This window comes from Eucalyptus grandis, chromosome 10 (assembly GCF_016545825.1).
Source record: "Eucalyptus grandis isolate ANBG69807.140 chromosome 10, ASM1654582v1, whole genome shotgun sequence".
NCBI lineage: Eukaryota > Viridiplantae > Streptophyta > Magnoliopsida > Myrtales > Myrtaceae > Eucalyptus > Eucalyptus grandis.
In genome coordinates, this window is record NC_052621.1 from 38,540,341 (window position 1) to 38,612,429 (window position 72,089).

Below are 72,089 nucleotides of genomic sequence, written 5' to 3' on the forward strand. Positions count from 1 at the left end.
CTAAATAAAATTCATTTGCGTATTAAAAACTTACATCTAAGTCATGAATTGATATAAACTTGGGATAGTCTGAGCTAAGTTTAAACTTAGTAATCCATTAACCAACTCTAGGTGGTCCGACCCACTTCGGGTAGGTCATGACAGACTACAAGCACAATCCCAATACTAACAAAGAACCCCAAATGACTCTCAAATGTCTACCTGATCATCCTTGAAGGTCTCCAATGGATTAATTGAAGACCTCAGTATATAAGGAGCAATGATGCTATGAATTAGGTTGGACAACTCGAGTAGACACAAAAAATGATGTTGTGTAATCTAAGCTAGAAATTGTCTTTGCTCTTGTTCTAAATATCTCTCTATATTGGTTTAGGCATTGTAATAGCAATGTAGTTAAATGTACATGCATGAATGCAAGTGTGTGTCTTGATAGTGTAATCTATCATGTAAAGGGAACAACACTAGTCAATCGTAATTTGCATTGCTAATTACTAGTGGGATTTATCCATTGTTAAGATTGTTAGTCTGAGAGTGGATGTGAGCTTGGGGACAAAGCCGAATGACTATATATTGTAGTGTGATTTGTTTAATTCACTCAAATTTACTTACCAATTGTACACAAATTTGTCTACAACACCATCTTGAGTGCTGATGGTTTGGTATTCCACAAAAGTTTATTATTATTTTCACTCAACCTATTCACCTCCATTTAGGTCGTATTGTTAGCCCTACTGATCACCTACAACCATACATCGCACTCAACATTGTTCTCTAATTACACATTACCACTATCCATGCACTAACAAATATTAAATCAATTCCTATTCTGTAAAGTAATGAAATGAACAATTAAAATCCATAATTCATTGTCTTGTTGCTGGTAGGTGCACTATGTGAGTTGACAATAATACATTGCGGTAGGTGTGAGTCCTTAACAGTCTCTAGTGATTTGAAGGAGCAATTGGGGTTACTTTAGATTGGCTTCCTCCCCTATACCCCTATTTATTATGCTTGCTTATGCTTACTTTGAGTACGCTTGACTTTGGGTTCGTCTAGCTTTGCATTTCTTGCCTTGGACTCAGCCCAATTTTGCATCCCAAGTGACAAATCCTCAATTATAAGTAAGACATTATCAAAAATATCTTAATCACTGTAAGATATGGCTGCAACATCATATGTGATCTCAGCTCTAATTTCTTTACCTTTATCATTCTTCAGGTTAAGGTAATACCTTTTAGGATGTCCTATCTTGCCACAACTCTAGTAGACAATACCACTAGTCCTAAACCGATTTCATCTGTTTAGGTTTGCTCTACTCATACTAGTACAGGCACTGCTTCTTCCTTTATCTTCACCTACAAAGTGGTAGGCACATGTTCCCTAAATTATCTTCTATGAATCTCTTCACTTGGAATCAAATCGTGAACTCCATCAAACATCAAGCTTGTTAATCTAGAGAAATTACTAATAATAGTAATAGTAATATTCCAATTATTAGGCAATGATAATAATAAAATCAAAACATATACCCAATAATCAAAGTCAATCTCAATAGTTTCGAGTTGACTAATAATCATATTGAATTCATTTATATAATCTGCAATCGATGCACATTTGCTCATCCTTAAGTGAAACATATCTTGCGTTAAGTAGACATTGGTGATCATGAAAGGCTTCTCATACATATTTAATGTGGCATTCATCAGTCCCACTATGATCTTCACAATATTAAATGCAACATTACAAACCAACATCAATTGAATAACATGCAATGCCTATTTAAATTAACAACTCCTACTCATTTTGCTCCATTGAATTTGATTTCTCCTTAGATAGGAGTTACTTCAGTTTCCTTTAATTTAGGTGATCCTCAAATTACATCCTCTAGAAACCAATATTCTTTCCATAAAAAATGTCGATTTTCACTTTTCCTTATTCTATTGCCATCAATTCATTTCAACTAAATCAAGCCTGGTTTTGATATTATTTGTTGCAAAAAAAGTGATCAAATAATAAAATAAGCAAAACAAGAAAATAAGTTAGACATTAGATGTATGTGATTTGATTGGTATGACCAATGTCCACACGGAAAGCAGTGTGAAATTTTATTATAAATTATATGATATAACGGAGATTATAATAACACCAGTATCACCCAAATACTTTAATATTCCCAATCTTAGATACACCCAATGATTGCAATGTTTAGCCTTATAATTTCTCATAAAAGAATCTCTCAATTTCACAAACGAATTGATAAATCTTACCACAATATTAGCTTTAACACTCTCAAATCATTTCAAGGTGTAATTCACAAAGAAATAGCTTCTTAGATACTCTTCACAAAGAAGATACTTCTTATAATAGATAAGGATTGCATAAAAAAAAAGGGAAATTTCTTTTAGGAAACCTACTTAAATCAGAAAATCTCAAACTTGAAAACCTACTTGACTTGGGAATTTTTCTTTTCGGGCCTAACAATGACCTATGAAGTACCGATATTCTCCGAGAACCTTTGTGTTGTATCGGACACTTCGACATGTGTCCGACACTCTCCGACAGTTGGTCAATGCGTGTTGGAAAATCCGACACCTAGTCAATTTTTCCGACATTCTTTGACACTTGAGTCAGAATTCCAACGTATGAGTTTCTGACACGTGATTTCGATATATAAATCAATTTTAAAATTTTTCAATAAATGAGATGTCAAAATGTATATATGTGAAAAAATAAAACACAATAATAAAAATAATAAATGGAAAAAGAAGAAAAACCCATTCTTCTCTTTTCTTCTAACTCCCACTTTCCGTGATACACAATTCACCCCTTAAGCTTTTTTTTTTTTTCCTCTTCCAACATATCTAACATGCAAGTTTGGAATGTTGATTGCTTGTTTTCTCCAAGTTTTATGAATTGTTGGAATAGAGTTGAATTTGTCAAATTGAAACAATGAATAATAAATGATGAACTAATGTTTTTAGTGTAAATTCATTCTAGACTTTTTTTAATTATTTATTTATTTGTGAATTTGAATAAATTAATTTGATTGAAATAATCATAAAAGTGATAATTTATTATGTATATATAAAAATATATATTTAATATATAAAGTGTTACAACATGTCGAAATTTTCTGTTTTTTGAGAAATGACATGTCGGATCGTGTTGTTTGTCGTGTGTGAATATTGATGCTACTTATATAATGATTCACTCTCTAAGATGATTAGCTTTTTTTTTTTAGCAAACTAAAGTAAATGTTTCTTCATTTTTAGGTCATGGCTATGTTGTCAACAGTTCGATTCAAGTGGTTTAGCTTGGATTTTCATGTTACCTAAATCGAACCATAAGAAATCCCAAATGCACAAGCAAAGATAATCTTCGTCAAATAATTCATAATTAGTGTACAATTTGCATGTTAAATAGGTTGACAATGACAAGAAATGTAAACGGTAGATTAGCTAGTTATAGCCAAATCTAGATAAACGAGAGAAAATATGATTCTAAAAAATAATAATAATGCTTTGACTCCCTCGTTACTTTCATGAAACTTCAACATGAACCACAAAGATATGAAAAAGAGGAGTTTCAAGTCCTTTGCTGCTGTACTGACCAAAAAAAAGTCCTTTGCTGCATTTGTGGGCTTTTGACTTGAACTAGGGAGCTATGGAGCATATGGAAATTCAACTCTCTTGTTTTTGTGGAGCTTTGACGTAAATAAAGAACTAAGAAGTAGTGGTGAAGTGTCAATATGAACCAAAGATACTGAGTGCATTTGTGGGCTTTTTGATTTTTTTTTCCTTTCTTTTTTATTCCCTTCCACTATTCCTTAACAAAAATTATATTAAATAATAAACAATACTAATATACTTAAAATATGTAATAAATATAGATACTAAATAAATATATATACATAATATATATTATATAAAAAAATAAATATATAAATGAAAATACGAATGAATAAAAAAAGGGAAATTGTCCGTTATTTTTTTGTTAGTTTGAATTTTCTTTCAATATTAGAATTCAAATATTTTTTTATTTTTATTTAAAAAAATTATTTGAGAGAAATATATTTTATGCTATAAATATAAGAAATCGTATTCACATTTATCTCACATCCCCCGTGAGATATTTTTATTTAGGTCATATCCAATTATATTCGATTTTATCTTATTTCGAGTAAAAATCAAATATGGGATATGATAAATTTTATCCTATCCAAACTTTTATTTTAACTATCAAATACCAAAAATAACATTAATTATTTCCACTTTGACTCTTTTTTTTTCCTAAAAAATGGACAACTTCCGCCTGTTTTTTCCTTGTTGGTTTTCTCTTTTTCCGCAACATTATTGATCTCTTTAAATAATTTAAATAAAAAAATGAAAAATGATTCAAGCCTTAATTTTGAATTCCAAGAAATTCTAAAAACAGTGCGTAGTGGAATACAATGGAGTACCATAAAAATTAAAATAAATCTTTAATACTTTGAAATTATGTTCCAATGTATCTCTAGCAATTTCAAAACTTAAATTTAAATCTTTCTTATTTTCAGAAAGTTGCCAAAATTCAAATCCTCTCTAAGTGGACCAAATATGTTAAGATTAACTTTTATTGATGCATCTATTTATTATTATCTTTTTAACACGTAAAGTGCCTTGTTATTATATCGAAAGTGTGTAAGTAGGGAAGAGAAGAATGGGTGTCATCACATAGAGATTTCAATGTTTGTTCCAGTGGCCACTCTTTCCAACGTAAAATGGGAACATAAAAGGGGAAGTTGGAAAGTTTGAATCATCACTTTCTCAGAGGGTTCGGGTGGGGACAATATAGTTTCAGGTATGGGTTTTGACTCCCACTCATTGCAAGGAGGCATGTCAAAAGTTTGATAGCGAGAGTTAAAAGTAAAATAGAGTAAGATCGACAAAAAAAAAAAAAAACATAGGGATTTCAAGGATGTTCCATTTGAGTGAGAGTTGCATAACGTTAACGTGCAGAAGTTCCTCGTTTTAGGGCTACAAAGGTCGTTAATGTTCGCATGATGACCGATGGTGACTTGAAATCCCATTCGGGTCGAGATGTATGATTAAAATTAATGAAATCGTTTCCACGAATGGAGTGATTGTCAGCACACTGCAAAAACCAGAAGGGGTGAACTCATATCGAATGCCGCTTCAGTTAGGGAGATTGAACGTGTAAAGAGCTTGTAGGGAGGCGCCAGTTGTCAATGAAAGGCACTGACTCAGCAATTGGACTTTGCGAAGAAATGTGAGGGAAGCACTTGAATGTTGACAGAACATGGTGCAGGGATGAGAGCGATCAACCAAGACTGAATTTCCTAAAATAAAGAGAATCAAGGAGGTCCAGGACCAGAAGGGCAACCCAAAATAGAAGCCCAAGTATAGAATCGGTGGGCTTGCACAGTTTGCTCGGTTGGCCCAAAATTAAAAATAATGAGCATCAGGTTGCTAGTTGCACTTGCAATTTTCTCTTTTTATCAACAGAAGAATGGGAATGGACAACTAACTACGACCTCCTGGCATTATTATAAAGCGTTTTACTTCCGCAATGGAATGTTTGATATGAGCCACCAAATCTACTGCTCATTTTGAGTAAGTTTGTTATCGTCGCGATATCCCAGTACCAAAGAAAGTAGAGTTAGGGGTTATCTTACGCTATGACAAGATCATTATAAACAAATTAAAATTTTCTAAGATCAATCAGTGGCTCTAAAAATGGGATCCCATGACCAGAAATGGCCCAATAACACTTGTGAGTTAGTCTACACCATTAGGGCCAATCACTGCTATGGTTGCAGTTGCCGTTTGCCATAATGACATCATGGCATTCTCGGAGGGTCGTCTTCTATTGAGCTAAGAGTAGAAACTAGAAAGGAGAGAGATCATTTCATTGTTTCGCTTATTTCACCGCTGAAAAAGGGTCTCCTAACTCAAAGAAATACTTTATATATTTACACTAATACATATAAGTCAAGAATGGGTTTTGTTTCACTTTTAGTTTTCCAAAAGAAAAGAGAGATTATTTCATTACTTCGTTGCTTTTACCACCTGAAATAGGGCCTCCCACTTCATGGAAATCTATTCACTTAGAGAAAGTATTTTATATAACTGTATTTATCTACATATTTCATGCCAAAAGTGTCCTTTGTCTCACCTCTTTTTTTTTTTCCTGCGTAACCATCATTTCATCTAGTTTTTCATAAATGTCAACTCCTCCCCCAATTCGACCAAAAAAATAAAAATAAATTCCTCCTCCAATGGAAAAACAAAGGACATCAATGTCAATTTAAAGGTTTCTTTTTACCGATAATTTTACATATAAAGGTTCCCATTTTGTAATTAGAATGATAATACTAAATAAATTTAAGAAATAGAATTTATAATGTCATCTAAAAAAAAGTTGTGCACATGCCTAGCACATGCGTGTTGACCTGAGTAGGTCCTTAAACTGCTCCACCCTAAATCGGGCATTCCTAGGTGCCCAGTTAGCCTCCATTTACAGGGGGTTTAACTGGGATTAAGGGATAACGTCTCCATTGGGTTTCCCCGCCAACTCCCGACAAGGGAGGGGACCCACCTTCGGATCCCCGTGAAGCCCTTCTCCTAGCATACTAGGTTGGGTTCAGGGAAATGAAGAAGGCCCGGGCAGCCCCCCACTTGAGTGGGCTGCCCGGGGTGGCGCCCAATTCGACCAAAAAAATAAAAATAAAATCCTCCTCCAATGGAAAAACAAAGGACATCAATGTCAATTTAAAGGTTTCTTTTTATCGATAATTTTACATATAAAGGTTCTCATTTTGTAATTAGAATGATAATACTAAATAAATTTAAGAAATAGAATTTATAATGTCATCTCAAAAAAAGTTGTGCACACGCCTAACACATGCGTGAGAACTAGTATTAATTATGAGGTCAATGTGCAGAGGAAATGAACCACATCGATTGCGAGTTGCAATAATTAGAAAAATCTCAATTTTTGGAATTTCAAAAGATCGAACATTATTCATAGTCGCATAAGATGTTTCCACCGACCGATCCTCTGTTTGCCAGTGTGCAAAGGCGGGTTAAATATGGTAAGTAGTTAAGGATTGACTAATTGTCCATGGAGAGAGAAATTATGCGGAATCTCTCATTTCACATTTGGCATAATGGTTGGGTGATCTCAACTGAAATAGCAATGATAACATGGGAAGGATTTTCCATCGAGACAAATAAACAAGTTGTCATCTTGAAAGTGATACCTTCAGAAACCTTGAATTTATGAATAAGCAGAGGTTGCCTAACTTTTAGATACATGAGAGTGACTGGTTTGGGAATACTAACGGGGTTTGGGAATACTAACGGAGCGATGAGGCCTCTCTGAGGTTTTTCCACTTTTTTTTTTTTTTTTTTTTTTTTTTTGTATTTTTTTGAAATTTTGGATTTTTATTTTGGTTGGTACCTTAGTGGGGACCATAGCCATGAGTGCTAATACTTAATCGTTTTATTTTTGTACTTGTTCTAAATAACAACACCCATATCTTTTCCCTTCTTTTTTTGGTTTGTCAGATAAGTTAATATACATGCTTGATATTAACCCTCATTATTGATGGATCAACCTTAAATTTAAACATGCTAATGTCCATTATTGTGTTTATGTGCGAATGATTGTTATATGACATGTCTGAGTGAGGCAAAACTATTATCACGATTAGGTATATTAGCAATAACGTGGCATGATTTTCTTTTCACATGTAAAGAATTAAAGCGTGTACCTATTAGTCTCATGACAATTAAGGCTGTGTTTGGTAATGCTCCCAAGAACATATGTTTTTGTTCTTTTGTTCCCGAAAGCAGAAATAGAACAAAAATGTGTTTTTTAAGTTTTTTTGTTCTTGAGAACATATTTAGAACAAAAATAAGAAACGAAAAAAAAAATTGTTTCTTGATCCCAAAAATAATTCCAGAAACAAGAATCAAAAAAATAAAAATCAAGTTTTTTTTTTCCATTTTTTTTTTCCTTTCTCTTCCTCTCTTCTTCCCCTAGCCGATCACCGGCCTTGGCGCCAACTGGCGATTGGCCAAACAAGGCCTGGCGACCTCCCCGACCTTTGGCAAGGTTGCCCCAAGCTCACCAACCATCGGTGAGGCTCCCTCGAGCCTCATCGTGGCTAAGGAGGCTCGACCTCATCTAGATCTATTGAGGCTAAGCCTTGCTATGGTTGGGGAGGCTCGGAGGGGCTTCACCGTGGCTAGGCAAGGCTCAACCTTTCCCAAATTTGGCGAGGCCAAGCGAGGTTGCCTTGCCTAGCTAGGGTGAGGCTAGGCCTCACCCAGTCATGACGAGGCTCCCCCGAGGCCAGCGACCTCGTCAGCTGGCGATCGCCAGAGGAAGGAGAAGAAAAAGAAGAAAAGAAAATTCTAACAAAATTATTGATAAATTAAAAGAAATTCTAAGTTATAAAAATATATGGAGCTGTACCAAACACATTTATTTTTCAGGAACATAAATTTTATATAGTTATCAAACGTGTTCAAATGTTCATAAATTGTTTTCGAGAATAGATTCATAAAAAAGTGTTTCTAAAAAAAATAAAAATTTGAGAACATAAACATTACCCCACGCACCCTAAGCTTTCTATATTGGTCACTGCTAGAGTGAAACCGAGTCAAGTTGTTCTTGGCTAGCTTGACTTGTTCAATAATTATAAGAGAGATCAACTTGCCTAAGCTCGAACTATTCGAATATCTTAAGTTCGAACTATTCGAATATCTTATTAAGTTGAGCTTGCCAACACTTAGCTTGACGGAGGAGTCTAATCGAGTATATTTGGAAAACCGGATGCATTACCTGCCTGCTTCATGTGAGCATGGTAAGTATGGCCGGACCATTGGCTAAGCCCGAAGAGGTCCCTGAGAATGCCGCGGGGATAGAAGGGGTTGTCAAGCACGGTTATTTCTCATTTGTTATACCCGAGCATCCACCGACGGCCATTTGGGACTACGACGTAGACCAACCGCCGGTCTCGGAGATTGGTCAAAATGAATTCTGCGTACTAGCCCCTCACGGGTAGCCAAGAGGGCATCATTCTTTGATCCATGGTCAACTGACCAAGTAGATGTCCAAATACGTAACGCAATTACCCTAAGAAGTAAGAACCGGTTGGAGTTGGACTCCAGTGTCATCACCCCGGAGCACACAACTCTCCATCAGATCATCATTGTGTTGACGGCGGCGTATTATTATAACGTTTTCCCAGGACGTGGCGTGATACATCGGGTCTTCCTACTTAATTTATCAGCACATACCTAACACAGCCGAGAGAATATTGCATCGCAGTCAACGGGCTGCAAAAGCATATTTTAGCCGCAGGATGGGTTATTATTGGAGAGAGAGGAGCCGGGAATTCTTCGCTTCCTATCTTTTCTAATATTCCCGATTTGTATAAGGTCAATCCAACGGAACCTGATCCAAATCCACGGGCGACTGCTATCATTTCAGAGATCTCACCTCGCGATTGATGAGGACTGAGGAGTACATACATCCTTCGGGGGCAGTACCTGATCTTAATAAGCAGCTAATTCTATTATTTCAGAGTTATCCTAAATTGCATACCCTATTAGTAAACGAGTATATCGTGTAGCAATAACTATGAGATGCACCGGCACGTACATACCAAGTCATTATATCTATCGCCATGTTTCAAACATTTGCAAATGAACCTGCATTCTTGTTTAACAATGGATGCGATTACATTAATTAGTTTATCTATACCTTGAGTCGTTGGGGTAGATTTGTCATACACCTACCCTGGAAAAAAGGGGCTACAAGGTTCGTGGAAATTTAAGTGCGATTGCAACCCAAACCACTTCGAGAGCCCACTCCTGATGTGACCGGCAGTACTAAACTATGTTTCTGGAGCTTCTTAGGTTGATGTCCTTTGAATTTGTCCTGTTGGGACTGCTGTGATTGGTGCGAAGATGACGTCTCTCTTGCAAATGCACGAGAGAAATCATTGCAATCTGCTGAATGTATGAGAGTGGTTGGCCCGTCCCCAGCAGAACCGCCCGAACGATTATCAAATACTGTCGCAGAACCCAGGATGTTCTTTTTATATCTCTGCTCTGCCCTTCGGAGTAGAATCCAAACCAAAATCATGTAAAGTCGCTGAGAGAGGTGAACTAATCTGCATATTATTTAGTAACTCCGACCCCAACACGATGTGGCCCGACGACATTGGTGCTTCGTGGGTTGTTGCTCAGAGCAGAACACCAAACTGCTTCAAAAGGGTTGGTGAGACCAAACCGAGTCAATATTGTAATGGATTCAGTCATCTCTCACTTTCCGAGGTCATTGTCCCGCATATTGTAATGGACTCAGTTTACCTCCAGAGACCGCCCGTGACGTCCGGCACAGTGCCCGCCAAGATTGAATTGTCCAGCCTATATTATACAACGATGGTATTTTAAAATTCGGATATTCTGACGTTCAAAGAATTATCTGTCGTGTACATTGAAGATTGTCACCGCGATATACATCAACCAAATGTCACTGGGCTGCAATATGCTTCCAGGGAAGAGTAGTCCTCATATGATGCCGTCGCTGTCAACTCTCAATTGATGGGTCAACTTCTTTCTTTCTGAATCAACACAACGAGGGAAGAACCGTGATTCCAACATTAATGTCCTCGCTATGCATGTACATTGACAAAGGAAGATATATAAGTGAAAAAAATGCTTCCAAGCCTTGAACTCAGCCGTGGTGGTAGGTCGTGATCATTTAGTCATTTGCACTGTTAGTGTATTTCGGCTGTTTAGGATATTATGATTCTCTTATTGATTGATTGAAATTAATGTCATAATGCTATGTTATTTCACACTATCTCACACATTTCTTGGCACTGTACGACTCTTTTTTACTCCATCCATTGATCAGATTGTTGATGTCTTCGCAAACTAATATCACTCGGACGTTTTAAAAATCTTTTTTTTTTCCAAATTCCAGTTGACTTTTTGTACGTTGCCTTGAGTTTGATGGGATATTAATGATATTTTGGATATTATGGATATATTCCAGATTGATTGTAATTGATATTGCAATACGTTGTTATTTTAGATAATCTATCATATTCTATTACTTTAGAAAACCGTTCTATAAAACTTATAAATAGGTTCATGTATTTTCATTGATACACAACGAAATATTCAAAAAATTTCCAATTCCCTTTTTTGCATTATTATTAACTACTTACAACTCTTGGCATTGAGAATGTTGATTGTTTATCCAATCAAATTATGTTATGCTAATGTGACTTTATCAACCCAATTGCGTGTTTCATAACTTTTAAATTATCATACTCAATGCAGATCATGTCAACAAAATAGATAATCACGATTAACTAAGGGATATCACACTATGGTGACGAATGTATAATGTACATCTCCTTGTATAATTAGGCTATGGATGCAATTTGGTGTGAAAAATTGTCTAAAAGTCTTAAACCTATTACATTTTTGTCAATTTGTACCAATTTTTTTTAAAATTTTTTTTTTTTTTTTTTACAATTTTGCCAATCGAATCATAAACTTTTTCGCGTTTTATCAATTGAGTCTATCCAATCAATTTTGGTGAACATCTTTGTGCAGGAAATTGTACACTTTGAAATAGGAGCCACAATTCAATTGCAAACTTTTGAAGATTGTTTAGCTTTGTTAGAATTTCCAAAAAATAAAAAATAAAAATTAAGTGGATAGATATTAAGGATACCGTGCGTTGGGGTTGCTTCAGCTTTTCGACGACGAATAACTGACAACGGAGGAGATAATTTTGTGTTCTCTACTGAAGAATGAAACTAATGGGACAAGGCCCGTCCACGGGAAAAGAGGGCGAGGACAAAGAAAAACACGAAAAACGTGGAAAGGGACCATTGAAAGAGTAGTACCGTATGCAAAAGAATCAAAGGACGCTCCCAATTTTATTTTATTATTATTATTATTATTATTATTATTATTATTTTATTTTTTTTATTATTATTATTATTTTGGGTCGGAAGAATACTTCCAATTGAGACTTCAGTGGCAATGAATCAATAGTATGTGCACCCAGCTTGCATCCACCACCGAATTAACATGCTTACAAGGCGCTTGGGTCCCGGACACAAGAAGAAGCTCGGCTCGTGTTGGACTTCCCAGTTCCCAGTACAAGGATGCCGAAAACTCCCCGTGATGGCGAAGGGGAGACCAGCGATCCCCGAGACGGAGTCGCTCTTAAGGACAGCTGCAGCAGGGATGAAACCTCGAATAGTGCTACTCTTGAAAAAGATTGATTGTGGCTGCTGTCGAGGATAGAGATGGGTGGACGAAAAACAAACGACTTGGAACAACAGCCGTGTGGTCCCAATGTCAAGATGCAAACAATGATAACGGTGGTGGGGCACTTTTTTTTTTTTTTTCCCTTTTTTCTATGACATACCCAAAATGAAGATAAAGCTTAGGCCTAATATAAAGACATAATTAGTCCATCTTACAGTCCTCGATCTCATTTTCTATATACTTGACACCTCACCAATTATAATTAGATTTTCAATGTTAACAACCTCAATTGGAGTTGTATGCTGTTCATTGAAGACATAGCTTTAATATATAAAAAATTCCCAAGGTTTCAATGTGGTACATGAAGTGAAATCACTTGCAATTGCATTGAGTTGTTCTTTCACCAACCAAATAAAGTAATAAATACCGCTAGGTTTATGGTTGAAGCAAATTATTTTGATGAGCAGTACTAAGACCCAACTCTAACCAGTTTAAAGGAAGAAAAGCGGAACTAAGAGACATCGACATCTATTTTTAGATTACCGAACATGGCGCAACATAAAAGTTTGACGAGATTCGACTGATTTCGGATGGTTATGTATGGGGCTGGCATTGTTAATTAATTACTATCGAACAAAATTTTATATGGTACCATAGTAAAGTAGTTTGTATAATTTTTTGTAATTGTCTTATGGTGCAAGGAGAAGTCACTCCTCGTAGACAAGTTTATGTCAAATTGCCTGTGACATTAGAAGACAGTGATCAAGCGAGATGCCAAAAAATTAGAAAGTAGACATGTGCCTCGGATTGATCAAATCATAGGGACCGAGTAAGATGGATGGAGGGAAAGAAAATACACCAGCGACGCAAGGCTTCAATCAAATAGGACAAACACCGACAGGGGCGACGAGGCACATGGGGTTGCGTACATACATACATACATACATACAGACGACGACGACGACGACGACGACGACAGAAGAAGAAGAATCAAAGGACGTTAAGATAACGAGGGGTCAAGGGCCTGAAGAGGGTGGGAGCATGGGACTCGATGAAGGCCACCTGAGACCGGGAGAGGTGGAGGTAGACCACCCAGTCGCCGTTGGAGAGCGGGCTGGGCATGGGCATAACGTACCCGGCTTCCCCTCCCCACGGGAAGTGATACGACCCCACCACTGGCTTCCCCCACCCGAAGTCCATCTCAGTCACCGGGAACCTCTGTCCCGATGACACCACGAACGCCGTCGACCCTTTCTCCTCCTCCTCGCTTCCGGGCTTGCAGTATATCCTTGCCACCGCTGGCACCGGCCGGTGCTCTTCCACCCAGTCTATCAGGTCCAGGAAGTGCTCCCTCGTCGCTCCCCTCTCCACAAATTCGTGCACCGCCTCCGCTACCCAGCTCAACGGCTTCTCCACCACCTCCATCGCCCTCTTCTCTCCAAATGGTATCGACAGCACATTCCCAAAGTAGGACGCCATGGGTGTGGGCTTGTCGTCCACGGCCCGACTCATCAACCTACACCTGCCGTCCACGACAATCCCCATCCTTGACATCATCTTGTTGTCATCATTATTAGCGACCGAGGAGGATTCCGCCACCATCTTCCAAAGGAAAGCGCTGAACGCTTCCAACTTAGACCTATTGCTTCCGCTGGAACAGGCCCTCTGCTGCAACTCGCTTAGCTTGGTGGCGGTCACGTAGTACATGCGGCTTACCAGACAGTCGTCATCCCTCGATGTCGTCGTCTCCTGTTCCTCGTCTGCCTTTTGCTTTTGCTGGGGAGGTGGGGGCAATGCGGTGACTGGGATATACATGCTGTCTAGAGAAGGGTCAACACAGAGCGGACGCCTAGGGTTGAGAAGAGAGCGGCGGAAGGAAGGAGGGAGCGAGATCGGGGCAGCGGAGCAAGCCGTCTCTGCCCAAAACACCAGGAACATGTTGGCCGAGTAGGCGTCAGCTATCCGATGGTCAAACGTACACGCCACCACTATCCCCCCGCACTTTAGCTCCGTCGCCTGAATGTTTTCCATCAAATTAAAAACTCATGTCTTGATGAATAGAATCAATCATAGTGCATTTGGCAGCTTAGCTGAGAAATTAGCACATGACATATTGACCGTATAGAACAAAATTGTTTTAATGGGTAATTACATGTATTCAAACATGGTTAAAATATATATAAAAAAAATGTATTGGTCTCATCTCAGGTCCCATCTCGCAAGATTTTTCCATCCATTTAAAATATATATTAAAAAAAATGATAATCTCCTCCTTCACTGTATTACCGTCACTCAACGTGTCATGCTATTATTTTTTCAGTGTTCCCTATAGACGCAATGAGCCAATGTGTCATCTTAATGATCATATAAATAAACCTGCGGAACTCGCGCAGTGTGTGAGATTATCTTTCCTTTGGACATTTAGCAATAAATCTTTCTACATTGTTATGGTTTTTATGAGAAATCCCCGATGCATGTAATCACAGATTATGATGTTACTCATGATCAAAAGTTCAATATTATTCTTCTTTTTGAATGATCCTAAATGGTACTCCAATTATCTTTAATAGTCTATCTTGGGTCACAGAAAAAAATACAATTAATAAATAATTTTAAATTATTACGGGGTTCATTCTTTTAAAAATTTGTGGCTGACGATGTGTTGATATTCTCACGGTAGCCTGAAGATTCTTTGATAGTTGTCATGCATAAATAAAACATTAAAGAAAAAAGGCCAAGGTTTAGGTGAAATGAAGAAGGAAACGGCCGCATGTACAGTGATTTGATCTCCTGAGAGGGATAAACGACCTGTAGCGTGGTAGTATCTGATATCTATACCTGAACAGCAAGAACGCCTTGCTTCTTCGCGGGCACTAGTTTCCCTTCAATCGTTTCGTCGGGATTATACAGGTTGAGATGGCGGAGTTCTATGTCCGCAAAAGCTTCGATAAAGTCGACCCCACGATTGTTGCAGAGGAGCTCGGGCTCACCAACCGAGTTCTGGACCACCTCTCCGGCGAGAGCATAGTAGGAGACCAGAGCTTGGGCCAAGGCGGCTTTCAGAATGCCAACCATGGACCCATATCCCAGCCTCTGTGAGGCGGTCGTGGTTGGGTTGGCGTAGCAGAAGAAGACGCCTACCTCAAGCGGAGGCAAGAGCAAGTCGAGGTTGGAGAGGGGAAGCCAAAGTTCTTGCATGGGAAGTGCTGCCGCCACCACTTCTTTCTTGCCCCACTTCACCGCGAACTCTCCGCCTGCCCCTGCAACTGAACCCATTTTATGTACTATGTAGCTAGAGAGAGAGAGAGCGCGCGCGGGGAGAAGAAGTTAAGGGGATGGACCTGTTCGATTGAAGATGAGCCGGTATTTGTAGGCCCGAAAGGTTGCCATACTGACTCCCTCAAAGACTATTCCTCAACAACCGTCCATCTTATCTGTGGGAAAAAAAAACATATGGGGGGCTTCACGGGGTTTGATTTAATCATATCATCTACTCTCACCCGGATTTGTTCACGTCTACACTCCAACGAGATCATAATTTCCTTGGCAGAAATTGGAAGGGGTCAAGCGCGCAAAGGAAAGGACTAAGTAAAGAATAAGACCCAGCCAACTTTCCTTCTCGTCCCCCTTGCAGGGTGTAGGAGTCGAAACTCACTCCTAAAATAAATTCGTCCTCACCACAATTCTCCCTGATAAGGTGGGGATTCGAACCCCCCACCTCCCTCTTTCATGTTGAAAAGGTGGCCACTGAGGTAAATCTAATAGTTATGCTAAAACGAGTTTGCAAGGTAGACAATTTAGTCATTTCAATTCAGGATTTTCTTTAAGAGTATTTGAACAGCATTTGCAATAGTAAAGGTATATACGCAGTTATTAGATAATGAGCAAGACATGTATGTTTTTTTTTTTTTTTTTTCTTCTTAGCAAAGAGCAAGACATGTATGTTTGAAAAAGCCAAAAAAAAATATATTTTAAAAGTCAGGAAAGTCACATGTTTGGTGAAAATATCTAAACGCCTGGCATATTTCTGGAAAAATAAAAAAACTCAAATGGGAAATGTGCTAAAAAAACGAATTTCTGAGCTCATTTTCCACCATTTTTTTGTCATTCATTGGGAGCTTCGAAAAAGATGGGTGCAGGGAAGAGGGTGCCGTGCCATGGTAGTTTGGGTTGGTAGGGAGGACTAGGAGGGAGGCGGTGACCCTACCTTTGACCTGCTCCAAAAGGACAACCATTCATGACTCGTCAACTTCTCGGCGCGCGGAGGACGTCATTACCTCACCGGGCGTAGAGTAACTCCGGCGGAGAGCATCCACTTCCGCGGATAGTCAAAGCGGTTTCTCATTCTGCTAGGAAAGAGAAAACAAGAGAACCAATCTGGAACAGCGACGACACGATAATAGAATATTATTGAAATTGGCAATCAACTGAACCTTTTGCAGAACACTCACCGAAACCTCGGACACGTTGCAAGGGAGCAGATGTTAAAAGCAAATCCAGAAGAAGTTGACCTGTCCCAGCTACAACAGGCCCACATGCAAGAGACCTTTTGTGGGGCTTCGCATATTCCCACTATAGAGTTATTTAAATTTCATCCTTACCCTATCTCATCCTGTCTAATGTGATGCTAATACATAATGTGTCATTAAATCTATCAAACAGGTGAGTCGAGTTAAGTCAAAAATGGCCCAGCTCAAATTAATCCATTAAATCCGTTTTGACCCATTTTTATGTAATACAAATTTAATGACTCATCACTAACCCATCGTGTACTCAATTCATACCTAACCTAACCTATATTGTTAAAATACTTCTATATTTATATTAAATTTAGGAAAACTCACATCTAAATTGAAATGAGAGGATGGAGTGAGCGCGATTTAACACCCATATTATTTTAGATTTTACTATTCTGAAACCATTTATGATCCATTTCTCAAAATATAACTAATCTATACAACAACTCCATGCATCAAATATAAATTAAGAATGAGCCTATGACCCATTTTGAGGCATTTACATGTCATGAAATTAGTCTAAAGATACTAGAAAATTGAATGTTTTAACAGTATGTTTTTGTTGACGTTGAGTAATTCATTGCGAGTCTAAATCCATGAAAATTATCCTCTCCAAATAGAGATTCCAAATCCAATTGTACTTTTGGGTGACCCAACCTATGAAACAATAATGAATCTTTATTGGAGTTGAATTTGTAGTTTTACTTTAAGCACTCAGTGAGCAAAGATGCATTTGCCCATAATAGTCAATTGTGTAATGTGTAACAGACCAAAAAAGAAAAAAAAAAAAAAAAAAAAAGAAAAAAAAATTGTGCTGCGTGTTAGGACAATTATGAAAAAGAAAAGTCATAATCTATTATACGGATGCCAATTCAGTCTTAGACATATCAACATATCCAATTTAATTATAATTTTTAACAATTTATTAATGTAATCATTCAACAATTTTGACTAGCAATTGCTAATTTGAACGGCTGTCGTTTGTGACACGGCTAGTGCTAATAAGGACGATTTTATTCTTTTTTTTTAAATATTCGGAATTTTTAATAATTTTTTCTATATTTTGTTCTTTCCTTATTCTTTTGTTGTTGTTTTTTTTTTTTTGGCCTTCTTCCTCCATCCGTCACTAGGCCTTATTGGCCCTTGCTTGTGGCTAATCCTCAACCATTGTTGAGGCCCAAAGATCGATTGAAGAAGAAGGGAAGAAAAGAAAAGAAGAGGAAAAGAAAAATTCAAAAAAATTTAAAAAATCAGATTTTTTCAAGAAAATGTAAAAAAAAAAATTATTCATGTTAGCTTCGTTCGGAAAGACTACATTGAAAAATTGTAAAATATTTTTGGATTGAAATGGCATATGTATAATAGTGTTGACACATAAATTTTAGCAACCCATTTAAGTATCCATTGCAGAAAAATTATGAATTGATTTTGACTCCTAAGAAATAATTGATGTTGGAGCATTCTTAGAAGACGGCGATTCTCCTAAAGAGTCGTCAATTTAGTGGGCAAGTTGTTGATTGCACTATTATCGATCAAGAATCTAGTCATTGACTTGCAAAGCAATCATTGATTCCGAGTTGCTTGATCACTTCACATTTGGAGGGTGTCCACATTCCTTGAAGGCCATTAACTCACTAACATTGAAACAGGCAAATGTTGGATACATGTACCCAATAATATTTATTTCTTATATTTTCATGGTCTAGTAAATGTCATTTAAAGTTTCTAGAATCCCTATTTGATTTTCGTTTTTTGCCAGTTTTTCTTCCTTATGACTCATTTTGTTTCAAAATGTGAAACTAGAGGAAGGCATCTTGACGTTAGTTCGGCAGTTAAAACTTTTCTTCAATTCTTTCCTTGTCTTCTCGCAAGTTATGATATGGCTCCTTCCTTCTGAAGTTCTTTATTTCTTCAAGTGCTCCCACCAAATAAACACATGCTTTTTGAGTTTGACAGCAACTAGCTTCACCTTTTGATCATTTGGGAGTTCTTTGTAGTCAAAGATTCTTTTTACAACATATAATCAATCCATAAATTCTTCTTGCTGCATCTTCCCGTCAACTTCAGGAATATTAACCTTTACATAAGAATTTTGCTCAATTCTAGGAAGCTTTGATACTGATGTTGAGGAAGTTCTTCCTCACTTGAAGCTTGACTTTGAGCACCAACAAAGGGTTGACATCCTCTTCATCAGAGGGAGCATTTTTTGAATCATGACGCAAAACATCATATTCCAGAAGTTTGAAGTGTTGCAAATGCTCCCACAATTGCTACATTTGTCTCCTCAAATCATCAAGTTCCACGTCTCGTAAGTCTCTTTCTCAAGCTGTAGAAGACTCAACATTTGGTCCACGTCGATGAAACCTTATTGTTCTCAAGCCTAATACCAATTTGACACTAGTGAAAGTATAGAGAAGTAGGAGGTAACACAAGTGAGAACTTAAATAGGTAGGTCGCTCGCCACTCATAGAAATTCATCTAAGAGATAAGAACAAAACAATAAATCCTTATTGTTCTCAAGCCAAAGGCTAAACAAGTTTGTGAATCAAAATAAGTCTAACTTCTTATTTATCATATCTTGCTTATAAAGATTAACTTGGAACACCTCTCCAAGTACGAGTAATTACTAAGACTTTGGAAAGACAAGAGGACTCATAGGGAACACAAACTAGGAAACAACAAAAATTGAATAGGAACTCTAAAAACTTTAGACGACATTAACTAGACCTTGAAAATATAAGAAATAAGTGTTGTTGGGTGCATGTATCCAAGATTTGCTTATTCCAATGTTATTGAGTTAATGGCCTTCAAGGAATGTGGACAACCTCCAAATGCAAAGTGATTGAAGTAAACTTAGATTCTATAATTGTTCTGTAAGTTGACAACTAGATTTGATCAATAATAATGTGATTGATGACTTGCCAACTAAATTGATGACTCTTTAGGAGAATTGACATCTTTTAGGAATGCTCCGGCATCAATAATATTAGTTACATTGTATATAGATATTATGAGCATTTTAGTTAAGCCCATATAATTGCATTGAATTGGAGCCGAGAGACATAAGCGAAAGAGAATCTGAGCTTGATTGAATTTATTGGACTGAGCCCATATAAATTGAAAATTTGGCCAAGCCCACTAATCATAAAGCGGCCAAAATTTATATTATCGGTACCAAGTTGGAAAATCAATTTATGGAAACAAGCTTGGGGAGTAATTAAACATAATATCATCAGATCATGGAAGATGAACGGTTGTTCTTTTGCCATTATTTTTTACAAGCTTGCAGCACTTAACGACATTAACGGCAGCAACAAACCCGTGCGCGTTACTACTATAACCAACAGGTACCAGTCAACAGTAGTATTTTTAACCTTTGTGTTGGGTGTAACTGTGATTGGTCTATGGCTTCGCATTCAGAAGTAGTGATCTTTAACCTGCAGCATGAGCTCTTAAAAGAGAGGCTGCAACTACCTCCTCAATCATGATGTCTCTAACCTTGGTCCGAATTTGCTGATCTTACCTTTACAGTGATCTTCCCGAGGCAATCTGGAAATAGACGAGTGAAAGAACGAAAAAGCTGTACAGATATGGAGCCCTGAATTGATTGTAAAACGAGGATGCCATGCTTTATCACCAAAGCACAGCACAGGAGACATCATAGCAAGAAGTTGCTCATCTGTAAAAGCTTTCTCAGCAAAATCCCCTGCAAGTCTTTAGTGAGGGAATCCCACCTAGCTATTTCATTTAAATCACGTGAGGAAAATGTGTCGGAAAAGTTTTAAACCTATTGTATTTGTACCAATTTAATCATAAACCTTTTGACATGATGCCTATTCAGTTTTTCCAACTAATTTTGACCGAATATTGCCGACGTGCACGTGGGTTGACTTATGTGGTACTATTAATGCTAACGTGGATGATTTTTAATAATATTTTAATATTTTTTTTTCTATTTTTTGTCTCTCATTTCTTCTTCCTTTTGCCGATGACTTGCTATTGGCTGCAAGTGATAGTTGGGCACCAGCCATGGTTGGGTAGGTTGGTATCACCTGGTCATTGTGAGGCCAAGCCTTGTTAAGGTCTCCCCTCGCCAAATCTGGCTTGGCAAGGCCAACCCTCGCCGAGGCTACCTTTGCTCAAGCCAAGGTGGCTTCGGCAAGGCTCATTCTCACCATGGCTAGGTGAAGCCAGCCCACTTGGCCATGTTGGTGGCTGGTCATCACCTATGGCTAGTGGTTGGTCACAAACAAAGGAAGAAGAAAGGAGAGAAAAAAAAAATGAAAATTATTATAATATTATTAAAAATTGTTTACGTCAATGTTGGTGGTATCACGTAAGTTGACCAATATCCACATCAACAATATTCGGCCAAAATTAGCTGAAAGGATTGAATTAACACCAAGTCAAAAAATTTATGACTAAATTGGCACTAATAAAAATTGTATTACTAAATTGATACTAATTAATAAGTTTAAAATTTTTTTGACACTTTTCTCATAATTATACTAAACAAAACAACTTCAGAACGTATCACCCAAGACCTAACCAATCACTCTCAAAATGGCAAGAATAACGGCCACTTCATGTAGGGTAGTCAACACATGACCAATATCTAAAGGATAAATTTAGGAGGTAAAGTGAATGTGAGATTTCATGGAACAATTTCCAACTTTTCTAAAAATTTAAGCCTTTAGATGAATTTGTAGTTTAATATTTTACATATTTTAACACTCCCTCATGCTTAATCTATTCTTTTTGTTTAGTACTGAGCGTGGAGATACTTAATTGGAACTTAGAGTTTCTTGCTCTAATACCATGTAGATTTTGTAGGACTACCACTGACTGTTCTAAAATATATAATCTTTTGGATCTTATTTTTTATTTTATGTCTCTATCAAATTATTTGTAACTTGCCTATAAATATGTGTCCTTCATCACCATGAATTACAAGTGAGAGTACTTAGAGGAATATAGCATAAGAGATACTAACAAAATCCTAATTTCCTTATTTATGATCATCTAATAATGTCAATAAATACACTTCAACACTCCACTCAAGCTCTACAACTTTCTTCCAATGTTTGCCACCAAAGTATCATGTAAGCCTCCTTACACTAGACAAGGATGTTAATACTTTGAATCGAATTTAAAAGAAGTGCTAAAGAAACACATGATAAAAAAATCGACACCTTTATTTACCATGAATTTGATATAATTGCGTGGAAACCATGTTCAATTGCAGCAAATTAAATTGCATCATCCCATGAAGTCAACTTTGGCTACTCGATGAAGGTGTACTCAACTTCGGTGCCCTCAGTTGCTTAGATGATTGACAATGACTTTGTTCTACAATGATGCTCACAATCGAAAGAAAGTCCCACAACAATAATGTCCATGGTCGGCATTGTGACTAGATAGACGAGGCCGCAAGAAACAATAACTCCCTCTGACGATGGAGGAGAGACCAGTGACTTACGAGATAGAGCTGCTCTTAGAGGCAATTGGATCAGACCTGGGATCGCGATAGAGGATTATGGTGCTACTCTTGAGGACAATTGATTGTGGCTGCACTTGAGGATAAAGATTGGTGGACCATAAACCAAGAATTGAAAACGACGAACATGATCTCGATGTCAGGGTAGAAATGATAAAGACGGAGTGAGGGGTTTCTTAAAAACCGACGGTTAGAATAAAGTTAAAACTAGGGTCTAGTAAAAAGGTATAATTAGACATTCTTCCGATCCTCTATCTCAAACTTTTATACACTTAGATATCTCACCATCTTAATTAGATTTTCAATGTTAACAACTTCAGTTGGAGTTAAATACCGCTCATTGAAGATCCAGCTAGGATATAAAAGATAAATTCCCGAAGTTTCAACTTAGGTACAGCTAGTTGCTTGCATGGAATATTTCTTCACCAACCCAATAAACTAACCAGTATTGCTTCGTCCATGGTTGAACCGGATGCAAAGCGACAAAACATTATTGGAGACATTTACAAAGATCCAACTTGAACGAGTTCCAAGGTGGAAGGTCAAATCACCGAACATAGTGCAATAGGAAAATTTGACAAGATTTGACTAATTGCAAGTTCGGATGATAACAATGACATCGTTAATTAATTAGTTTGTCTTTCCTGCATGGGAAGTTACTTGTACGATGCTTATATCACACGCATATAATGAGCGATTCAAAATGCTGGCATCCGTCAATTTGTTTATAACTTTAGCAATATGTGCTATCGTTAGAAAGTAGACATATGCCTCGGATCGATTGATATGGAGAATAAGGACCAAGTAGGATGTATGTAGCGAAAGAAATTACACAAGGAACATAAGGTTTTAATTAAACAGGACAAACAACGATAACCAACAGTAGCGGTGAGGCACGTAAACGTATCCATACAGAAGAAGAAGAATCAAAGCAGGTGAAGATAGTGAGGGTTCAAGGGCCTGAAGACAGTGGGAGCTTTGGACTCAACGAAGGCCACCTGAGACCGGGAGAGGTGGAGGTAGACCACCCAGTCGCCGTTGGAGAGCGGGCTGGGCATGGGCATGACGTACCCGGTTTCCCCTCCCCACGGGAAGTGGTAGGAACCCAGCACTGGCTTCCCCCACCCGAAGTCCATCTTAGCCACCGGGAACCTCTGCCCCGATGACACCACAAATGCCGTTGACCCTTCCTGCTCCTCCTCGCTCCCCAGCTTGCAGTATATCCTTGTCACCCCCGGTGCCGGCCGGTGCCCTTCCACCCAGTCTATCAGGTCCAGGAAGTGCTCCCTCGTTGCTGCGCTCTCCACAAAATCATGCACCGCCTCAGCCACCCAGCTCAGCGGCTTCTCCACCACCTCCCTCGCCCTCTTCTCTCCAAATGGTATTGACAGGACGTTCCCAAAGTAGGACGCCATGGGTGTGGGCTTGTCATCCCCGTCCTGACTCATCAATCTACACCTGCCGTCTACCACGATCCCCATCCTTGATATTGCCTTGTTGTCCTCGTTATTAGCAACTAAGGAGGATTCAGCCACCATCTTCCAAAGGAAAGCGCTGAACGACTCCAACTTAGACCTCTTGCCTCCGTTGGAGCTGGCGCTCTGCTGCAACTCGCTTAGCTGGGTGGCCGTCACATAGTACATGCGGCTTACTAGACGATCGTCTTCCCTTGAAGTCGTTGGCTCGAATTCACCACCTGCCTGCTGCTTGTGCTGGGGAGGTGGGGGCAATGCAGAGATGGGCACGTACATGCGGTCTAAAGAAGGGTCAATGCAGAGTGGACGCCTTGGGTTGAGAAGAGAGCGGCGGAAGCAAGGAGGGAGTGAGAAGGGGGCATCGGAACGAGCGGTCTCTGCCCAAAACACCATGAACATGTTGGCCGAGGTGGCGTCAGCTATCCGATGGTCAAATGTACACGCCACCACTATTCCCCCACACTTTAGCTCCGTTGCCTGAATGTTTTCCATCGAGAAAATGTACAAATCTTAGTCTATTAGCAGCTTGATCTAGTAGACTTCGTCTACATAGAAGACTAAACCCATGCATCACCGGAAAGTTATCCTACCATGGACTTGATCTTCATAGTTTTCGGCACCATAGTTTTCTCTTGCCCATTCATTGAGGCAGTTCAATGTGTAAACTTGTATTTTAATCCTCCATTTACTTAAACTAATCTCTTCGAGATGACTTTATCATATAGCCTGCTAGCTACTTCTTTCCTCGATAACAAGGAAATATGCAATATCCACTGTCTAGTTATTTCGTACAGGACTAGCACCAGAGAGGACAGGCTCCTCAATGCTCTAGCATTATTCCCATTTGGCGCATTAATTATGCGAAGGATGTTGATAGTGAAAGGGAAATCCCACCCTTTCCATATAGATATGAATTATTCGCGCTTGACGTCCCTGGGGAACCTTGCCATAATTGCACGGCTTCTCATCAAGTTTTTTTTATTAATTTTTAAGGTCCTCCCTCGCAAGATTCTTCCATTCATTCAATTCCATCCATAATAGACAAAATGATAATCTCCATCTCACTATTCTCGCAGGACGCAATGAGCAAAATGCATAATCTCAATGATCACATAAATAAATCAGTGAGCTCGTACTAAGTGTCAGATTTTCATTTTCATTTGATCATTTAGCAATGATCTTTGCTACATTGTTCTGTTTTTTTTTTTTTTTTTGCTACGTTGTTCTGTTACGTGTAAAGTTATTGACGTGGCTTTGATTAGGACATCTTCGAATTATTACAAGGAAAATAGTAAACTATAAGAAGTAATTGATAACGTCTAATCACAGACTATAATGTCAGACATGTGAACGAAGTCTAAACATTATACCTCCGTCTAACAGTTGCCAATTAGTATCAAAATTTTGTTTGTAAAATTTGCATACTAAGTGATGTAAACGAAAGGTTTTATTTCGACACCTGATGAAGGAACTTCAACATCGATGAATGAACCAACTTTGTGAACCATTCTCAGTAAAGTTGGAGAATCCGACCCAGACTTACTGATAGATGGTACACTGTCCCATTCGATGCTGGTTATACTTATGCGTCCATGCATAAACAAAAGACATAAAAAAAAAAAATTGTGGATTTAGGTGCAATAAAGATGAAAATGGGCGCATATGCAGTGATCTAATCTTTTGAGATGAATAAACGGTAGATAGTATGGCCGTATCTATTATCTATACCTGGACAGCAAGCACGCCTCGCTTCTTTGTAGGAACCAATTTCCCTTCAATGGTTTCATCAGGATTATACAGGTTGAGATGGCAGAGTTCTATGTCCGCGAAAGCTTCGATAAAGTCCACCCCACGATTGTTGCACAGGAGCTCGGGCTCGCTGACCGAGTTCTTGACCACCTCTCCGGCAAGAGCATAGTAGGAGACCAGAGCTTGGGCCAAGGCGACTTTCAGAATGCCAACCATGGACCCATATTCAAGCCTCTGCGAGGTGGGGGTGGTCGGGTTGATGTAGCAGAAGAAGACGCCTACGTCGAGCGGAGGCAAGAGCAAGTCAAGGTTAGAGAGGGGCAGCCAATGCTCTTGCATGGGCAGTGGTGCCGCCACCACTTCCGTCTTGCCCAACTTCACCATGAACTCTCTGCCTGCCCCTGCGACTGCACCCATTTCGTTTTCAATAAATGGCGAGATCAAGAGAGATCGAGAGCGGAGAAGATGGAAGGTGATGAGCTTGAAGACGAGCCGGTATATTATATGCCCAAATGGTGGTATCGATGATGACTTGACTCCATCCATGACTATTCCTCAACTACCGTCCATCTTATCTGTGGAAAATTTACTCACGACAGACGCACTATATTATTCGTCTCCACAGTCTCTTCATTTTCACTCCACCATCTACTCTCACCTGTATTGTTCACGTTTACACTCCAAAAACTCCGACGGGACACTTATTTCCTGTCAGAGATCAGGAGAGGTCAAGCGTGCAAATGCTCAATGTTTCCCCGGCAATTCAAAGCGAAGCAGTGAAAATCAAATAATGATAAAAAGAATAAAATGGGACAAACGCATATTGATGACACCGTCTCGAAGAAATCCTTCCCTTTAATTGATCATAATCTGAAACGTCGTCGACTAAACCGAAATCCTTCCTTTAAATTCAATGTCTAGACTAAACTTTTTTTTCTTTTTTTCAGAACTAGTTTGCTGGTCAATGTCGCATTTGTTTCTCATATAAATGAATAATTTGGACTTATAGTTCTTGAAATAATTAGCCATTAATAATATTTTTATTATTGATAATAATTTATATCTAAATATTTTCGTGGACGATAAAACATACTTTGTGTTCATTCATTTTTGTAAGTGATACAAGCAATTATTTTTAGAAAAATAATTTCTAAATGATTTTTTCCATGAATTAAATGACCTTAGAGAAGATAAATTATAATGGTCAAAAGACGTGTCTTTGGAGGGGTTTTGAGTATTTAATAAATAAATAATATTAAACAGATAAATGAAAATTAAATTGGGATATAGTATTATATTTAGGAAAAAATACCTGAAATTTCACCCAATAACCATTTACATATCTCTATTTTTTTTTTAAAAATACTGCTTGAGATTTATTTTTGGAGACCATTTTGCACCTTCACATGAACTATTTTATTGTCCTAATTTACGAAAGTGTCACTATTTGCCAAGATTGCGAAACCCTAAAACCTAAATTTTGACTCCCACCCAAATTATCCAAAGATAAATGAAAACAAAACCATTAAATCCTAGGAAAGATACTAAAATGAGTTTACAAGAAGAACAAATTAGTCATTTCAATATAGGATTCAAATTAGGGGTAAACATCAATCCAGGGTCAACCTTGGACTAGCCCAACTTAACCAGTTCTAGCATGCTTCCTAAGGAGACCGGGCTGGTCCTTCGTCTTAGAATCCCTGGACCTTGCATTTGTGAGGATTAGTCCTCAGCCCTAAGACTTTGGGATTAGTCCAACCTGGCCTAATCATGTATATATTATATATGTAATATATAATAAGTATAATGTATATTCTAAACCCTAGCGCCTTCACCTTTGTGCTTTTTATGTGATTCTACCATGTAAATTAGAAACTAGAAACCCAACCTTGATTGACAAAAAAAAAAAATAAATAGAAACTCCCTTCGCTCTCCTTGACCTCACTTGCCTTGCTTGTTGCTCCCCTCTCTTTTGCTTGCTTCACCACTCGCCTATGGCCTTTTCTTACTCACTTCATGAGTACAACTCAATTGGTGAAATCGCTCCTCTCTCTTGGCTTGCCTTACGAGTGTAGCTCAACAATCGCAAATAAAGATTTCTATTGTTACTTTATCTTAGATTTATGTTTCATATATACTTGTGTTCATAATTTGGTTATTCAATGTCGCATTATTGGTGGATACATAATTTGAAAGAGTATATTTATCCTTTTAAGGAATATAAAAAAAAACGAAAAAAAATAATAATTGGCTGATCTTGAGTTGATTGTGCAACTGGACTAGACCCATATGGTCGGTTTAGTCCTCGGTCCCAAGCTCAACAGGGTTGGTCCCTAGTCCAAAAAATTAGAGACCGACATTGTACGGGTTGATTGCTAAGTTAGGTGCTGATCTGGCCCAATTCATATTATGTTCACTCCTAATTCAAATATAGAGATTCGTGAATGATATCTAAATAAATAAATAAATTATATATATTCTCGTCTATATTTATAAAATACCACAACGATGTTTTCTCAAGGGCCTTGACTGCTATACAAAAATAAACAACACGTCTAATCCATTGTATTAAATTAGTCTTAATTAACTGCTCTAGGCAAGTGGGTGGCACATCAATTTTCTCAACCACTATATTTGTCTACATCGTCCTTTTTCTATGTATTACTATAGAATTTGGCAGTTTCCTCTTACGTAGTTGCTGAGAAATCACTAACCCCGGAAATAACTGTGCAGAAAAAGGTAACGCTTTTAGTTACTATTAATGGAATTTTGTTAAGTAAATTTAACAAGCAAATGTCGATTCCTAAGACATGCCCTATACATCAAGAAAGCACATTTTTTGTTTATTTTTAATTTTTAATTGTTTGGGTTTTTTTTCTTTTTTCTTTTTTTTTTTGGGGTTAGCTGTTACTGGGCATCGAACCCAGCAGATCTAATGCCTTGCGTAAACAGACGTCGGTGTTATCGGCAATGGAATCGACACAGCAACAACCTCTCTTTTTGGCTTTGAATATGCACAAAATTATTATTAGATATATTCGATGGTTTAAAAATTTTAGTATATTCATATATTGATTTATCGCCTTTCAATAAAAAAATCTAGATAAGTGCACCATCTATCATATCGCTAATTCTTTTCCGTATGCATCAATTCAGATAATAGCACAACAGCTTGTGTATCGATTGCTGCATAATTTCAATGAGATCTCGCACGTTACCTAAAAATTCACACATGAAGTAAATCAATAGAAATGAGAAGATCAGATCCAAAGCATACTTAAAACTTGGTCAACCCTCACCTCCAATAGCCAAGTCGCAGATTGATATTGGAAAACAAGTGATGGTCATGTGTTGTTTCTTTCATACGCAAAAGTTTTGTCATCTCAACTGTTGAAAATTTATCTGGAGTTTGAGCCCAAACGAAACTTGAATCGATGTGTTGTGTGGACATTTGACCACGTGAAAATAAAAAGAAAGAAAAGAGGGGCACGTTAAATGAAGATGGACAAATTTTCCCCACTTTATGTGCATGTCCCCACGTCCATTTTCCTTCTCGCTCATTAATGCATGCCCACAGAAGATTGTGACCGTCGAATATCTCTTCCCTTCTTTTGGTCATTTTTTGTGGACTTCGTTTGTTTGTTTGTTTTTTTGTTTTTTTTTGTCAATAAATGCGGAAGAGACAAGGAGAAGAAATGAGGAGCTAAGAGCTGTTTGTGCATCAGAGTCAGAAGAAAAGGTACACCATCATGAAGAGAGAAAGAAAGAGTGAAGAAGGCTTTCTCATGCTGCTATAAATGATGAGAGACTTCTCTTGGTTATAAATAGAGAGGAGTCATCGAGTTAGAAGTGCACCAAGTTCCTTTGTTGGCCGAGAGAGAGAGAGCTTTGAGTCTCTAAAAGAGGGCAGAGAATTCTCCTCATGAGGGTTTATTCATTGTAATTACACCGGAGTGATTCGGCCAATTAAATTCTTGTGATTGGAATTTGTGTAATTCATTGAGTGAGATTTCACTAGGAATTATGAGAAGCTAAACACTGTGTGAGTTATTGGATGTAATTAGAGTTAAGAAACATTGAGAAAGAATGTTTGAGTATTTGAGTGATTGTAATCTCTATTGTATTAGTTGTTTCTATAATGGAATTTTGTACTACTCTCCCCGTAAGATGTAAGCTTTGATATTTGGACCGAACCATGTAATCTAGTGTCCAATTCCCTTTTCTTTCTTTGACTATCACAACAATTGGTATCAGAATCAATATTGGCTGACTTGAAGCAAATTTATAATAGAAGAAAAAAAAGTGAGAATTGATTGATTTAAGGAGAAAGATTTTGCTTTCTAGAAGATGCAGATTAAAAAGTGTTTATATTAGAGAAATTTACACTTACTCTTTTTTGGGGAGAAACTAAACTCAATAAAAGATGCCAAGTGGGAATTGTTGGATAGACAAGTGATGAGTGTTATTCAACTGAAGCTGGCTCGTAACATCGCGTTTAAAATTGTTGTAGGAAAACATATTCCTGAAAAAACTGAACCAATACTTGAATGATCGAATACCGAAAACGAATGCGGAAACGTGCCCGTAAAACATATAACACCGATCGAAAGATATATCACGGAGACAGACATATTTTATTTGCCACATATTAAGTATCATTGCAGTCTTAGAGGAATTGTTTGAAGCCCTGGAGTTCCGTTCTTCAAGAGGGAGTAAACTATTTCAAGGGGAAGAAAATGGAGAAGCATATTTTCTTTCGAAAAATGCTATAGTTAACATTTTCTCCCACTTTATTTATATTTTGCAGTTGTTTTCACTTATAAAATAACTGCCCCTTCCTCTTATGGGCCCTTCTCTTATGGGCTGGATTTGGCCCAACATGGGCAAACGGGCTTGACTTAGTCCATCAAATAAAAAATCCATCATCTCTCACTCGTATATGATGGATTGAACAAAACTATTTCTTTACCTTTTGTAACATGCAACATTTATACCGGTAAATAATCCGTGTGACCAACATATTTCAAGAGCTCGTTGCCATACATCTGTTAAGAATATATAACAACTCATAACGGACATAACATTTTTTAGTAGATATAGTATGTAGTATTCTAGATAGATCATATTTATATCTCTCTTGATCTTTTTTTCTTTTTTTTTTTTAACAATGATATATTGTATTCACAATTATGATTGTCTTAAAACAATTATAATTAGTCATCCAATGAATACAAAACTAAAATGTGATTCTTCAAGCTCGATTTTCATCTTTCCATGAAACTCTTAATTTTAGTTCAATTTACTTTTCTAGAAATGTCCCATTAGATCAAATCAATTCATGATTATTGGCAACATTCTAAGATAACAAATACTGAATAGAAATCTTGAGAATAAGTAATAGTCATGAGGACACTTAATTGAGGAACTCTTTGCCTCAAGACTCTCACATGACATAAAAGTTGAGATCAAAACTTTTGCCACTCTTGTTGGTCATCTCATGCATACGTAATATGAAATACGTATTATGATATTAACTCATTTCCCATGAAACATATGTTTACACTTTCAATACCATACATATGATAATTTAGACATACCTAATGTCTAACTTGAGTTCATGCGTTTACTCTATTGAAAAATTAATCAGAACTCACATTTGACATCGAATACAAATAAAGTAAAAAATATGTGGGTAATTTTACTTTAAACATAGTAATATTATGTCATCGTCTTAACAATCAGTTAAGGCGATGTCTATATTTTAAGCTTGAACTCTCGATTATCACTTATATAATAAGTTTAAAAATCGCATCATTATCACATAATAAATAGAGGTGATTACTCGTGTGAATGGGCTAATCTCTTATTTGTCCGACATACTTTCTTAATTTTATATGATGCACTAAGTATTAACATGCATAAACATCAAACAAAGACTCGTAGGCATTGATAATGAAATACAAATTCATTAAACGTGAACGCTTAAGGGAAATTACAATATTAAGTACATTAACCTCTACGCAGTCCTAGTGATCACAGGACACATCTCTAAGTATTAACCTTGTCATTGGATCTGCTACCATTTTATGTGTATATATGTATTGTAAATTTACATCTTTTCGTGCAACCATATCTTTGACAAAATTATACTTGGTATCTATATGTTTGGTCTTACCATGATATTTTGGATCTTTGGTGTATGCTATTACTGTTTGGCTATCATAGTTAACCAATAATGAGTTTGCAGCATTCTTAATAATATCTAAATAATCCAAAAATTTCTTAAGCCAAACACCTTCTTATATTACTGTTGATAATGCCACGAACTTAACTTCCATTATGGACAAAGCTATATACATTTATTTCTTACTACTCCAAGATATGGCACCATTATTAAGTAAGAAAACAAATCTAGAGGTAGATTTCCTTTAATCTAAATTTTCTCCCCAATCTGCATCTAAATAGCATTTAAGTCACAGATAATTTCCTTGATAACTCAACATATAATCAGTAGTTTCCTTCATATACATTAGTATTCTTTTGATGGCTTTTCAATGTGCTTGACTTGGATTGGATTGGTATCTACTTACCATTCCAACTGCAAAACATATATCAGGTCTTGTACATGTTATAGCATACATTAAGCTTCAAATAACACTAGTATAAGGAACATGTTGTATTTCTTCCTTCTTTTGTGAAGCCTTTGGACACATTATATGGCTCAATCATTCACCTTTTGCAATAGGAGTATCTATGGGTTTACCATTTTACATATGAAATCGTTCAAGAATCTTGCTTACATACGTTTCTTGCGAAAGAGATAATGATATCTTCAAACGATCTCTTGAAATTTTAACTCCAAGAATGTATGCAACCTCATCCATGTCTTTCATATCAAAGTTGGAGATAACTAATGGTATTAACAAACTCCAAATTGCTTCTGATAATTAGTAATCAGTATATTATCAACATATAATGATGTGATTACAAATTAATTTTTAGATCTTTTGATATACACACAATGATTCTCATCAATCATTATAAAATTATATACCATTATGATATTATGAAAACGTACATACCATTGTCTCGATGACTACTTAAGGCTATATATAGATCTCAAAAGTCAACATGCCTTTTGTTCTTGGCTTTTCAAAATGAAACAAACAGGTTGTTTTGTATAAATTTCTTATTCTAATTCTCCATTGTGAAAAGTAGTATTTACATCCATTTGATATAACTCAAGATCCATACTAGTTACTATTACCAAAATAATGCAAATTGAGGTAAATCTCATTACAGAAGAAAACGTTTCCTCATAATCAATTCATTCCTATTTATTATATCACTTCGCCATAAGACGAGCCTCATGTCTTTCTATTGAGCCATCAGCTTTATTCTTTATTTTGATAACCACTTGTTCTCAATTACTATGCATTCTTTTGGACGGTCAATTAGTTCCCAAACATAGTTTGACTTCATTGACTCCATTTTCTCTTCTATTGCATGCATCCATTTTTCCTTACTATGACAATGGGCCTCATGTACATTTCTTGGCTCTTCTTCATCTTGTAAAGCAATCATAAAAGTTTCCTTTTCAATATCAAAACATTGATGGGGAATACTTTTGTGACTTGTTCACCATACAAGAGATTGTACACTTTGCACAATATTCTTAATTATGCTCATACTCGAATTAGATAATGATAATATCATCTCATCAGGTGGTTGTAATTGAGAATGCGTTGAATATAATTCATCACTTCTCATGTTACTCCTACTTGGACGAATCCTATTATGTTTATTTTCTTGATCCAAGGTTTTAAATAGGGAGTAGTCCTCACCTATTTCGTCTTTCTTAGGAAATTCATTCTCTAAGAATATGACATCTCGTGATTCAAATTCAATTATACTTCCACTTACTTGTTCACCTATAAACATATACCATTTTGAGTATTTTGAGTATTTGATAAAAATACTCTTCTTATCTCTAGGACCCAATTTTTCATACTTGTGAGAGGGCTCATGAGTATAGGTAGCACAACCTCATAATTTAAGAAAACTTAAGTCAAGTTTTCTACCTATTCATAACTCATATGAAATGAAAGTAACTGATTTAAAAAGCATATGGTTAAGTATATAAGTAGTGGTTAATAAATTATTACTAAAAAATGTGATAGGTAAGTTAGCATGTACTATCATAGACCTAACAATTTCTAGTAGGGTGTTGTTTCTCTTTTCCGCAACATCATTTTATTGAGGAGTATAGGGAATATATAACCGTTTTTCTATTACTTTTTCATCACATAAATTTATGAGCTCATTAGATAAATATTCTCGATCTCAATCAGATCTGAATACTTTTATCTTTTTTTATCTTATTGATTTTTTACTAAACTCATAAATTTTTTGAAACAACTCAACGCTTTAGATTTATGAGAAATCAAATAAATATGTCTAAATTGAGTATAATCATCTATAAATATGATGAAATAAATAACCCCATGCCATCTTCTCATATTCATTGGACCACATATGTTAGAATGTATTAATTGTAAAGCAAATTTAGCTATTTTACATTTTTTAAATGGTTTTCTTGTCGTTTTCCTTACTAGGCAATGCTTACATATGGGCAAATCGACTTTTTCAATATTGCCCAACAAGCCCTTTTTGGCTAGCCTATTCATATGTTGTTGGCCAATATAATTAAGTCTAATATGCCACTCATTAACATCATTATCGTATGAATTAAAAGACATGAATAGGGAATAACAAATATTGATGTTACCATAGTCAACATCTAATGCCATAAAACCATTTAGAAAATAACCACAACCATAGTAGTTTGTATCCAAATATAAATCCACATCATTATTATAGAAGTTTCAGCTAAAGTCAAGTTTAACCAATACTAACACAGACACTAAATTCCGACGAATCTCTAGAGCATATAAAACAAGTAGGAATAAAGTATGTCTACCACGCATATTTAATTGGCAAGTGTCAATCACTTTTACTTAAATTCTAGAATTGTTTCCTACATAGATCCATTTATTTTCAGTCGATACTCGTCGGAATTCCACGAAAGATTCTCTATCCTTCGCTACATGGTCAGTTGCTCCCAAATCTACGGTCCACAAATAATTAGATTCAATTAAGAATACAGAACTTGATATATAAGCAAAGTTCTCAAGAGTACAAGCGATGTTTACCTTTTGTGGCTTGTGACAGTCGCGAGCATAGTGACTATTCTTGTCACAGTTATAACACTTCACCCTTGACAACTTCTTCATTCGAGGATGCTTTCCTCTTTCATGTTGGTCAACTTTTGGTTTCTTTCTTGAAGAACTTACCCCTTTGCCTTTTCATCTTTTGAACGAATTAGAATGTTTGCACTTGGAGCTCAAAACCCCTTGTGAGTAAGAATTAGCATAATAAGTGTCAGTTTCCAGCTTAACCGCTAGGAGGCGGTCCTCTTTTAACTTAAGATGGCGCATTACATCCTCAAAAGTTTTAATGTTCTCGTTATGTGTCAGATGCACCTTCATATGCTCCCAATTTTGAGGCAATAAATGAATCACTACTTGCACTTGCTACTTGTCAATTAGGGCATGGCCAGCATCCTTGAACTCATTTTATTTATGTTTAACATCTTTCTCCTGTGTTGTTTCATGGTCTGACCATAAGACTTCTTGTAAGAGTCAAACCTTATAGTGAACTGCTTTAGTTTGATCATCGATGTATGACCAAATATTGCTACCAATGCTTCCCATATTTCTTTAGCATTCTCAAAATGCATGAACTCTCGCATGACATCACTCTCCATGCTACTCAACAATGTAATGCGAGCAAGGGAGTTCTTTCTCTTCTATGTAGCAAATGCATCATTATCTCTTTTATGTTGTGCAATGTTCTCATTTTTAGGTTCTTTCATAATCAAGTTAAGAGCTTATAGTGCTTCTTACTCTTCTAGCACATATTGGATTTTCATATGTCATATTTTATAATTAGCGCCGTTAAGCTTCTCACCTTTGTTCAATTCAGAGACTTTGCTCTTAGTTACTGAAGCCATTTGATCTGAATATATCAAACACATATGTACGAATTATTAATACCTATCATTTATGCATCCAATTTCATAAACTCGTCATATTAATGAATAATTTCAAATAAGGTTTCAGAATCAAAATGTCGCAATGTTTCCAATCATCATTAAAAAATCTTAACTTGAAATTATCATTAATATAATCTTCTATGATGCAAAATAAGTTCTTTGAAGCTACATGAATTTCTATGAACTACCCACAACATTTAATAATAACAAAAGCGATTGACATTGAATATTCATTAATGATAGAATAAAAATATTTCCACATAATATAACCAATACTTTTTTTTTTGTCAACGATCAACGAGTCAATGAGTCAATAGTCTACTTAGTCACAGTCAATGGAGAATAGGTCGAGTCAACAGGTCAGCTAGGGGTAAAATAGTAATTGTTAGGGAAATCCCTTATGATGTTTTGAAGATGACAAAATAAATCAAATGCTACTAACATGTTTAATGGTTAAGTAATAGACTATGCAGATGATAGAACATGTAAAGGATATTGTCAAAGTGTGAAGACGACCAAAATACTGAACGTAACATATGCCCAAAGTATATTCTGAAGATTTCCAGACTTCTGTGTCAAAGTCTGAAGACTGCCAGACTTTAGTGTCAAAGTCTGTTCTACATCAGAGTCCGCTCATTCGACAAATTCCGGAGGCGAACGTGAATGATGAACCGGAAGACAGACTCTATCTTTGAAGCCGAACCTGAGACCTTAAAGCTAAATACTTCGAAGCGAGAATATGTTTCGACTCGGTTGTAAAGTCTATCGCACTCGGACTCAGTTGTAAAGTCTATTGCTCTTAGACTTTACATCCAGTTCGACAGAACGTAACTCAAGCCCAATCATATAACGGCTAGTGATTTGGTTTGGATTCCACATCAAGATTGATTTGATTGACTCAATCTATTTGATTGACAATTGGATCTTGAAGACAAGATCTTTCTATACAAAGAAGCTTTACTTATGGAAACCAAGATTCCGTTTGTATGGGCGATCGGAATCATTTTGGGATTCTACCTTTGTCACTCAATGACTACCAAATCTTCTAGATACAAAGCTGTCCAATGGATATATTGGAAGACGATCCTCAAGATACTGTCCAACGGGTAGTTTGGAAGTGGAGGAGTATTTAAGGAGATGAAGGACCGATGAGCAAGTAAGAGATAGAGCGTAGAATTTATAATTCCAAAGTTTAAGCGACCTTCAATCATACACTTGTCTTTTGAGAGCTTAAACGTTCGTGATCGTGAGAGAAATACTAAAAGAGTGACTTAGTGAGATAGTGTGATATAATAAGTATTTGCACTCGAAGTTGTAATCTCTTGTTGATTACATAATGGAATCCAGCCAATAAGGCTGTTAGCGTGGGAGAGTGGACGTAGGCTTGGATTAAGCCGAACCACTATAATTTCTGTGTTCTTATTCTCTTCCCTAACTCTTTTGTTTGAAGTTTATTTTATTCCACATATATTTGCCAAGATTTATTTTAAACACCTATTCACCCTCCCTCTAGGTGTTCATACTAGCACTCTCAGTAATAACATCGAATACTAAGGGCATAATCATAAAAACAATTGTCAAGGGTAAAAACATAGTATTTTAAAGAAAATGGGGGCGAATTTGTAAAATCACACAGGTGTGTGCCACACACAGGCCAGCGGTTGCTGCACGCATGCGTTGCATGCGTTGACGACACTTTTCCTTTTAGCCAAGCATGGCGACGCATCCGATGGCCCCTAGCAATGAGCCACCCATCGTTTTTCTCATCTTGACGAGAACTAAGACCCTGCAGTATCAAAAATAAATTTTGATTCACGGAAAAACAAAAAAAAAGAGGGGCGAATGTTAGCAGGTGTCGGGATTTTCGCCCCCAAGCGTCCGATGGCGATGTTTCTCAAAATTTTAGCCAAAAATAAATTATAAACATCTACAATTATCGGGAAACATGAACAACATCGCTTTGATACTAATGTAGGAAAACATATTCCTAAAAATTCTAACCAATACTCGAATGATCAAATACCGAAAACGAACGCGGAAATGTGCTTGGAAAATATGTAACACCGATCAAAATATATATCACAGAAACAAACATACATTGTTTGCCACAGATTAAATAATGTTGCAGTCTCAGAGGAATCATTTGAAGCCTTGGAGTTCCATTCTTCAAGAGGGAGTAAACTGTTTTAAGGGGAAGAAAATGGAGAAGCATATTTTCTTTCTAAAAATGCAATAGTTAATGTTCTCCCATTTTCTTATATATATTTTGCAGTTATTTTCACTTAGAAAATAACTGTCTCTTCCTCTTATGAGCCATTCTCTTATGGGCTGGGTTTGGCCCAACATGGGTGGACAGGCTTGACTTGACCCATCAAATGAAAAACCCGTCAATTGTAAAGGAGAAGACCACTATGGAATTGATGAAAGCATTGTTGAATATGTACGAGAAACTCTCTACGATCAATAAGATCTATTTAATGCAGCGTCTATTTCACTTAAAAATGGGTGAAGGTATGTCAGTTGCCAAGCATATCAACAAATTCAATGACGTTATTAACCAATTGAGTTTAATTGCAATTAACTTTGAAAATGAGGAATGTGCTTTGACTCTATTATCCTCATTACTTGATATTTGGAATATCACTATTACTACTGTTAGTAATTTCTCTAGGTCAAGAAGTTTGACATTTGATGAGATTTGCAATTTTATTCTGAGCGAAAACATGCGTAGGAAAGAATTTGGTGAACATGTACCTACTATTTTACTTGGTGAAAGTAGATGAAGAATTAGTAATCTTGTTAGTAGGAGTAGTATTAACACGAACAAACATAGTCAGTCTAGGATTAGCGGAGTTGTTTGTTGGAATTTTGGTAAGAGTGGGTATTATAGAAGAGAGTGTTTTATGCTGAAAAATGCAAAGGGTTAAGGATTTAGAGTCAAGTCTATAAATAATGTTACAGCTGTAACTAAGAAGAATTCTGATGATGTCGATTATGTCTTGTTTGTCAATGAGGATTTGTCATCTGACTAATGGATAATGGATTTTAGTTGTTTATTTCATGCTACACCAAATAAGAACCGGTTTATCACTTATCAGAATGCATGATGGTATTGTGAGAGAACAATGCTAAGTGTGATGTTGTAAGTGTTGGTGATAGGGGTGAGCGGGTCCAGGGTGGGTAGGGTCTAGACCTGGACCCTGTTCCCTACCCTGTTATAACCGTTTCTCCTTTTTTGGACCTTGTTCCCTACCCTGTTTTCATTGGACCCTGTTCCCGGCCCACCCTGTTTTTCCAGTCCGGGAACAGGGTTGACCCTGTTTATATTGGAACCTGTTTTGCATAAAAATTAACCTTAGAAAAGCAAGTCTAGATGAGTTATCTACTGAAAAAAAAAAAAGGCCGAACCAAGCACATCCTTCGACCAAACTCATTGGGAACATGTATTAAATTTGGACTCCCCTTGAAGAAAACAACCAAGTATATAATTCGACCATCTCGCATCCAAACATGTATTTCATCTCCAAATACAAAATCAGGTCATTCTAATGTCAGAAATAACAGGATTGTCCCAATTCAAACGACAGAAATAGAAAGAAGCAAGTCCATAGTCATATGTAAGGAGATCGAACTTGGAGCTCTTCATTCTTTCGAGAGAAAGGGGCTACCAAGAAGCAAGGCGTCCACGAAATCCTCATCCCATATCTCGCAACCAACCAAGACCTTATGTTAATCCACCGACATGCCCGAAAGAGATCAAATTCAACAAGTATATGCTTGTATATATATGCGTACACTTCTCCGAATGGATTGAACATATGACATGACAAAAGAAGCAATGCTAAACTAAAAAAGCGTGTCGACAGGAGTCGAAGCACGAACAATGGTAGCAACTTCCTCATCACACCCACATCGATTATCATTGACCAAAGACGAAATCCATCGAAACGAACGAAACAAGGTCGAGCTCGCTCCGGATCATCACCCACAAGTGTTCTAAAAATCAGAACTTTCACATCAGAACTCACACTTAACGACACCGGATCTCTCTCGACTCAAACACACAGTACGCGACTACCTAGAAGCCCAACCAGCGAGATCAACCAAACCCACAAATCCCACGCCAAGAAACGCGAGATCTCGCGCATAATATATACCGAACCAACCCGGGACACAAAACGACGAGCGACAGCATCCCACCACCTCGGGAACATCGACGCATCGAGAGCCCATTTCGTCGGCAACAACAATCGGACGGGGAACGAATACGAACGACCAAAACACAAAGCAACGGCGGATCTAACTCGAAGCGGGACAAGCGAGGCGGGACCCAAGATCACACACGAGCGTGCACGGGTTGGATCGGGACTGAATTGGGCGGGACGACTCGCCAAGCCCGCTCGAGAGAGGGTCTGTCTCGCTGCTCGGGAAAGTTTGCGGGTGTGAGAGCGTGAGAGTAGAAACAAATTAGGGTTTTGGTCTTTTGGACTTTTGGGCTGCCTTGAAAACCGGTTCTCAAACCGGTTCCCGGGTGAGTAATTCCTCGGAACTGGTTCCCGGACCGATTCAAACAGGGTCTGAATTTTGGGAACCGGTTCCTGGATCGGTTTCAACCGGAACCGGTTCCCGACCCTGTTTTCCGGGTGGGCCGATCCAGGAACCGGGTTGACCCGGTCCGGTTGCACACCCCTAGTTGGTGATGTTAAAATCATAATACATTATGGTATTGTGAGAACAGTTACTAGAGCAAGACATGTTCCAGAATTGAAAAAGAACTTAATTTCATTGGGTGTCCTAAATTCAGCTAGTTGTAGGTATTCTTCATAATGTGGAGTTTTGAAGGTTGTTCGAGATCCCCTAGTGATAATGAAAGGAATTAAGTACGATGGCCTATACGAACTTTAAGGTGAGACAGTGACAAGTTTCGCCTCGAAGACGTTAGACAAATTTGTTTGAGAGCCTATTGACTACTCAAGGAAGACCTATGTGTTTGTGGCGATACATTAGTTTGATGCTGTTGTTAGGAATTGTGGTCGAAAGCTTTGATTGAGATTGAGACTAGTAAGTTGATCAAGTATATGCGGACTGACAATAGTATGGAGTTCTGCTTAGAGCTAGTAAATAAATTTTGCATGAAGGAGGACATAAGGAAACCACGCATTGCTAGTAAACCACGACAATTTGCAAAATTAAGGAGCTAAATATTACTAGGGATGACCCGTAAAAGATCTCTAGTGTTGGTGTTGTAAGGAGAATCCTAGCTTATGCGTTTAGTATGGTAAGCTACCAAGTAAATAGATCCCAATCGATTGTAATTGAATGGTAGACTCTCGAGGTAATGTGGTTAGGTAACATTGCTAGTTATACTATTATTAGAATGTTTGGTTGCCCGTATTATTTTCAAGTGAGTGATGGTAAGCTCAATGGGAGGGCATGATGTGTATTCCATTGGTATGCACAAGATGAGTAGGGTGATTAGTTGTGGTGCTTGAATATAAATTGACCAGTAGATAGTGGAGAAATTACCTTTGACTAGTCTTTAGTACTTCTAACTAGGAGTGTCTGTGGCAATGTTAATATGGATCTAGATGGTGTTCAACTCAAAGTGGGCTTGCAATTAGAAGTTCTCGAGGAAGCGGGTACTAAAGTAATAATCAATATGTATGATACTTGTAGTAAGGTGGAGCTAGTGGAGCCAATAGTTGCTATAACTATTCAATTTATATGGATGCAATGATGTTTTTGCTTTATTTGTGATTCAGAATGTTATGTCTAAAAATTCTTGTGGATTAGCTAATTGTGTAGGTGGAATTTGTGTCTTAATGAAATTTATGGTTATGGAGAAGTTTAAGCACAGCTTGACTTGGAAGCACTCAGTGGCGATTGAGCCCGTTGGAGTTGTGGAAGGGTAGCAGCGAGATTTTTGGCTCAAACTTTAAGTTAAGGTAGAAATTATTGAAAATATGTTTCGAGTTTGAACTCGAATATAATCGAACTCGATGTGTTGTGCGGATATTTGATCCCGTGAAAGTGAAAAGAAAGAAAAGAGGGGCACGTTAAAAGAAGATGGACAAATTTTTTGCACATGGGTTTTTGTGCATGATCCATTTTTCTTCTTCCTCATTAATGCATGCAATGCCCATAGATGACCGTGGGTGCCGAATATCTCTTCCCTTCTTTTGGTCATCTTTTGTGGACATTATTTGTTTTTTTGTCAATAAATGCGGAAGAGACAAGGAGAAGAAATGAGGAGCTAAGGGTTGCTCGTGCATCAAAGTCAGAAGAAAAGGGACACCATCGCGAAGAGAGAGAAAGAGTGAAGAAGGCTTGTTCATGCTGCCATAAATGATGAGAGACTTCTCTTGGTTATAAATAGAGAAGAGCCATCGGGGTAGAAGTGCATCAAGTTCCTTCGTTGGCTAAGAGAGAGAGCTCTAAGGGCCCGTTTGGTTCGGCTTTTGGGGAATGTCTTTAGCCAAATGCAAATATCTTTAGGATAAATGGGTTTTCGGGAATGCTCGGCCGTTTGGCAAATTACGCATTGAAAAGTTGCTTGTGCGAAAATACCGTTTGGCAAAATTTATTCCAAATGGGCTTTTGCTTTTAATTTTCTTTTATAAAAAATCTGAAAATCAAATCCGGCAGCCGGCGATGCCGAACGGCCAGATCTGGCTGTCCGGCGGCCGGCGATGCCGGACGGCCAGATCTGGCCGTTCGGCCGCCCGAGGTCGCGACCTCGGGCGCCCGGGAGGCGCAGAGGCTAGATCGGCCTCCCGGACCGCCAGATCGGCGGCCCGAGGTCGCGCGGACCCGGGCGGCACGACCTCGGGTGACGTCGTTGCCGCCGGAGGCGCGACCTCGGGCGCTTGAGGTTGTAGATGCCGATCTCGGCGGCCCGAGGTCGCGATGCGGAAGGTCGCGTGCACGCCGCCCGAGGTCCGCGCGACCTCAGCGACCTCGGGCGACGGACCTCGGCGGCGTTGCCCGAGGTCACGCGACCTCGGCGACGCCGCCCGAGGTCCGCCCGGGTCGCGTGTCGCGGCACCCCCAGACGGTGGTCACCGGCGACGCGCGACCCTCAGGCGGCAACGGCGGTGGCTGCCAGAGAAGCTCGGTGGCCGGAAAGAAGAAGAAGAAGACGAGAAGAAGAAGAAGACAATCGGGAAAGAAAGATGATGAACAGTAGGCGAGGCATTTCCCAAATGCCGAATGCCCAATGCTGCCCCTCCCCAGCATTGGGCATTGAGCATTCCAAATGCTCATACTTGGGCAAAGGAGCTTCCAAAAAATTTGCCAAACACTAAAATTTTCCCCCAATGGGCTTTGAGGGTCCAAGGAGCTTTGGGAATGCCCAACCAAACACCCCCTAAGACTATAGAAAGGGGCAGAAAGTTCTCCTCGTGAGAGTTTATTTATTGTGAATTACATTTGAGTGGTTTAACTAATTAAATTATTGCAATTAGAATTTTTATAATTCATTAAGTGAGATTTCACTAAAAATTATGAAGGGCTAAATACTGCGTGAGTTATTAGATATAATTGGAGTTAAAAAACATTAAGAAATAGTATTCGAGTACTCGAATGATTGTAATATCTATTGTATTACTTGTTTCTATAATAAAATTTCATATTGCTCTTCCTGTGGATGTGCATCCTATCGGACTAAACTACGTAGATCCGGTATCATTTATTTTCCTTCCTTGCGACTATTTTATCCGATTCGGTTGTCTATATAGGCAACATCAACCTTGGCTCTTCCAAGGATAACTTGGGATGTGCATTTTCCATTAGTTTTGCTTCCTATTTAGATCATCACCATATATTGAGGAGAAGTTTTTGTACCGACAAATCGTACCTGTAGAAAGATTTGTTGGAGCTTGATGCACGAGAAGTCATTATTGTCTAGACCTTTTGTTGTGAATATGATCGTGTAGCCCAAATTTTATTTTGCGAAGGATTTCCATGGATCGTATTCGTCATGGGGGGAGGACTGATTATATCACAAATCTGATCTAATATGAAGTGCCCCGGTGGCATCGTTTTGGGGCGTTAGGGAACCAGTAAGTCAGTGGTCCCATCCTTTGACCCGCACCGACACGACGGTACAGCCATCGTGAATCATCATCTCCTCGCGTCTACTGAGCAGAGCGCGGAGGACGTCAATTCACGCCTACAGAGAGAGAGAGAGAGTATATACACGTTCAAGGGAATAATGAAGTGGTTTCCGATCGAGAAATGCTAGGATGCACATGTCCATGGTCCATGCAAGAGAAACGAGATTGTTTTTATGGATTATAAATTTGAGCAGCCATTCTGGGAGAGTGAGGTTGCAGCGGTAGAACATTTACAGACCCCAACTGGTAAATTAAATCTAGAAGAAGTAAAACTGTTCCAGCTACAAAAGGCCCCCGCGCGATAGTCACAGACCTTTCGTTTGGCTCGAATCTTCCACTACAGAGTTATTCATATATTTCATCACTCTTCACACCTCACCCCATCTAATCTGATGCTCACACGTACGTGTCAAAGAACCGGAATTAGTCTAAAGACCTTTTGCGTACGTGGGCTACTCAGGAGGAGCCCGGTAGATGCTAGCATGTCACCGCGAGGGGACACGTATCGTATAATATCAAAACGCCATCCGATGACGAGTTGATCAGTTTGGTTATTCACAGAGTCGAGAGAGGATGACGCGAGGGAGAGCAGAGAGAAGCAGGGAGGATGAGGAGGATGGTGGGAAGGTACAAGGAGAGCTGTACGCCCCGGAACATGCCATCCAAATGACGACGGGAGATGAGAAGATGAAGAAGAAGAGTCAGACTAAGGATGACAAGATAAAGGAGAGGGTCTTGGAGAAGCTGAGGGCCATGAACGGTGTCTCTGTCTCCCAGGAGGCGGTGGAGAGGGTCGGTGCATTGGAGCCGCTGCACCGACTGAAGCAGCTTTTGGTGGACATCTTCCCCATCCTCTCCCCTGCCACCGCCTCTCGCATGGTGGATGATGCTGCCGATGAGGTTGAGGCTCTCTCCTCTACCTCCTCCCCTCCCTCCAAGCTTTGATATTTTTCTACTTCCTTCCGGCCTTTCTGCCTGCTTCTTTTTAATTCCTGTTCTTTTTTTCCTTTCCAAATGAAGGTTCATCTTCGCATCCCCTTTCACGGCTTCTTTGGTAACATATCTTCTGCTTCATTCACATTACGACCCTTGTTGTTAAATCGGTTTTGTTTAGGCAATAGTTTAAATTTGTGAATGAATCGAGAATCCTATTTCCCTAAAATTAATTCAAAATTATGTGCAATTTCTATTTAAAAATATATCATTAATAAAAATTTTGCCTCAGATTTATAATTTACGGAAAAGAAATTTCAATTTCAAAGTACATATGCTCATTCTTATGTAGAAGAAGATATAATTCCATATTTATTTATCATATAAAAATTACATTCAAATATAAATTATAAATATTTTATCTGGTTAGCCTCTAAGGTAGAAATTCTCCATGAGGCGCAGAACTTTAAAATACTGGCTAGGATATAAAGGATTGGTTAACATTTTTTTTTAAGCTTTATCTCTAGATTGCTTAGCTGGTTTAAATTAAAGGCTTTAGTTACGTTTTTTTTAGCTTGAATCATTGATAGAAATCCTTTAAATATTGGTTATTCACTTCCGAATCAGAAAATTCCATACACATAATTCATCTGTATTGTTAAAAAGTCTATAGTGATTATGATTATCATTGCACACCTTTGCTTCCTCAACTAGGCAAATGATTGGATGCTCCTTTTAGAGGGGATAATTATTTAAAAAGTCTATTGGATTCATTTATATGATGGTTAACTCAGCCTTAAATTTAGTCAATTTAATTACAAATCATTTTAGCAATTTGTTGACGTAGTCTTTTCAATCAACGTACGTGGTAGTCAGCCATTCTATATAATACTACCACCATTCTATATAATATGATAGATGACCCATTAAATCACAAATCTAATTGAATACGCTATCACAAATCTAATCTAATATTCTCTATTTAAACGCGCATGAGGATTCATTATTGGAGGGGTCCACCGGCCAATTTATTGTGAGTCCTTTAATTTTCTTGGCAATTCCTATCCACATCAGTCCGGCCAAGCCATGATTAAAATGGAATCTGGGACCATCACGTAGAAAGGATAAGTTAAATTAAACTCCCCCGAATTTAATATCCCCAAATTCCGGCTGTTCAGGATATGATGGCAAGTCCAATTGATTCCCGCCACGTGATTTAGAGGACAAACCATCGCTGATGGGTAAAGTAGTCTTATCATTCTGACCGATACTTAATTAGACTTTAGAGCTGTTATTATTATCGAATAAAAGCAATATAAAATCACACCTCATTCTAATAAATTTTTAGAGTTAATAAAAAAAATATTAAATTATGTCCATAATGATAAAAATATCAAACATTTTTTGCATTATGAAAAAGTCTAAATTTATATAAATATGATAAATATACATTGGATGGAACTAAAATAGAGGGTATATATGTTTCATATCTAAAAATTTAGATTTTTTCGTGACAAAAAAAATTATGGGTATTGATATCACATTGGACAAATTTCGGATTTTTGGAGATAAATAAAAGTTTAGGAATTTTGTACTACAGTAAGCATAGTTTGGAGCTTTTTGTGATATTTGCTCAAAGTTTTATATTTAATTAGGGTAATTGTTCAGGAAAACTTATCATATCAATCGCAGATGATTGTTCATCACAGAAAAACTTATCAATCATACGAAGTCATTGCAATTAGTAATTTGTATAGTGAAAAAAAAATGAGTATTTATTTGTCAGGTTATACTCCTCACAAAAGATTCGTCTGCTAATATTCAGTTAATTAAATTTGGCCTAGGAAATGCTTGCGCAATTATCAAGGAATAATTAAATCAACAATGCTGATGAAATATATTGCAAGTAGCCCGACAACATCTTCTTCATGTGACCGATCATAGCAAAAGAAAATATTCTGCACATGTGGAACCCGAGAGCTCGAAGTTATATGAATTAACCACTCGCCAAAAGGAAAAGAAAATAAAAATTGTGTGACTTTAGACAAAGATGTCACCTTAAATCGGTGAAGTTAGATTGAGAGCAACATTAGTCTCATTGGCATGTGTTTCCAGAGACTGGATGATGGTGGGTGAATAACCTCCGCTTTCTCTTAACCTAATATGCGGATTAAACGCTCCTTGGCATGATTTTAGCCTAAGCTAGCGACGTAAATTTTCTGTTGACTTTCACTTGCTTACGGTAGTGAGATAAATGTGAGATTCGGTGACTATCAAAAGATATTGAGCGGGAACATGCGACGTTCGTTTAAAGCTCATCTGTTTTGCTCATCAGATACAATCGTTATTCTGACCAAGGCACATTCTCCTAATCTTCTGCTAAATATATCTCTCTAAACGGGCGACGTTTTTGAGTGTGGGATTATGGTGTTATCTCGTGTATGTTTAAACTGAGTATGACATGATTATCATATAAATTACCTAACTATTAAGCGTAAGCACGTCTTGCAACTTCCTGCGTGCACTTCACTATATACATAAGAAAAGAAGAGCTAGTGCAGGCAACTATGGATTGTAACCAACATATAATTGATCACATGAGCATTAGCAAAGCCCATTCTTACAAGCAAGAGACGCAACGTAACCGCATGGAAGTTTCTCGGCAAGGTCATTTGTATAAAAACTACTTCAAAAGCAACCATCAGGTATCAATCATCATCCAGAGACGAAGCTACTTGCAATATCATTTCGGCATGGCCATTGCAAGAGATGAAAATTGGATGAGATTATACTGCAGTTGCCTTTCTATTATTGCGTAGTTATTATGAACCTGCCTGTCCTGGCAGGTAGTTAGACAAGTTAGGAGATCCATACAAATAAGTCCAAGCAGGTGCACGCAACAAGCCATATTTACAAGCACTCCATAATTCAACCAAGGCACTCCTTCACGACAACCCATATCTGATACTCCATCATCACCTAATAACCGCCCTGTATGTAAGCATTCAAGCGGTCCAGCTCCTCACGATGCTCGCTGACAACAGCACGAACCACATCTCCAATGGAAACCATGCCTGCCATCCCAGCTTCGTTGATCACTGGAATGTGCCTGATGCGGTTATCTGTCAACCATCATCCATCTCAACTTAGTATTTCAGAGAAATCAATAACTCGACTGGGTCAATTAAAATTTCTGACAATCAAGCATTGGAAGATCAGTGACAAAACTGTAGGCAATGAAATAAATCCATGGTTCTTCCACAATCATATTTGATGAAGCACGCGGTGCTTGAATTGGTGCCATTAATAACCACATTAACGGCAGCAACAAACATATGCACATTACTACCAAAATCAACAATACCAGTCATCAGCTGCATTGCCTTCAGAACCTTTGTGTCGGGTGTAACAGTGATCAGCTTGTTCTGCAAAAAAATAAAAAATCAGATTGCAGCTTCGCATTCAGCAGTAGCAATCTTATCCTATGGTATGAACTCCTACAAGAGAGATGCTGTAATTACCTCCTCAGTCATGATGTCTCCAACCTTGGTCGATTTTGATGATCTTCCCTGTACGATAATCTTCCTGAGGTAATCTGGAAACAGACCAGATAATGAACAAAAACGTTGTACAGGTATGGACGCCTGAAGTGATTGAAATATAAGAGTTCCATGCTTTATTACCAATGCACAATACAGATAAGAATATGTGAAACATCATAGCAAGAGTTGCTCCTTATAAAAGTTTTCTCAGCAAAATCCCCTGCAAAGTCTTCAATGGGGGAATTACACCTAGCTAGTATGTATCACGCAAGAATGTCAATGGTCACTCTCCTCTTGGCAAGAGTAATATATCTCAGCCACTTTATTAGGACAGTCAATACATGACCAGCATGTTAAGGAGGTAAAGAAGCGAATAAATTGCTATGTGATTGCAGAAATACAATAAAAATTCATCTACTGATGATGCCTATGACTTGCCAAGATGAGGGTTCCCCTACAATATTTGTACTTTGTATCAGGATACAATCAATCTATACATACCACACACTTCCACACACGTGCATAGTCCTCTCATTCTTTGACAAAATTATGGTGCTTAACAGCAAAAGGCCAATCAATCAAGAACCTTAAGTGAATGCAGATGAATGAAACTATAAGCCAGAACTGACTTATAAAAGGAAAATAATTTCCCTTGTGCTTGCCCCTTTTAACCCATAATTTATCTCAATGATGTGTAGCATCAAAGAGGTAATTTCATGCTTTTCTCATGCAACAGTAGTATAAAATATGGCAATAAAAATGCCAGAGTACTTTGACTAGTTGTTTACCGGAAACCATACTTCTTAAATTACACTGATCTTTATAAAGTATGTTTTATTAGAATGAATCCAAGACACTTTTCTCACCTGAAATAGACCAGAACTTTGAAACTCTCATTTGCATCACTTTGACCTAAACTGCTTAGTCATTGTTTCAATGACTATGCACCCCACCTTTTAGAAATATTTAAGATTCTTGTTTGATGTTTATAATACTTAGAATTTTAAATTCTTATTTAAGCAAAGAAAGTAGAACTTCCTACAATCAAGAATGGTTCAATGACTAACATTCATGTCATATATGTTCTTACAAATGAAATAATTGAAATTTCTTACCTCTCTCTGTGATAATTCCAGCAATAGATTTCTGTTCTCCGGGCTTCACAACAACCAAGGCCCCAACATTATGTTGTGTCATCTATAGGGACAGTAACAGAGGTGGTCCACATTGTAGATACGTATTAAATAATACCAGTCATACCAATAATAATAGCACAATTTACCAGGGAATACATACCGACTTGACAGCATCATACACAGTATCATCTGTAGTGCACCAAAGCCAGGAGCCATCTGCACTTTTGCCTTTGGCTTTCAGTACATCAGCAATCGTTGTGCTTTCAAATCCATGCTCTTCGATTCGTGCAGATGAAACAGACATGAAGCGTGAAAATGAAACAATCTGAGGATTTGCCAGACGGATGTGTTTCAGAACTGCACTTTTGATCAAGCTTGCTTTCAATGAAAACGATTGGATTCCTTGCATTTCTGCTGTCAAAACTATTTCCTTGTGAGTTTAGATGGCAAAAACAAAGTGTGCTGCTAGTACCATTGAGAGAATAATGTGTTTTTTCCTTAAAAGAATGAGCTTGGCCTCAGTGAAAGTAGATGATCCACAATGACAAAACTTAAACTGCTGTTGAAAATTATTGCTGTCAATTAGAATCGTGGATCTGCATTTTGACCTGCTGAAAACTCTACTGGCTTTTCAGTCTAGAACTAACCTAACAATTTGCTTTCACTCCACAATAGCAAGCAAGGATCTGAAAATCTGTGTTGATCCATTCCAATCAAGACATTCCTGCTTTGACTAAATGTCACGTTCTCTTATATTCTGATCACCCCTAAGCCCATGCCTCGCCCAACTAGACTCTGTCCCCAAAGGATAATGATGCAGCCCACAAGATTAAACAAGTCAATGATTATCATAATGTTTTCATTAATGTCAAGTTCTTGTGAAGCAGACTATTGCATTAATCTGAAACTCAAATAAGAGTTCTAAAAGGATAATGATTCATCTTCAATTTTAATAAGTAGCTTCATCTTCTAGGAGTACTTGTAGGATTCTATTAGTTTTCTTTCACTATATAACATCGAATAACATGTCGGGTTTCGGTTGAATTAGGCTTTCAAGTTTTCTATGTAAGAGTTTCCTCTTACGAACGACTTAACAGTAGGTTTAGTAGAATCTTTCAAGTTACCGTGCAGCTGGTACGTATTATTTGTTGATTCATCAATTGACCGAGTAAATAAACATTTCAGCAATTCTTTTGTTATTGAGGTGCATGATGCAATTCTCTCTTTGGAGTGATGCTTAAGAACCCAAGTGCGATGCTTAGGAAGCTTTGGGTGAGACACATAAAGACTATGAGGCTGGAAATTTATCTCCAGATTGTCCAACATCAGATAATCATTGTCACCGGCAAAACATCAAATACCTTCTTAAGGCATAAAAAAACTTAGAATGAAACCGAAATAAGAAATGCTTATTTGGTACCTTCACTATTTCAGCGGAGTTAGCTAAACGAATATAAGAAACGATTGTCTCTCGGTCTCTCTAAGTAGGCAAAACAAAGCATTTCTTTGAGAATCGGATTGAAAGGCGATTCATTAGAGGCGTTTACATGCACAAAGCAAAATCCCTCATCAACTCTGTCATGCTGCGATAACAATCTCATTTCACAATAACTTCGATTTTACCAAATTCTACTCGTTGCTTGCTGCTACCGTTTTCTACAAGGTGATGTCAACAGCTGTTTCACTCGGATACTAAAACATCATCCAGCTTCCTGTGTAAGAAGAGTAGGGCCTTGTGTACGAAAATTTGTCAACAGCAAGCTGGACAGTGAAAAGAAGTAGGAGGGAAGATGAGGAGGAGGACGCCGACTCACTGGACTTTGCGTTGATAAGAAGCAGAGGCGTCGACAGCTACAGCGGCGGCGGCGGCGACCACGGGAGTGTGGCTGGAGAGGCTGGGAAGAGCCCAGAGGCTGTGTGAAGGGGAAATGGATATGGATTGGGGGACAAATGACGACGGCGATGATGCGTGTCCTCTTTTAACCTAAACTCAGCCTGGTTCGGACTATTTATTTATTTGTGTCTCCGTAATGAAACAAAATTCTCTTTTCTTTTTCGCGTGTAATTCCGTTTTGGAAAAACATTTCCAAGAATAGCTAGCTATTTATCAAATCTATTTCTCTATCTTGACCCCCCCAACAAACGAGAAAACGAAATCTAATCTATTTATCTATATAATATATGTTCTTACAGAGCGTTGCCGTTTAGAATTATTAAATATAGATTGCCACTTGGGCTTATAAATGCAAGTGTAAAAGTTTATTCTTCTTTTAAGGAGGAATTCATTTAGATTCTTCCTCACGTCTTGTCTTCAATTGGGATTTCCTTTTTCTCCCAAGTGTTTATCTCATTTAAATACATTAGTTTCAATGAATTTTTTTACGTTGCAAATTAGCAAGGTAATTCTTTCTATAAAAGTAGTTTCTTTAACGATTTTTTTATTAATATTATTTTCCCTTGGCATTACAATAACAATGTCGATCAACTGGGAAATCACTTTTATTATTAGTTTCACGAGGAACTATTGACAATTATTGTGGGCACAGGGTGCGGGCTCCCCGTGACCTGCTGATCCCAATCCAATCTGCCCTTGTGCGCCGCGGTACTGAGAAAGCAAAATCTGTGGGCAAGCTGGGCCCCAACTCTGCTCATGGCCGCCTCTGTAACTCCCCTCCAGCCTCTCTCTCTCTCTCTCTCTTTCTCTCTTTCTCTCTGTCTCTCTCTCCCCCTGCCTCCACAATCTACGTTGCTCCCTCGCCTTCTTCACGGTTATCCCAAAAAACAGATTGGATACGCATTTGCTTGGACTTTGCTGGTACTACAGTTACCTCCATCACCACCAATTATGCCAGTCCCCCCATCGCCACAGCCCCACCATCCTCTCTCTCCACCTCTGATTTGTGGAGAAACTCCAACTTTGTGCGTGTGAAGAAGCAATGCCGGCAGAGATGGGGACGGTGATGGGGCATGGTTTTCTCCTCAAGGCTAGGACGGCAGCTGCAGTCCCAGCCTCCATGCCCATCCCTTACTCTCCAGTTGTGGAGGAAATTGGAATTTGTGTTAACATCATAGGCATGGTAATAAGCCTCTGCATGGACTTTAGCTGCTGGTGGAAAACCTTATAAGAAATGGCTGACCTTTGCTTAGCAGCAAGAAAATTTATTACTGGAGAGAATATTGCAGCTATCAAAGTTACTTTTTCAAGCATTTTAATTCCTAAATTGGAACACATCCTCAGTGAGTGTCTCACTAAGTATGATAGACTTGGTGTTGACAAATAAGACTTGAGTTTGTGCTTCTTCCTTATCAGATGGCTACATGACTTGATCCATCACTATTGTTTTTTTTTTTTGGTAAAGTTGATCCATCACTATTGTTGCTGTAGACTAAATAGCATCGATACTGACACGCGATACGCGACACGATACGATATGACACGCCGACACATTATTTATCAAAAAATAAAGAATTCCGACACTTTAGGATACGTTGTATATTGAATATATATTTCTTTATACATAATAAATTATTATTTTTATGATTATTTCAATCAAATTAATTTGAATCAAATTCATAAAAAAAAACCTATAATGAATATACACTAAGCATATTAATCCGCCATTTATTAATATAATTCATTGTGTCAATTTGACAAATCCAACTCTATTTCAATAATTCATAAAACTTTGAGAAAAACAAGCGATTTATATTTTGGACTCACATGTTATATATGTTAAAAGAGGAGAAAAAAAAAACTTATGGAATAAATTGTGTATCATGAGAAATGGGAGTTAGAAGAGAAGATAAGACTAGGTTTTTCTTCTTTCTCTATTTATTACTTTTATTATTGTGTTTTATTTTTTCATATATATATTTTTTGACATTTCATTTATTGAATTTTTAAAATTGACCTCGATATCGAAATTACGTCTCGAAAACTTATATGTCAAAATTCCGAATATCAAAAAAGTTGATTAGGTGTCGGATTTTTTGACACGTGTTGACTAAATCGAGAGATTTATCCTAGGCTGTAGATATAGAAGTAACGCAGGGAACTGTGTGTTCTGCTTCCTTTAGTTACCAAATCGAGAGATTTATCCTAAGCAAATGATGCATCAAAAAGTTGCAATATATTTGCATAAGTAAAACACCATAGTTGTGATTTATATTTTCAAGGACCGGAAATAACTTTTGAACTCATCACGAATACATATTAAGGAGTTCCAAAAAAGGAAAAAACTCCACTTCCCAGTCGTTAAATGTTTTTCAATTAAACTTATTATTGCGTTGGAACACTCCAACTTTAACAAGAATAGTAGCTCAACTTTGTTTCTGGTCACAATGAGATTAGAGTGCTCAATTACAGTGGTCCTAATAAGTGTCTCGTGCATGCCATGATCAAATAACTCCTTACAGTGGGCCTTTCATGCATTGTCCTCAGTTGCATAAAATGATCTCCACCTTAGAACATCGGAGCCCGTAAAACACTAACTAGTGCAACAAAACACACCATAACAACGAATAACGCCAGCGTATTCCGCTTCCACATGCTTGCTCTTGAGAATAACCCTGTATTTTAAGTAGCCTTAGAGATTAAGTGAAGATTCTTGGATATGCAAAGAAGAAAGTTTTAAATAACTTTCCGTAGAAAATAGTCAGATGAACACAAAGACAATGATGCCCAGATACCCTTTCTTAGTCATACTTCAAGCAAAGATCAAACAGAATGATTTCATTTAGATTTTACAGTCTTTTCTCTCATAATCATAATGGCAAAAAGCAATACCCAATTATACTGCACAAGTTGATTCATAGATTAAAACTATTACCAAGACGTCAAACAAGGGAAAGGAACATTGTACCCTAAGCAGACGATATTTCTTCAGTCTAGTGCGCAACAGCACTGAAAGACACTTTAAACTATAGAATTGTGAAAACAGACAACTCAACCATCGAAGATTCGTGCAAGAGTGCAATATACACCACCTAAGACCCCACTCACTTCATTGTGGGAAATGGACTTAAGTAACAGGAGCACAAGAATAGTTGCACCCGCAACTTGGCCCATCATGACAGCTGTTGCAGATCGGGTACCCCAAATCCATCTTTTTTATTCCTCATCTATCCATGCGGAAAAGAAAAGAACAATTTAGAATTGTATGGAATGTGCCCCGCAGTCAGGAAATCTCCCCAAGACTGGCATGTCCAAACTTGAAGGCAAAACAGGCGGGTCTAACTTGAATTGCCAAGGACATGAAATCAGACACTCAGGGAATGCGTTATTGAATGTCTTTAGATAAATCCTCTTCACAATAGAGTTCCAGATATACACAACCAGATCTCGAAGAAATCTGCAAGAACATCTGGATGCAGCAGTTTCCACTTACTCATATCGCGTCTCACAAGCCATTCCAACAGAAAGAATGTTAAAGAACAGAGGTCAAAACCACAGTCTACAAATGCTGATGGAAGAAAAGAGACAGAGCAAAACAAGCTAAAGCAAGAACAGAGCAAAGTAAGCTGAAGCTGAAACAGGGCAGAGCTCGGAATAAGGAAAAATTGAGTCAGCGATCTATGAAGAAGTCAAAGAAGAAAAACAAAGGCTGAGCTGGTGATCCGTGAAGAAGCTGAGTTGGCAATCCAGAAATAGAAGATTGACTGCAGCCACGCCAAGAGCCGTACATGTGTTAATATATCAGTATAGTTAGTTTGATGATTCAATCTTGTAACAAAAGGTTGTTAAGTCAGTTGAAAGGAGGTTTTGGAACGAAGATATATAAAGCTTCGTCATTGTAAAAGGAGAGATAGAACAGATCATTCTCCCAATTCTCTTAGTTGCTTTCATTTTTGCTTTGAAGTAGAAATACAATAGATTGTATAGATTGAGAGAAAAGAAGAGAAGTAATCTTGTTCGATGTATTGATCATTCTATTCTATCAATATACAGAGTTCATTTCTTCATATACAGTTCATTCTTGAGTTCTGTATCTTCACAAAGAAGTCCATTAGAGACAAAAATATCTTCTAAAGAGTAGAGTACACTGTACAGTGGTCCTTGCTTTATAATAGGCTCCGGTACACTCCTGCAAATCAAGTTTAAATTCCCTCATTTTATAACGGGCTCCTGGAAGCAAGTCCATGAGATTCAAGCATGCATATCCAAAAATAACAGCATTCCTTGAAATTCAATCCATCTAATCAATTGAGAGATCAGGGAAGACCTCGAAAAACTAGTCAGCACATATCATATGTCACAATGAATGATCTTAAATATCTCTCCACTAAAGAAGAATATCAAGTCAAGAGCAATTCGTCCAATAATCTTCCAAAATGCTCTTCTTTTTCAAACAAAGCAAAACAGAAAACAAAAGGAGGGGAAGGAACCTACGAGGTAGACAAGAAAAGAGTTTCCGAGCAAATGAAGCCGAATTCGAGCACCTAATGACGATCAATTTGCTGGTGAGGCAGACAAATTGAGAGACAGAATGAAGGAATACCTGACTCTGATGGCAAATAATAGCATCTGTTAAATTATATCTCGAATTTGAACGTATGTAAAATGCGATTTGCTAGACTAAAAGAGGAAATATAAAAATAAAATAGGGAGCAAAGTTTTCTTCTTTGCTGCATAATCCCAAAAAGGCAATCGGTTTGTGGGGGCCCATAGTCAAAGTAATGACTCTGGGCACACACGCACAACTCCTCTGGCGAAGGAAGAAGATCCCTGCATGTGAAGCTCTAAAAGATAAAGGTGGTGGGGCCCAAAAGTTTTGGGCACATATACACACACGTCCGCCGAGAGTGGAAGTGTGCCGCGTGAAGCCAAAATATGCAGGTGGGGTCCAACTGGACACACACGAATATTTTTGCAGGTCTTCTTCTGCGTTTTGATGCCGCCGAAGTCCTTTATGTAGGGACACGCCGCCGAAGCCAAACGTAAGAAGCCGCACGTCTGCTGAAGAGAAGCTGGAGATTTTTCTTTTTGGCGTGCGACTTGAACGTGTGGTATTTTAATGTTTATTTATAAACACTTTGAGTTTTAAGTTAAATCTAGGTGTGGGAAACACTTGAGTGTTTGAGCGATTGTAAACTCTGATTCTTCGATTTTAGTAGATTATTTGCTGCTAACTCTCCCCGTGGATATAAGTTCCAATACTCGGATCAAATCCCGTAAATTTCTGGTATTTTTATTTTTTTTGTTTATTTTTCTAGTGATTTCGTGTTGACGTAAATTATAAGATATTGTCGTTTTCGCATATTATATTCCTACAGCATCGACCAATGCGCTCTCAGAAGACTTGAGAGCGATCATGGCCATGGTTTCTTGGGTGCTCACTTATCGACCATGTCGAACGATCTTGACAGCAGTGGCCTAGGCGACCACCGCGAAAGGAAGCATCTGGCAATGGCCATAGGAGGGAAAATACCACCCAGAATTCTCACCTCCGTGTTGTTGGACACGCCCATCACCATCGACCTGAGTACCTCAGGTTTTTCATGCCCCAACCACTGCATTCCTTCTCCTTCTCCAGAATTCCATGCCGAGGGATTGATTGAATCCTGCCAAAGCAATGTAACAAAAATAGACGGGGAGAGGATCGTGAATTCTAGCTATCAACTAGGGGTGAGCATGGTCTGGGTTGGGCCGGTCCACCCCTAACCCAGGACCAACCTGCATAGTGTTGGTCCTCAATTTTGGGACTAGAGACCAACCATATTGAGCTTGGACTGAGGACTGGACCGACCCAATGGATTCGGTCCGATTCCACGGTCAACCCGAAATCAACTGATAATTTCTTATTTCATTTTTTGTAATTGTTAAAAAAACGATTGAGAACCGGACTGACCCAAGAGGCTCGATCTGGTTTTAAGGTCAATCTAGGACTAATCAATAATTTTTTATTTCTTTTTTTGTACTCCTTAAAAGGGCAATCGAGGATTGTATCGACCCAATAGATTCGATAATGAGTAAGGTCAGTTAAGAAAGGCAAACAATGATGGTCAAGTGGGGTGAATGTCGAATAGAATGAGCATCAAATGTTGAGCGGGGAGCAACAAGCTAAGTGAGCATCAAGCAGCGAGCGGCATAAGTAACCCAAAGCGAGTGAGGTGAGTGTTAAGTGGAGAGTAGAGAAATTATTTTTTTCGATTTTAGCAAATTGAAGACTAAGAGGACAAATAAGACAAAAGAAAATAAATACTAGATAAGGATGTCATAAGGTACCTTTTTGGACGCCGTGAGAATTACTCACAAAAATATTTTTCTCTTTCGTAAATTATGACTATTGACGCTGTAAAAGACATTAAAAACCTAAGTTATTAAAGAACGATGTAAAATTTTGAACACATTTGTCTCGATAGCTTTCCTACTATAGCAATTTTCTAAGGCAAAAACGCCGAAAGGAAATGTTTCATGAAGCGAAAGGAATTTTTTCGGGCAAATTTTTGTTTGTTGATTTCGCACGACTTCTTTGGTGTAATCATCTCCTACATAGCAAATTACGTCAAAACAAAGCTATTAAAGATCCCTTGCCCCAACAGTTTTCTTCTTGCAAGTGGGCCAGAAGAGCGAAATTGTAGTCTGTGTGTATGCAATTGGAATTTTTGATAGCAATTCTTCAATTTTTTTAATTTCATATGACTACTCCAACGTATTCGTCTCGCATGTAGGAAATAACAAGAAAATAAAGCGATTAAAACACAGTTGTCCCCACTAGTTTCCATCCACAAGACGTTTTCTAGGACACAACTCTCAAAGGGAATTTTTCATAGCACAAAGGGAATTTTTCCCAATGATTCTGGGTTTTTTTATTCGCATGACCTTGCCAACGTAATAATCTCATACATATCAAATAATATGAAAGTAAAGCTTTTTGAGTACATTTGTCTTGACAGTTTTCCTACTGTGGGAAGTTTTATGAGGCAACACGTTGAAATGAAATCGTTCATGAAGCAAAATGAATTTTTTCTAGCAAATCTTTGTTTTCTAATTTCGCATGACTTTTCCTATTGAAGATTACGCAAAAATAAAGCTATTAAAAATCCCCCGCCCCAACAGTTTTCTATATGCAAGAAGTTTTATACGGCAGAAGAGCGAAATTGTAGTCTTTGTGTATGCAATGGGATTTTTTGATCGCAATTCTTCGCTTTTATGACTTTGTATGACTAATCCAACATATGCATCTCACATGTATGAAATAACAAGAAAATAAAGCGATTGGAACACAGTTGTCCCCACTAATTTTCATCTACATGACGTTTTCTAGAGCACAACTCTAAAAGGGTATTTTTCATGGTGCAAAGGGAATTTTTTTGGGCAACTCTGTGTTTTTTTTTTTTTTAAATTTCACATGACTTTATGAGTGTAATAATCTCACATATATAATAATAATATGAAAATAAAGCTTTTTGAATGCATTTGTCCCAATAGTTTTACTTCTACAACAAATTTCATCAGGTGAAAATGCCGTAAGGAAATCTTTCACTAAGCAAAAGGAATTTTTTCTAGCAAATCTTTGTTTGCTGATTTCGCATGATTTCTACGGTTTAAATTCAAACATTCATTCCTAATTCCAACCTGCAAGAGCAATCACTACTCCTCTTATACTTCCCATCATGCAAAAACATTTAACACCTTAAACGTTAAGGATGTACCTGAGATCTTTGCTGCCAAATAAAAACATTTTTAAAAGAAAGAGAAAAATTGGCTTAAGTCCACCAAGTGTTTTAACACAAATCCCTAGTGGAGTCACCAAGTTGTCGCAAATTAATTTTCGGGTGCATCACCTAAAACTAGGTTAATGGACTACTCAGTCTTTAAACTTAGCTCGGGCTCTCCCCAAGCTCATATCAATTCGCGACTTAAGATTCAAATATTTAACATGCAAAAGATTATTTAATCGGTTTATGGTAGGTCGATTAGACACCTAAGTAAAATAATGGAATGATTATTTTACTCTTGCGAACCAGAGACTAATGGTACGGGGACTTGGTTACACTAGATTTCTCTAATGTCCTTTTGGTACCATTTATTTTTTATTTTTAAAAATATTTTTGCAGGTAGCTTAGATTTATTTTAGCTTAAATTTCTATCATGCAAATGGGTGATCACATGGGTACTCAATCATTAACATTCAATAAAATAAAGTGCATCAAAAGAGTTAAACATACAAAGCAAACAATTATTTTTTGGATTTTCTTGAAAATTAGAATTCTTTTAAAAAATGCATTTTAAAACTAAATGACTTAATCTTATTAATATGCAAATTCTAATTAAATGGGCCTATTATGCAAACTAGTTATTATGCACCTCATGACCTAACTGCACTAATGAACAAATTCTAATTAAATAATCCTATTATGTGAACTAGTTAACATGCATCTAGTATTTTTGTATTTTTTTTATTGAAATTCAAAATTAACAAAAACTCTAATTAAACTATCTAAAAAGGGATAATTTTCTAATTTATTATGGGGATTAATTTGACTTAAACCCTATCCTATCTTAGAATTTTTTTTTTGAAAAATGAAATAATTAAAATATGCGAACATTATCTAAAAAATTAATTTAGGTCCAACCCTAACTTATTTCTAAAAATGCAACCCTAAAAATGTAATCCTAAGAAAATTCTAATTTACTAAACTTACATGTCTGATTTACTAAACCTATATGCTCATGCATAATTTTGATTTTTTGATTTTTTTAGTTTTTTTAAAAGATAAGTAATTATTAAATAAATATTAAATCTAAGCCATCAACAAAATAAATGATTAAAATAATCGAAAAAATAACCTGTTGTCTCACAGGTCAAATTAACGATTATCCTAATCCTAATTATCACGACAAAGAGATCAAAATAATTAAAAATCTGATCCGAGGTCTTACGAATCAAATTAATAATTATAATGATTTAACAATTAAAATTCTACTAAAAGCCCAAAAATTAATATAATTAAAAAAATAATCGATGTCTCTTGGATTAAATTGATAATTACATTAATTTTGGACAAAATCCTAGTGGATAATGCCTACAAAATGCACAAATATTAACATTGACAAACCATATTCTAACTTAAACAATAATAACAAAATTTAAAATGAATAAATAAATGACAATGAAATAATAAAATGAAAAATAAACTACCTAGGTGAAATTTGAAAAAAGAGAGGAACGGCGGCGATGGGTGTCACCGGGCAAAGGACAGCCGGCGGCTGGCATCGGGGCTTCGGCGAGAGCTGGGCGGCGACAGGGTTACTAGGGGTTCGGCGTGGGCGTCGGAACTCCGGCGAGATCAGGCGAGGTCCGATGAAGGTAGACCTGTAACAAAGCGCCGGCAAGAGCACGATGAGAGCAGTAAAGGCGTCGGGTCGTCACTGGTCGACGCGGCTGCAAGCGGAGTGGGAGCACAACGAAATAGGGGCGAAGACGCGACAGGGCAGGAACGCGAAGGCGCAGGCTGGTGCAGGGCTCGCTCGATGGTGGAGCGACGACTGGCTAAGATCTGCCGTTGTCGGGGCTCCGAGCGGGGCAGCAACAGGGTAGAGGCGACGCAGAAACAAAATAGAGGCGGAGCAAGGCGTCGTTGGCGTTGCTAGCATCGGACGAACATGCGGATGATGGTGGGTGCAATAGAGACGAGCTGCGGGCGTTTTGAGGCGCGGTCATTGGACTAAGGCTTCGCAGGGGCGTTGGGTTGGAGGTCCGCTGGGGAGGGAGCAACGGCGAAGCGGCAGTGGTGTGGGTGCGGCGGCGCAAGCACAAGCGCGGTGGTGCGTCGGATCGGGGCACCTACTAGGGGTGAGTGGTTCTCAGTTCCTTACAGGTTCTGCTTGGAACCTGGAACCTGGAACCTACCCTTAGGTACAGAACCCGAAACCTACCCGTCACAGGTTCCAAGGTCAGTTCCAGGTTCCAACAGGTTCCAATAGGTTTTTTTTTTTTTCATTTTTAGTTTTTAAAAATGGAAATGAATGCAGCAATAATAAACAAACTTGTCATTCATCGAAGAGAATATACACAAACAACATTTTAGAAGCAATAATAAACAAATTGAGTGAGCTTGCTATTATGGCAAGGCACATGAGGAAACTCTTTTGGATATACAGATGCATGTAGAAACTTCGAAGTGCTTTTGAAAGTTAAATTGACCTGAGCGCAGTAACCAAGTTGTGTGTCTAGGCCCCAAGCATGGATCGAATCATTCTATGAAGAAAGTTAAGAATGCACACAGTGGTGAGTAACCAATCTGCCTCTGTAAAAGGTTAGGCCTAACTGAGTCACCCTATACCATCTATGAGTTTAAAATGTAGTGACTAATAATTATCATCCTCTTAGACACACACAGATTATCAATGAGGCAGTTTCCTACTTTATTATTCTGGTCCATAGCATACAGCATCCAATTTAAAGTCAAATTCAAACTCATATGATTAAATCCACTTAGTTTCTACAGAAGACCATACTAGAAGATCAGCAGAAGGAAAAAGAGAATATAGTATCTCAAAAAAAAAAGATCGACAAGCTTAGCCTGAAAAAAACAGACAATCCATCCGACAATATAAAGTACAACCAACAGATACAAGGCACTTTTAATAGTATATGGTGCAGGGCACCTACCCAGTGCATGGAGGAGCTGTACTGTTGGAACCACAACCTTTACCACGACCACCAGGCTTGTAAGTCCTCCTGATGACAAAAGAAGAAAGATAGTACTTCAATCCACAAATCAATAACACTCTAAAGTTGCTGACTTTCAACCTAATATTGTCATTGAGTAAGTTGATTGACAATTTCACAAGTTGTTCTTTGATGAACATATTTACATTTCAGATGGTGCTAAATGACTGATTTTCGCCGTCCTTACAAATCTATGTTAAGTGTCAAGTTATTCAAGTTAAAAAGCAACATTGCATGGAAATCCCACAGATAAAGTGGTACTTGTAGCCCAAAGAAAATTGGTTTTGGATGGTTGAATCCCACCAATTAGTTGGTTTAATGGTTATGGCAATTTTCTTAGGTGAGATCCTGAGGAGCAAAACATTGCTAAAGCCTGGCATGTCTGGATGTTGGGTTGGGTGATACATTAATTTTACCTCCCCTAGTTCCATATTTGCATTTGAGACCATCCATCACTAGACAGAGGTTAGCAGTATAAACCATGAAGATGAGCACACATGTTTGCACTACTGTACCTATCAACATTCCGCACCAGATCCCCTGCATATCAATGAACGATCAGGTTTGACTATCTCGCATTAGTTTTTGTTTATCAAATCAGCGGTAAAATTACTGCAAAGAGTCGAACTGTTACTTCCAAGATGATTGAGCACAGAAGGAAACTTACCTTGACACCCCAGTTTAGCTTAAAGCCAAAGATCAGACCCAGGGGAACTCCAAACAGATAATAGCAGGCAATGTTCACATATGCGACTGCGGCTTGCCATCCAGCTCCAACGGCCACGCCTGTTAAGAAGAGTAGGAGCACCGTCACACATTTAAGATTTGTGTAGTTGGTAAAGTGAGAGCTAAAAAGAGGAGAGAAAGACTGGCAAATCTACCCAAGAGCACTAGTTGGAAGTTATTGATGATGATGCACAAGGCCAGCACTGGCGTGAGCTCCTTGACCAGAGCCTGGACGGATGAGTCGCTGGAGAATAGGGATGGATATATGTCCTGAGTGGCAAGCAAGATCGCCGACAAGACCAGACCAACCATGAACGAGGAGATCACTGCCACTATGAGCGAGAACTTTGCCGTTCTTGCATGACCAGGGAACCATTTCAGATGCAGAGAGAGATTTTTCCGAGGGCCTACGATTCTAGTACCAACCTTATGGATGCATTCATTCCAAGAGCCGCCATGAGTGTCCACCCCAGTATGTTCATGCTGCAACATCAGATACAGCACCTCAAATCAAACATCAGAACCAAGAATCGAACTGCGCCCTCAATCACATTACTCTTATCCAATTACATTTTAACCCTGTTACCAAGTGTAAACAACCAAAAAATGTGTACTACAGTTACTGAATAGAAACATCTGTGTCATGTTTGTGGGTCCTATATACTCAACTCATAACAAATCCCCGTCTTAAAAAAATGCAGCTTTACCGTTCTCCTTTAATTGAACCAGAAATAGAAGAAGACAATGAATACACAACAAAGAAGAAAGATGAGAGTAAGATATTTCATCTGAACAATGATAGGATGTTTGATGCTCTACAAAAACGTTGGAGAAAAACGACGAACGACTAATGACGATGGAACCTTGCCAATCAATTGAACCTACTGGTAAAGAGAACAGTGCACATCCTAGAAATAAGTTGCGACCTTTCAGCAGATGAAACCTTATCATGCTTCTCAACTCGTGATGTCATAGAAACCGAATAGGTTATCAGTGCAAATCAAGTGAATGCCATATTCTCGCGTTTCACGGTGATTCAATCTCTCTCTCTCTCTCTCTTTCAAATTGGTAGGTGGGCACTTCAAGATTACATCACTTGAGAGGGAACTAATACTTTGAGGCAGATTACCAGATAGTTGATTAGAAGAGAGATCCCTGAAACATCAAAGAAGACCAACGAGGGAAATAGTTATATCAACTAACCAAGGAGGTACTAGACACTTTGTAAAATGATGTTCAAAAGAAAAAAATAAGTATTTTTATGGCTGATGAAATCTTTGAAGACTCATCAACTTGTAACCGTTACGAACAGTAGAGACACAATATAAGAGAGGAAGAAAGGGGGGGACGTTGACCAGTGAAACGGGGCAAAAAAAAACAGAAGACGCTAAACAACAGTTACGAACAACAACATCAAGAAGTGGCTCGAGTAGAGGTCACCACTCACCAGTGGCTCGCCAAGTAGAGGTCATCGGTAGCGTCAAGGGCGAGCAGCGGTGGCGTCGAGGGCAAGCGGCGAGCCAGAGGTTAGCGGCGGTGTCGTCGAGGGAGAGCGGAGGTGGCCTCGAGCAGGGGTCAGTGAGCGGTGGCGTCGAGGGTGAGCGGCGGTGGCGTCAAGGGTGAGCGACGGTGGCGTCGAGGGCAAGCGGCGGGCCAGAGGTTAGCGGTGGTGCCGTCAAGGGCGAGAGGAGGTGGCCTCGAGCCGGGATCAGCGAGCGGTGGTGTCGAGGGCGAGCGATGGTGCCGTCGAGGGCGAGCGACGGTGCCGTCAAGGGCAAACAACGAGCCAGAGGTCAGCCGCGGTGCCGTCGAGGGCGAGCGAAGGTGGCCTCAACCCTCGAGCAGAGATCAGCGGCAGTGGCGTCGAGGGAGACTGGCGGTGGCGTCAAGGGCGACCGGCGGTGGCGTCGAGCAGAGGTGGAGAACGGACGGGCGAAGAGAGAACTGTGAGTGAAAACTAAAAGTGTTGTGTGGAAGAAGTGAGAGCATTTTTGATTTGGGGGGTTTTTTTAGCCTTAACCGGACTGGTTCCGGTTCCGGTTCCGGTTCCGATTCCCAATGTCGGTTATGGTTCCCAGAAAAAGGAAACTGAAAATCGAAACCGGTTCCTTAAGAACTGAGAATCGAACCGGAACTTCCTGTTCGGTTCTCCAGTTCCCAGTTCTACCTGGAACCACGCTCACCCCCTAGCACCAACAGCAGGCGCCGGTCTCTTCCTTCTTCTTCTGTTTTTGCTGACTTTCTCTCTATTTCTCTCACACGTCTCACTCACTTGTCTCTCTCTCTGTTGCTGTGCTCTGCTGCACTTTTCAGCAAAAGAAAAGCGATCCCTTTGCTGACCTCGAAATCAGCAAAGGAAAAACCTACGAAAACTTCTCTCACAAAAACTTCATTTCCTTTCTTTATTTATATAGGAAAAACTCGAGTTTGTTTTTACAGATGTAAATTTTCACTCAACCACTTAAGAAAGAAATGGCTCCAAAATCACACAATAACTATTTTTTTTTAATTTTGAAATGAGGATATATTTTCAACAACAAAAATTTTCAAAATCAAATATTTTATTTTATTTATTATTTTCTAAAAATGCATTTGTCCCGATACTTTTACTTCTACAACAAATTTCATCAGGCGAAAATGCCGAAAGGAAATCTTTCACTAAGCAAAAGAAATTTTTTCTAGCAAATCTTTGTTTGTTGATTTTGCATGACTTTTCCCGTGTAATCACCTCCTGCATAGGAAATCATGTGAAAATAAAGCTATTAAAAATGCCTCACTCCGATAGCTTTCTTTCTGCAAGAAGTTTTATACGGCAGGAGAGCGAAATTGTAGTCTTTGTGAATGCAATAGGAATTTTTGAGTGTAATTCTTCGATCTTTTTTTTTTTGATTTTGTATGACTAATCCATTGTATTCTTCTTGCAAGTAGGAAATAACAAGAAATAATGCGATTAGAACACAGTTGTCCTCACTTGTTTCCATCTACAATACATTTTCTAGGACACAACTTTGAAAGGGAATTGTTCATGGCATAAAGGGAATTTTTTTCGGGCAATTGTCTATTTTATGATTTCGCATGACTTTACAAGCACAATAATCTCGTACATATTAAATAATATTACAATAAAACTTTTTGAACGCATTTGTCCTGATAGTTTTCCTATAGTAGGAAGTTTTAGAAGGCAACACGTTGAAAGGAAATCTTTCATGAAGCAAAAGTAATTTTTTCGGGCTAATCTTCGTTTTTTGATTTCGCATGGCTTTTCTAGTGTAATCACCTCCTCCATGGGAATGCATGAAAATAAAGCTATTAAAAATCCCCCGCCGCAACAGTTTTCTTTTTGCAAGAAGTTTTATGGGGGGCCAGAAAAGCGAAATTGTAGTCTTTGTATACGCAATGAATTTTTGATTGCGATTCTTTGTTTGTTTGTTTTTTTTTTAATTCCATATGACTACCCCAACGTATTCACCTTGCATGTAGGAAACAACAAATAAATAAAGCGATTAGAACACAGTCGTCCCCACTAGTTTCCATTTACAAGACGTTTTTATGGGCACGACTCTGAAAGGGAATTTTTCACTGCGCAAAGGGAATTTTCACAGACGATTATGGGTTTTTTGATTTCGCATTACTTTACCAGTATAATAATCTCGTACATATCAAATAATATGAAAGTAAAGCTTTTTGAGCGCATTTGTCTTTTGACAGTTTTCCTACTGTGAGAAGTTTTTTTTTTTTTTGGCAAATCTTTGTTTTCAGAATTCGCATGACTTTTCCTGTGTGATCAACTCTTGTATAGGAAATTACACAAAAAAAGTTATTAAAAATCCTCCGGCCTAACAGTTTTCTATCTGCAAGAAGTCTTATAGGTCAGAAGAGCGAAATTGTAGTCTTAGTGTACACAATAGTAATTTTTATCGCAATTCTTCAGCTTTTTGCTTTTGTATGACTAATCCAATGTAGGCGTCTCACATGTAGGAATAACAAGAAAATAAAGTGATTAGAACACAGTTGTAATATTCTCGATTTCAACCCTTATTTTGATTTTGACTAGTAGACCACAAAATCAGCTATAGGACCGGTCAACTGGCCTAAGGATTGGCCAGTGGACCTAGTCATGAGCCCCTTTGACTCGGTAAATGGGAGCTTGAGCTCGGTTTTGCCGACTGAGCCCAGTTGCATCCGACTCCATTTGGTCATGACTTATACGTGAACCTCAAGCCAAATAAGGTGGTTGGTCGCGGTTAGACTCGATTAACTCCCATTCAATGAAATGACCCTCAAACTTAGATGTTTCATTTGATGCATTTAATACTCTTGGAAGGTAGTTAATTAATGCTTATTGACTAAGTAGGACACTTGACATAAATGGTCTTACCCTTGGGAGGTAATCATGAAATTAGGGTTTAGGGTTTAAGAGAGGGTGAGTCATAAGCCTAGTAAGAAGACTTAGTTTTAAGCTAGATAGACCAATCTTCTCTTAGATCAAGGGTCAAATGCATTAATTGGGGGTAATTGGTATGGACGCTTAGGTGTCTCAAGTAATTAATGAAATGGGGGTAACTTATGGCCTAAAAGAATGATAGCAAGTGATCTTGCAAGCCTAGTAGGGCGCCACCTCTCCTCCATAGACTTGCCACCTTGAGTTTCATAGGTTTTGACTTATCAGTTTTTCAAAACTGCTAGACCTTTCTTGCTTTCCAATCTTATAAAGCTCTTTGATTCAAATTTGGAGAAACTTCATTCATGTGAGTTGTTCAAAACATTTTTATCTACAACATATTTAAATTTCATATTTTTCTAAAACGAAATGTTTAGAATGAAGGCGCAATCATTCACTGTGTAGAACCTGCCTAATGTAGTAAAAATAGTGACTATGTTGTCCTCTCGAATTTTTATAAGTCTTTCCTTTTCAAATATTGATATGCTTCCTTCATAAAGGTTTTAGAAGACATCCATTTCTATAACATATTAATATTTCAAAGAGTTTTGTAAAGATTTGGATTTCAAAATGAGTCTTTTTTTGGTCATTGGGTCTGCTTGACGAGTAGATTGTTGGGTTATGTTTAGTGGCTTGCTGCTCTTTTCACAGGATGAATTGGACGTGGTTTCCCCATGAAAAATGTCATTTAGGGTCTTCTCTATAGCATATTAAAATTTCATAGTTTTTTGAGCCTATTTGATAGGGTAATGGCATTTATATTGAAAGTTGCTCAAAACTATTTTCACCTTGGAATGGAGAGTGAAACTTAGAGGGGAAGGGGCTACATGCCCAACTTGACAAGTAAGCCCATCTAGAGTCTTCTTGGATTGAGATAAGGATGCATTAAATATTTTTGGACCTTAGTGCATTAATGCAAGAGATGAGTGATATGCTTAAGTGTCCCCTAAAAGAATATGCCATAATGACATCTAACCTAAAACTTAGAGAGCAAGTTGGGTAATGTGAATACATCTAAGCCTAATGATTGCATGTATTTAATGAAGATGTGAGTAATATGATTTAGGTGTCCCGATAATAATTACATGTAATTATTCCATGATGACTCAATCCCTTATGTGGACCAATGAAAAGATGAGCATTTTTTTCCCATTAGGAACTAGATTTGCCACTCATCTCTTTAGCCTTGCCATCTTATCAACCTAGGCTTGCCACCCAAAGAAATCTTATTGGTCAATTTGGAAGGGTAATGATGAGAAGTTTGCCTATAAAAAGAGGTAATCCTAGCATTACCACACCACACCACCTCGCTTCTCCCTCACTTACTCTCTCTTTTTCTCTCACGCCCTCTCACCATTGCCCCCTCTCCCTCTCTCGACCTTGCTTGCCCACCGCCTCACAGGATGGCCCTCTCTTGGTAAAACCACATATATTTTATCGACCTTTATCAAAGGTAAGTAGAATTTCTAACTCTTGGCTAGGGCGATAGCGTACATCGTCAAATTTAGTGGTGTGATCACTTGTGTAAGCCGTGTGTATGTTGTAATGTCCTTTTGTATGGTTTGTTTATGTTTGTATGCTTGAATATGTTCACGCTTTGGGACAAAGTCAATGTTTGCTTAGCTTGGAATTGACGTTAAATTGCGATGGCCTAAGCTGTGAGGCCTTAGATCGGTATTGAAGTGTGTCGATTCCAAATCTTGCTTGATGCGGGCATCAGCCTAGGCGTGCGGCTCAAGTCACTAACCAAGAATCGTGCCTGACATGTTATATAGCATGATGTTAAAAGTCATGGCACACTTACTTGAATGAGCATGCCTTCAGGCCATGTACGAGTCAACTAAGAAGAAAAGTAAGGACTGATTTGTATGATGCACTTTTATGATGCACTTAAAGAGGAAAAAATGCCTGTCGATACATAGCGTTGGTGGCGATGCCTCATTCATTGAACTGGATGCCTTGGGTAAGCTAGCCTCGGGATGCCTTAGTTGAACTAGAATGCCTGGGTTGAGCCCGAATGCCTTGGTGAGCTAGTGTCAGGATACTTCGGTTGAGCCGAGATGCCTTGGTTGAGTCAGGAAGCCCAGTATGAAACTGGAACCCTCGGTTGAGCCGACAGGGCCTAGTTGAGCCAAGACGACGATAAAAGAATTGTGTTATGACTGCCGGTATATGCATAAGCATGATATGTCGATGTGTTCATTGATATGCAGAAGGTAAACATGCATTGAAATATGCAGTAATGGACATCTGCATGTAGTCAAGGTGTAGCAAAAGGTTTGCCCATGATTTGCCTTAAATATTGTATTGCGAGTGTTGTACCTACTAGATTTTGATGATGTTATATCCTCATAGTAGAGAATTAAGGGTTTTACTTACTGAGTCCATGACTCACCCTGTTGTTTTTCAGAATTGTAGGTATGGAGGAGTTGTAGTCTTGCTAGACGAGCTAAGGTTTACCTCGGCCTTTTGAGTATAGAACATATAGTGATTGTAAATATAATTGCCTATGACAAAAAGACTTATAATTATAACTGATGTACTTATGACCAAGTGACCATGAGAGGAAATAATAGATCTAGCCGTGTTGGCTATATGCCATTTTGGTATAATGGTAAAAAGTATAATAATCAGAGTGCGCAGCGGAAAGGCGAAGGAAAGCAAAGCCCAAGGTACGTAGGGCCTTTTGAAATTCTTGAAAGAATAGGGAATTTGGCCTATCGACTAACTTTACTGTTGGGACTTGCTTAACTACATAATGTGTTTCATGTATCGATGTTGAGAAAGTATGAGCTCGATCTGGAATACGTGCTGAACTTCGAAAGATCGAAGTAGACAATAGAGTGGCATATGTTGAGGAGCTAGTGCAGATTAAGGATAGGAAACAACAAGTCTTGCGAAATAAGGCCATTCCCTTAATTAAGATCCTATGGTGACACCATGAATGAAAGAGGCAATATGGGAAAGTGAGGAAAGTATGAAGCCCTAGCACCCATGTCTTTTTGGACGACCAGGTATGCATTTAAATTTCAAGGACAAATTTTTTTTAGGGGGGAAGTTGTAACATCCTTGATTTCAACCCTTATTTTGATCTCGACTAGTAGGCCACAAAACCGGCTATAGGACAAGTCAGCTTGACCAAGGATTGGCTAGTGGACCTAGTCATGAGGCCCCTTGACTCGGTAAAAGGGAGCTCGAGCTTGATTTTGCCGATTGAGCTCGGTTGCATCCGGCTCTGTTTAGTCATGGCTTATGCGTGAACCTCTGGCCAAATGAGGTAGTCGGTCCCGGTTAGACTAGATTAACTCCTACCCAATGAAATGACATTCAAATTAAATGTTTCCTTTGATGCATTTAATGCTTTTGGAAGGTAGTTAGTTAATTCTTGTTGACTAAGTAGGACACTTGGCACAAATGGCCTACCCTTGGGAGGTAATCATGAAACTTTGGATTTTTGTATATTAAGAGATGGTGAGTCATAAGCCTAGTAAGAAGACTTAGAGTTTAAGCTAGATGGGCTAATCTTCTCTTAGATCAAGAGTCAAATGCATTAAATGGGAGTAATCGGTATGGAGGCTTAGGTGTCTCACGTAATTAATGTAAGGGGATGACTCATGGCCTAAAAAAATGATGGCAAGTGATCTTGCAAGCCTAGTAGTTCCCCACCTCTCTTCCAAATTGCCACCTTATGTAGATGAGCATCATAAACTTTTTGTCACTACTAATTTGCCACATTGAGTTTCATAGGTTTTGACTTCCTAGTTTTTCGAAACTGCTAGATCTTTCCTACTTTCTTATTTTATAGAGCTCTTTGTGGCTTGAATTTGGAGAAACTTTCTTTATGTAAGTTGTTCAAAACATCCTAATGTACAACGTACTTAAATTTCATTTTTTTCTTAAGTGAAATGGTTGGAACGAAGGTCCAATCATTCACCATGTGTAACATGCCTAGTGTAGTCTTCTTGAATTTTTATAAAATTTTCCTTTTCAAATATGGATATGCTTCCTTTATAAAGGTTTTAGAAGACATCAATTTCTATAGTATATTAAAATTTCAAAGAGTTTTGTAAAGATTTGAATTTCAAAATGGGTTTATTATTATTATTATTATTATTTTTTATGGTCGTTGGGTTTGCTCAACGAGCAAATTATTGAGTTGTGTTCAGTGGTTTGCTGCTCTTTTCATAAGATGAATTGAGCTTGGTTTCCTCATGAAAAATATTATTAAGGTCTTCTCTAAAATATATTAAAATTTCATAATTTTTCAATCCCATTTGATAGGTTAATGACATTTATATCGAAAGTTGCTCAAAACTGTTTTCACCTTAAAATGGAGAGCTACACGCCCCAAACTTGGAGGGAAAGGGGTTGCACGCCCAACTTGACAAGAAAGCCCATCTAGAGACTTCTTGGATTAGGGTAAGGATGCATTAAATACTTTTGGACCTTAGTGCATTAATGCAAGAGATGAGTCATAGGCTTAAGTGTCCACAAAAAGAATAGGTCATAATGACATCTAACCTAAAACTTGGAGAGCAAGTTGGGTGATGTGAACACATCTAAGCCTAACGATTGCATTTATTTAATGAAAAGGCGAGTCATATGGTTTAGGTGTCCCGGTAATAATTACATGTAATTATTCCATGATGACTCAATCCCTTAGGTGGACCAATGGAAAGATGAGCAAGTGTTCCCCCGAAGAACTAGACTTGCCACTCATCTCTTTAGCCTTGCCACCTTATTAGTCCATTTGGAAAGGTAATAATGAGAGATTTGCCTATAAATAGAGGCAATCCTAGCATTACCACACCACACGACCCCACTTCTCCCTCACCTACTCTCTCGTTTTCTCTTATG

At 38.1% G+C, this 72,089-nt stretch overlaps 5 protein-coding genes across 8 annotated transcripts; 1 reads left to right on the plus strand and 4 right to left on the minus strand.

The window, feature by feature from the left end:
- Positions 1-13,070: 13,070 nt before the first annotated feature.
- Positions 13,071-15,640, minus strand: LOC104423288 (coniferyl alcohol acyltransferase). The gene is made up of 2 exons (XM_010035800.2): positions 15,150-15,640; positions 13,071-14,327 (listed from the first exon to the last, which is right to left on the minus strand). The coding sequence occupies exons 1-2, from the start codon at positions 15,585-15,587 to the stop codon at positions 13,302-13,304; spliced, it is 1,464 nt and encodes a 487-aa protein (XP_010034102.2). The 5' UTR covers positions 15,588-15,640; the 3' UTR covers positions 13,071-13,301.
- Positions 15,641-23,112: 7,472 nt separating this feature from the next.
- Positions 23,113-26,110, minus strand: LOC104423289 (coniferyl alcohol acyltransferase). Its single transcript, XM_010035801.3, has 2 exons — positions 25,529-26,110; positions 23,113-24,277 (listed from the first exon to the last, which is right to left on the minus strand). Exons 1-2 carry the CDS (start codon positions 26,093-26,095, stop codon positions 23,252-23,254), a joined length of 1,593 nt encoding a protein of 530 aa, XP_010034103.2. The 5' UTR covers positions 26,096-26,110; the 3' UTR covers positions 23,113-23,251.
- Positions 26,111-44,055: 17,945 nt separating this feature from the next.
- LOC104429292 lies at positions 44,056-44,825 on the plus strand. The gene has a single exon (XM_010042166.3). The coding sequence runs from the start codon at positions 44,351-44,353 to the stop codon at positions 44,720-44,722; it is 372 nt and encodes a 123-aa protein (XP_010040468.1). The 5' UTR covers positions 44,056-44,350; the 3' UTR covers positions 44,723-44,825.
- A 2,556-nt stretch (positions 44,826-47,381) lies between these two features.
- LOC104423290 (CBS domain-containing protein CBSX3, mitochondrial) lies at positions 47,382-51,373 on the minus strand. Of its 3 annotated transcripts, none has more exons than XM_018864412.2 (6): positions 51,203-51,373; positions 49,549-49,811; positions 49,368-49,449; positions 48,232-48,305; positions 48,075-48,135; positions 47,382-47,832 (listed from the first exon to the last, which is right to left on the minus strand). In XM_018864412.2, the coding sequence occupies exons 2-6, from the start codon at positions 49,795-49,797 to the stop codon at positions 47,690-47,692; spliced, it is 609 nt and encodes a 202-aa protein (XP_018719957.2). In that variant the 5' UTR covers positions 49,798-49,811; positions 51,203-51,373; the 3' UTR covers positions 47,382-47,689. The 3 variants fall into 3 exon arrangements, with proteins under 3 accessions (XP_018719957.2, XP_039159555.1, XP_039159554.1); XM_039303621.1 differs by having other exon boundaries at positions 49,549-49,799; positions 51,203-51,372; XM_039303620.1 differs by having other exon boundaries at positions 49,549-49,802; positions 51,203-51,372.
- A 10,168-nt stretch (positions 51,374-61,541) lies between these two features.
- On the minus strand, positions 61,542-63,741 carry LOC120288670 (protein DETOXIFICATION 29-like). Of its 2 annotated transcripts, none has more exons than XM_039302747.1 (3): positions 62,947-63,741; positions 62,733-62,851; positions 61,542-62,074 (listed from the first exon to the last, which is right to left on the minus strand). In XM_039302747.1, the coding sequence occupies exons 1-3, from the start codon at positions 63,281-63,283 to the stop codon at positions 62,045-62,047; spliced, it is 486 nt and encodes a 161-aa protein (XP_039158681.1). In that variant the 5' UTR covers positions 63,284-63,741; the 3' UTR covers positions 61,542-62,044. The 2 variants fall into 2 exon arrangements, with proteins under 2 accessions (XP_039158681.1, XP_039158680.1); XM_039302746.1 differs by lacking the exon at positions 61,542-62,074 and adding an exon at positions 62,363-62,605.
- Positions 63,742-72,089: the final 8,348 nt, after the last annotated feature.

Excerpts from the sequence above, each read along its gene's own strand:
- LOC104423288 (XM_010035800.2), bottom strand. The coding sequence starts at position 15,587 with ATGGGTTCAGTTGCAGGGGCAGGCGGAGAGTTCGCGGTGAAGTGGGGC. Across the intron at positions 14,328-15,149 it reads AAGGCGTTCTTGCTGTTCAG|GCGACGGAGCTAAAGTGCGG; the intron begins GTATAGATATCA and ends GAAAACATTCAG.
- LOC104423289 (XM_010035801.3), bottom strand. The coding sequence starts at position 26,095 with ATGGATGGAGTCAAGTCATCATCGATACCACCATTTGGGCATATAATA. Across the intron at positions 24,278-25,528 it reads GAGGCGTGCTTGCTGTCCAG|GCAACGGAGCTAAAGTGTGG; the intron begins GTATAGATAATA and ends GAAAACATTCAG.
- LOC104429292 (XM_010042166.3), top strand. The coding sequence starts at position 44,351 with ATGACGCGAGGGAGAGCAGAGAGAAGCAGGGAGGATGAGGAGGATGGT.
- LOC104423290 (XM_018864412.2), bottom strand. The coding sequence starts at position 49,797 with ATGCAAGGAATCCAATCGTTTTCATTGAAAGCAAGCTTGATCAAAAGT. Across the intron at positions 49,450-49,548 it reads TGTATGATGCTGTCAAGTCG|ATGACACAACATAATGTTGG; the intron begins GTATGTATTCCC and ends CTGTCCCTATAG. Across the intron at positions 48,306-49,367 it reads TGGAATTATCACAGAGAGAG|ATTACCTCAGGAAGATTATC; the intron begins GTAAGAAATTTC and ends GTCTGTTTCCAG.
- LOC120288670 (XM_039302746.1), bottom strand. The coding sequence starts at position 63,283 with ATGTTGCAGCATGAACATACTGGGGTGGACACTCATGGCGGCTCTTGG. Across the intron at positions 62,852-62,946 it reads CTTCCAACTAGTGCTCTTGG|GCGTGGCCGTTGGAGCTGGA; the intron begins GTAGATTTGCCA and ends TCTTCTTAACAG. Across the intron at positions 62,606-62,732 it reads AGCTAAACTGGGGTGTCAAG|GGGATCTGGTGCGGAATGTT; the intron begins GTAAGTTTCCTT and ends ATTGATATGCAG.